General features: G+C 39.0%; 1 protein-coding gene across 3 annotated transcripts; it reads left to right on the forward strand.

The window, feature by feature from the left end:
- Positions 1–17,130: 17,130 nt before the first annotated feature.
- On the forward strand, positions 17,131–60,734 carry SEC24B (SEC24 homolog B, COPII coat complex component). Of its 3 annotated transcripts, XM_044428584.1 has the most exons (24): positions 17,131–17,406; positions 23,728–24,435; positions 27,931–28,092; positions 32,532–32,636; positions 35,487–35,567; positions 36,219–36,409; positions 37,970–38,145; positions 39,252–39,354; positions 40,233–40,359; positions 40,615–40,724; positions 41,689–41,801; positions 43,859–43,977; positions 44,442–44,497; positions 45,251–45,457; positions 46,788–46,911; positions 48,976–49,134; positions 49,993–50,166; positions 50,378–50,488; positions 50,888–51,063; positions 52,401–52,538; positions 55,081–55,185; positions 55,492–55,581; positions 57,467–57,570; positions 58,804–60,734. In XM_044428584.1, exons 1-24 carry the CDS (start codon positions 17,289–17,291, stop codon positions 58,916–58,918), a joined length of 3,672 nt encoding a protein of 1,223 aa, XP_044284519.1. In that variant the 5' UTR covers positions 17,131–17,288; the 3' UTR covers positions 58,919–60,734. The 3 variants fall into 3 exon arrangements, with proteins under 3 accessions (XP_044284519.1, XP_044284520.1, XP_044284521.1); XM_044428585.1 differs by lacking the exon at positions 32,532–32,636; XM_044428586.1 differs by lacking the exons at positions 17,131–17,406; positions 23,728–24,435; positions 27,931–28,092 and adding an exon at positions 31,707–31,744.
- Positions 60,735–60,948: the final 214 nt, after the last annotated feature.

Here is a 60,948-nt window from a genome sequence, read left to right on the forward strand (position 1 = left end):
GTTTTCAAGAAAGGATATTAAAAAGGATTTCACACTTACATTAATCACTCTGCACACTCTAAAGAAGTAAGTATGGGATATAATATGAATGACGGAGTGGAAGTGGTCTTCATTGCTCTATCAGCCAAATATATTTTTGGAGAGGGGGAACCGAATCACTGCAACTATGAGTCTAGAATTTGCCACAGCTCTACTGTGAATGGTCTCTAAGATGGAAGTGCATTCTGGGTGTATTGGCATGCAAATATGTACACTCAAGGAACTTTTTAATGGAAGCGCAAAACAAAGAACTCTCAAGGGAATTAAAGGAATCCTATAGGTCAATTATGGGGCCAAGGAGAAGAATTCTGGGGGCTCGAACTGAAGCATCAATAGTTCTTTACACAGAGAGTCATTGTTCTTATTTCCTAATGATGCCCTATATTAATAAATGAGGGTGTGCTTGCTTTGGGCACGCTGGCCTAGAAATGACACAGCATCAATAACAGGCCCTCATCTGGAATAGAAATGACAGAACCAAGTGACAGAAGTGCCTGTTCTTGCTATTTACCTACCACCACAGTGACAGGTATGGCATTAACTGGAAATTACAGAAAATCACTTTATGCAGACACGTCACCTGCTCATAAAAGCATAAAGGGTGAGAGGAGAAAAAGAGGAAATGCTAGCTATACAGACATGACTCAGCTACCAGTTATACTATAATTTCTGCTGTGGATTGTATCTCTTCCTCCATTTTAGCTAGATTCAAGGAAAAGGGATTAAAAGAGGATTCAGAGATGCCCATTGTCTGAGTTACCTTCTGCATTTCTCTGAATGGCAGCTATAGAGTAGACCAGCCAAGAAATCTACACCAAGGCACTTTTTGTACCGTGCTTATCTTTCAATAAATAAGTAACTATCAGCTGTCCCTATCTAGTGGCTAACTTGAGAAGCAACTTCATGACACCACCCCAAACTATTTCTATTCCTACACTTTATCTCTTTCTCTGCCTGTCCCTTGTTGGTCTTTGTTTGATCCATGCACATGATCCGAAGGCACATAGAACATCCACCATGTTGAAGCTAAGCAGGTCTGGGGCTGCCCTAAGCTTGGAGAAGAGACTGCATGTGGCCAAACTTGAGCTCCACAATGGAGAAAAGTGGGGTATAAACAAATAATACACACACACCTCACCTCTAGCTGCAGCGCATGGAGCATGACACCTTCGCCTAACGCTGGTAAGGCTCCCATTGCATACATTCCAAAGATATTTCCGAATCAAGGAAGCATCTAACAGTCCCTCACAAGTGATACCACCAGCCATCCTGAAATCATTGAGAAAAGCACTGTCAGTTTCACCAAGAACATTGGTCAGTTTCAGGTGTGGTATTTATTACAAACGGACATTGAATGTACATCACAGCTGGTATGGAAAATGCAGAGAGGAAATGACACAAGTGAAACTGATAGGCCTCCTGCTCACTTGTGAGGCTTTCCAGAAAGGCATCAGTCTAAAGCCAGGTTGCAGTGGATCACCTCCCTTTCTCAAGCTGCAAAGGCAAAAGAGCTTTTTGCATATTTTAAAAATAAAAGAATAATATATTAAAAACACTGACAGTGAAACTGACAGCAGTGAAATCCCACACACACCTGTCATTGTTATGTGGATTATGGTTAGTTTGCATAATTTAAAAATGCTCTGTAATTTGTTTTCAGAAGAGTTTTTCTTGCATACAGGTTCTTGTGTAAGAGTCATGTGAGTTTAAGGATGGTAAAGGATATTTTAAACAACAGCCAAGTACACACATACTAGAAAGTCTGGAAATTCATACTGGAAATCGTTCAATGTGTTGGGGATGCTCTGTAACCAGGACAAAGTTAATCGGAATTACAGAAGCAAAAAAAAAAAAAAAAAAAACCTCTTTGAAGAGGAAAACATGGAAGCATGCCTTGAATGAGGCATTGAAAAAGCACTTAGTACAAACATGTTAAGTCACCATTCATGAAAATGTACTGCAGTTTATTATGTGGTTTAGAAGTGAAGATGGATTTCTTCTGGGACACCTCTTCTTAGCTCTGTTAGGAAACATCTGCCCCATGTTTATGAATGCAGCAAAAGTAATTAACGCCTAGAGATCTGAATCATCAGTTCTGCCCCAAAAAGGCTTACCCTGCCACTTGCCAGCTACTTGAATGCATGTGCTAAATATTCTCCTATAATTTCTACTCACAAAAGAATCATAATAAGATTCAGTTTGCTGCCAATTTTTATCCTTTTCATCCAAGTCAGTCTGTTGATTTCTTTTCAGTTCTGGCAAAAACAGTACAAAACCACTGATTCCTTCAACAAGTTCATTCGTGCAGTGACACATTCTCTGTGCCAAGGTAAGACATTTTCCATCTAATAGTACATGGTTTCATTGCAATTTCCATTAAAAGCTACATCTTCTACATGACCCATAATGTTCCATTAGTGTCTTTAGCCAGGGAATAAGCTTCATTCCAAAAGCGTTTGAGCAGTGGCTTTTAGTGAGTCAATCCATAAATTTAGTTTTGGATGTATTTAGGACAATCAGCATAATCAATCATGTTTTTAAAAAGTTTCCCAAATGTCTTTGTTTTTTAAAAAAACACAAGCTTTTAAGGTTAGAAACAAATGTGTATCAAGTCAGAATACTTTTTCAGCATATTTCAAGTATTTGAGTGCTTCTCAAACATCATCTTAATAACCCTTACAAAAGCGTTGTGGAAGAGGCAATGGTATTGGCCTGTGGAAACCATGGCTACATTGTTAGTTAGCGGGGCAGTGTACCCATTCTGTCACGGTCTGAACTTTGTAGGAGCTATCCATGGTCCTGAGTCCATTCTGGAGACACGATTCAGTCTCATGGATAGCTTCCTAAAAGTTCCGACTCAAGTCCAGAGAAGATATTCTTTCCCACTGTTGCTGGAGCCACCAGCTTCCATGGGCATCAGCCCCCTACTGGATTCAACACCCAAAGATGTTGGCAGGTGCCATCCATTGGTGAAATTACAGCAATTTCCCTGTAGAAAAGGGAATCTACCTTTGCCCTGTAGATTGCCAAAGATAAGGGAAAGGGACTGAGATCCGAATGACAATGCCAGAACAGAGATGTGAACTGTTAAAAGGTATTGTGAACTGCCCAGAGAGTATTGGCTGTTGGGAAGTATAGAAATTAAATAAGGGCTTTTTACATGAGGCATTTAGAGTGCATTCATGGTCATTCACACACTGTACTTTGCAAGTGCTTTACATGCCACCTTCTTCCCCCAGGGCCTCTTCTGTGCTTCCCAAACATTTCTGTGCCATTTTTCAGGTCATGAAAATCTGGTATTAGCTGGAAGAGGATGAATGAAGTGAAATGAGAAGCTGTGCATTTTCACAATTGTGCTATACAACAACACCACCATCTGGTTGTATAATGGAATACACAGAAGAGAAAGGGAGAGAGAAAGAGCAGGGGGAGGGAGGCAGATCTTAATCCCACAAAGAATACAGATGCCTCAGTAAAGTAGCAAGTTTACAGTACTGTGCTCCGAAGACTTGAGTTTAGCAGGGAAAACAAGGCTTATTTTTCTTGCTTGTCTTCTTAATGTGAGAGAGACCCTGAAACTTCCAGTAACTGTTTATTGAGCATAGGGGCCAGAGTGACCTCCCTCTTCCAGATAAGTTATCGTGTCCAGTATCCTTGCAGAAGAACTGGCAGTTCAGTTTGAGTCCTTTCATTCAGGGAAAGGGGAATGACTTGGGTTAGCTTTGATTGATCTTCCCCTTGCTGTGTCCTCCTCTCTGGGAGAAGACAGGATGCAACCTCCCAGTGACCCTCAACAGACTGTGATGGATGCCAAGCTGGATTATCCATCACCCCTGCATTTAAAATGCAACTTAATTGGTGTCTTCAGTGAATAGCTAATGTGGGGACACCTTCAACAAGTATTTCTACAATCAGCAGGAGATGGGCCTACTCCTCCTATAAAAGAGTTTTCAAAGATTGTTAGACTCAGAGCCTGATTCCATAGCAAGAAAGATCCAATATCCACAGCTGAAATGCCAAGGTCCATGGAGATAAGCCAGGCATCACTGAGAATCAGTCAGTCTCAAATCCTATGGGAAAGTTTAGCGGAGAAACTGATGGGAACAGAGGCAGATCTAGCATCCATGATCCGAGGATATAGCAGCAGGTTAAGAGTGCAAAGCATGAGAAACTGTGAGTTACTGGCCATGAAGAAAGTGCGTTTTTCTCTTTCTATTTGGAAGTGAAGAGAAATAGCCAATTTGGAATATTAGCCTTCATTTATTTCTCTAATGGTCAGCTTGCTTGTTTCTTCTTTTATTGGCTTATGCAATGCCCTTATTTTGTATGATAAAGCTGAAAAACTAGGCTGGCTTTAACATGAAAAAGTTTTTGTCCTGGGCTGCTTGGCAAAAGCAGGAGAATGTTGCCCTGACAAGGGCAAGAGGTGGGTGGATTCATGTCAGCTGATGTTCCTGCTACAAGCAGCAAGCTTTGACTCTGATGCTGGTAGTATGCAGGGTTGAGATTACATTAAGGCAGCCCAGACCTAGCATGATGTAGTAGGACAGTAAGATCACCATGATTGTGAGCTAAATGCTTTTCTGATTTGTTGTGGTGGTGTACCATCAAGTTGTCTCCAGTTCAGGGCAACCCTATGAATGAAAGCCGCCATGTATTAGTCACCATTATGCTGTCTAGATCTGCCTTTGTTGACATCAGTGGTCTGGTTGATATATTATGCAAGCATTGGTTATTATTTTCAGATTAGTGCACATGCAATAATCCTTCAGTTTGTACAAAAGCTGAAACTTGCCTAGCATTTTTGAAAATTGCCTATTAGAGGAAACACAATTTTTCAAAATATTTTAGTCTATTTGCATGTGACACATTCCTTCAAAAGCTATTGGACTGTACGAATTTCAGTGCTTTCTAAAAGAGAGAATCTACCAGTGTGACTTGGACAAGGAGCATGTGCAAGGAAAGTTGTAATCCACAAGTCAACTCTGCTGCAGCAGTTCCAGTGATATTATTTGGACTATTCTTGAATAAGTGGCTTCTGGAATGCTGCCCGTTTTGTTTTGGAAAGCCTACACCCTGCTTACCAGTTCAGATGAAGATTCCTGACCAAGAACCTATACAGCATTGCAGCTGAATGTTTATGGTGTTCCAGTCCCTTTGGAAGAATATGCATTCTGGAAAGATACTGAATTATAAGCCTTGCTGTAAAACTGACACTCTTCCTATGATATCTGAAAATGAAATCACCAGACCAGAAGCTGCTGCCAAAATCCTCACTCTTAAATGTTTTCATGCTAAGATAAGAGGACCTGTTTTTAACTGTTTCAAGTCCCATGGCTCTGCTTTGTGCTATCATGTTGTTTGGAGGCCCTGCCAGGAAGCAAGTGCATGGAATTGGATAGCCAAGGAGAGACTTGTGGATCTGAAACACAAGTGGCTTGAGCACAGTGGGGTAGCCCTAAAGATGCTGGCAGCAGACCAGAGAGCTGTTTGTGGTAATCGAGGAGAGACTCCTTACAAACCCTCATCCTCATTCCAGCAGAGCAGTTGGTAGCTGTTAAGTATACACAGAATGTAAAAGGAGAATGAAAAGTGCTCGCATGCAGCAGCAGGAAGAATGAATAAAATGCATTAGGACTCTTGAACGGAAGAACTGGAAACCTATGTAGATAGAACACAGAATGCTCAAAATGGGACCAGGATACCTTCTGTGTACATCACTTACAGTTAGGTGTGGTTTTAGCAGCCTTTAGTAAATTTACTTGTCATGGTTGAGTTGAGGAGAAGCATGTTTTTCATGCTTGCCAGTGGGTTGGTGTCACACTTACCACCGCAAGTGTGCCACAAGCACACTGGCAAGCTTGGACAACAGCCACCCTTCCTCAGCTTCAGAATTGAAAAAGAGGACAGGTATTGTCTGGGCAGTTGCCTGGTCACCCCCCTCTCCTTTTCCAAAGTTAGGAGGAAGGCTACAGGTCGTTAAGCACCTGCATGGTGAAGACAAAGACCCACAGGCAGGCAGAGGAAGGAGCTTCCCCATGGGAAAGATGAGGCCTGTGGGAAGCAACATGGGGTTCTGCTGCCTGAAGACATGTGGAGCACATTTACGGAGCAGAGTTCTTTTACAAGGGAAAGACTTGGAGGGCTGTAGGGGCTGTTGAAGTTGGATTCTGGCTTTGCCATAGCCCAATGTAGAACACAGGATTTGCATGCAGAATGGCCCAGGATCAGTCTCCAGCAATTTCAGGTGGGACTGGAAAGGAAGCCAACCTGAAATTCTAGAGAGCTGCTATTATTCAGTCAGGACAAAACTGGTCTGCCTGGATCAACTGTCTTGCTCATTATAGCCTGTCCATAAGTCCAGACATATTACACTGCAATTAGACTACTAAAAAACAGCAACAACTCATCACTGGTTTCTCATCCAAATGCTTTAGTGAGCTTTGGAAAAATGGCTTTAACTCCTAAGTTAATTCAATATTCTCTATCTCTGTTGATTGAATGACCAGTACCATACGATGAGTGAAATAATGATTTAATGCCTCCCCAAAACATTTGCTTAAGACTTCAATGAAGCTATTTCTTCCCCAAGTTCTTCTGTCCTTGATTGCTCTCTGTCCATCAGCCTTGCAGTTCACCCTCTTGATCAAACATAATGTTTTGAGCATTTCCTTTTGATTTCTCCTTTATGCACCCTAATTTAATCTGTGTCAGCACTTAGCCAAGGTAGCACACCCAAGAGTACACCAGAGCCAAGGAGACCTTGCAGCTTAGACAGAAGTCTTGAGTAGTCCTTTTGATGTGGGGGGTGGGGGTGGGGAATAAATTATCTGTGCTTTAGCATTTACTATCAGAATGGAAGCTTGCCACCTCCTTGTACATATGCCAATTCTTATTGACTCTGTGGGGTTAAGGGATAGTCCTGATCATTTCAAAGGGTTTTGTAAAGTTCAGAAGGTCATGTGGTCCCACTAGTTTCTTTGAAATATTGCTGACTATTTGTAACTTTCTAGTTCAATTAAGAAAGTAGCTTATAAGTTTATTCTCTAGAGCAAGAAAAGGATACTTGTTTATGTTATCACCACCCGGAGATACTGTAAGGGCAGGATACAACGAACAAACAAACAAATAAATAAATAGGGCCCTTTCTTGTTGTATACTTGATTATATCATGCAGTTCTTTTGAGCTTAAGAAGAGTTAAACAAATGTCATTTCATAAGAGATTGCTACCTTTGTCCATCCCTCTCTGCAAACTCTTCCTGTTTCAGGACTGTAAAGACAATCTGTCAATTTTGGTTTCAGTTTCTCATTTCTCCAAACCCACTCATCCCATTTCCACATCAGTTTGAGATTTTATATCAGGTTTGCACAAAATTGTATGCATTGTGTACATTTCTCCTAATATTTGGATTTTTGTCTGATATGTACATTTTAGAAATTATTTTTCAATATTTGCACAAATACACACATTTGTGTGACTTTTACATATTTTTCTGTGCATTTTGTATGCTTTTCACATTAAGAGAGAACTCCATCACAAAGTTCAGATAACTTCACAAGTCAAAAAATACCTGAATTTTGGCCTTCTTATGGATTCAGAAGTGAACCAAAGAAATGTCTTCCCGTCCGTAGCCAAAGGGTCTCTTTCTTTCTCTAAGGCTTACTGATCTAGACTACTACTCCTGTGAATCCGCATGTTAGTTGCAACTTAACCAGCAAAGGGACTTTCCAAGTCTGACACTTGTGGATCAAGTGTCTTCTAACTCCTTTGATGAAACTGTTCTGAATGCTGTTCAGTCATTTATGGATCTAGCCAAAATGTTTCACAAGAGCTCTCACATGCCAAGCTTCCTTCATTTCCTCCTACTAATCCCTCCTTAAATATATTTCCTTTCAAAGCCTTCCAGTGTTGATCTCCTACCAGCAAACAGCATCTGTGTCTCCTTCATGATAGAGTAGCACTCAGCAATAGCTTGTTTAGGCCTAAAGTAGTAAAAGATTGGCAATATCATTTAGACATTGTTTTTATTGTACAGCATACTTTATTATTTTCAAACTATACTCTGTTGGGATGCTGGAAAGGCCAACCACCTCCAGTGTTAGTGCAAAGCATGCACAGCTCAGCTGCTTATGGGCAAAGAGTTTCTCCCTTGCTTGTTTAGTGCCATGGACTTTCTGCTTCCACAGCTACACAAAACAAAATGGCAGCAGGACAACAGTTTACCTCAGCTATGAACTTCATTTTGAACCATCAGACTTCCTGGAACAGCTTGCTATAACGAATGTCACACACACGTCACTACTAAGAATAGCTTGTATTTGATCAAAATATTCATAAGTTAGTCATAACACTATGAAAAAAATCAAAGATGGCATTCCAGTGACATAAATTATGTACTAGTGCATGCACATAATTCCATGTACTAGCGCAATATAATGTCAAAAGCATGTGCTTACATATTGTTGGCATCACACTGTAAAGGTCTCTTATACTAGCAAAGTATAATGTACTTTAGGGAGACAGCCTTATATCTGTACATAAGCAATGACGGAAAGAATTCAATCCAACCTTTATTTGCTACAAAGCAGATCCCATTTATTTCAGTCATATGAACTTCTTTGTATGAAATGACAATGGAACTCTATTTCTAGCAACAGTTTCTGATGAACCATGTACTTTAGTTGGTTCTGATTCTACAACAGAAAATCAGACATGAGAGACAGCACCAGTGAGCAGATTATTCATCCACAAAGCCAGCTGTGTTCCCCATTGTTACCGATACCTCATGAAAATGTGCCTCACTTGACCCTTATATTCTACATACCCTCTACTTTCTACTCCCTAGCTATCATGTATCTCCACCCTGTTTTAACTACAAAAGTCCCTACATAATAGAACAAAAGAAAAAACAAGCTCACATTATAGGCAAGTGGTCAGACACCAAGTTTCAGTCAGGAAAGAACAGGTCATAGTATAAGCAGAGATCAAAAATATCATTGAGCAATCAGGTCTTTACAAAACCCAGAAGCAAGGTCAAGTAAAAAAATCTATAGACCAGGAGTTCAGAGAATCATCAGCAAGACAAGGTCTAAAAAAGATATTAGCAACTACTGGAATTAAAAAAATATATACCACAATATTACCCCCACACTTGACTATACATACACTGCAGGTTTTTTAACATCACAGCCTGCTAAGCCCAGCCCAAGGTTCAGTTGCAATCCATCAGCATTCCTTATCAGACGGCTACGCCTGAGGGGTTACTATCTGTTGAGGAGTCCTTTTCAGCACTTGAGCGCTCCTTCTTACTACTACTAGCTCAATGCTTGAAGCAACAATATTCCCAGGAATTAGTGTTGCTCTCTCTTAGCAGCACAGTCCCCTCCTCCTGGAATGGCTGAACCCACAGCCATCTTCCCCAAAGTGTCAGGTTCCTCCTGGTCTTCTACAATGGATGGCCTAGTCTCTGGAGTTCACGCATGAGAGGCCCTTTTATGGAGGGCATAGTTTCAGTGTGGGGACTAATAGAGCATTAAGTTACCAGTTACTTCCCAGTATATTGCCAAGGGGAAGAAGAAGACACTCCCCTTGATGTCTGGGTGTTACACATACGTACAGGTTATAAATGTAAACAGACATACAAATTACAGACTGGATCTTGCCATCTCTGGATTTTAAAAAATTCATGGAAGGAAGTCCTTCCATCCCCTTTTCTCCACTGCATTTCCTTCCTTCCCCCAAATACGGTCTGCAGGGCTGGGCAGCCAACTGGAATGGTGTGGGATGGGGCATAGGAAGCTGTTGGAGATGGAGGAATGCCCTTACTCTTGGCAAAGACACCTTTTTTAAGTGGGGATCCCACTAGGCTCTGCCTAGTGCTCCAACCAAGATGTTTCTGTACAGTTCTCCAGCCCTACAGACAGCTTTCTCAGGGGGTGTAGGAGGTTGCACTGAGAAGGAAGGGAGAGGAAAGAGTATTTCCATGAACTTCCTCCCATTCATGGATCTCAAGATCCAAGTCATTTCCTGGCCATTTTCCCATATAAATAAAGAAGCACAAATACAGAAGTTGCTGCTCATCTCAATCATTTTGGCTGTAGCTTCGAGAACATGTTTTAGACACTGAAGTGTAAAAATTGAGAGCATGAGCATGATGATCATGATCCTAGCTATACATGACAAATTCATCGCCTATGTCTCAGTTCTTTTTCTTTTCTTGCTTCAATTGTCACTTTATTTTAGTCTAAATACTTCCTTTGGATATGTAAGGATTTTGGACAATACAAACTAAACCACAGTTATGTCTTATTTATTTATTTGGAGTTTGAGGAGGTCACTTAGTGAGTGCAAAGTAGGGACAGTTGCCAGGAGGGCTTTTTAGAAGCTTTGCCTTGCATGCCAGTTGCAACTCCTAAGGCCATGGGAAGGAGCAGAAGCCATCCAGCACTGCCTTCTGGTACTGGACATTTTCCCTATGCTGACCCTGGCAATAACATCCTATTTCCAGATAGGGGAAATTATCATTTCCTTTTGTAGGACTATATATTTTAAAACACTATATGCAAATCTTTACAAATAAGTAAATCATGGACTCCTGTTTCCCCATTATTTCCACATATTACTTTGTCTTTTGTTAAGTATTGTTAGTGATGGATTGTGTCTGGGCCTGCACAACTTCTCACTGCTGGGTACACCAGGTTCCTTTGGTGTGCAGCAGCATCTCCTAGTGGACATACAGAGGCTGCCTTGCAGAAAACTGAATAGGATGCATTTTCAGTGTCCTTTCAACCATTATAATTCTCCTGAGAATGAACAATTTATTTTACAAACTAAAAAGAGCAACATCTTATAGGAAACTGCCTTCTCCCAAGTCCAGCTTGTTTTGCTCACTCAGACTGGCAAGCCAGGGATAAAATTTGGGGCTTTCTGTATGGAAAGGCAGGTGTTCCACTACTGAGCTATGGCCCTCCCCCAAGCACTCTGACTCTCAAAAAGTTACAGTTTTGGAAAACAATTATTGCTTCAACGAACTCCAAGCAAAACATCCATCCATAACCATGAAGGAAGGCAGAGCTTGACTTCACTTACAGGGTGCACCTGTAGAAGCATCATAGGAAACATGTTAAGTGCTTGAATAAATATTACTCAAAAACTTCAGGTAAATTCAAGACATATGTTTTGATGTTTAGAAGATAAGTTCTAACAACAATGGCTGGAGAAAAAACTTCCCATTGGTTGTGCTCTACTGTGCTATGCTGCAGGCATAAAATGAATGAGGAACTGGAGAAAAACACTCTGGATTACTAGCATCTCTGATCTTGGGAGGGTCAGGACTGGTAGAAGGGGAGGTAAACATGTCCTTCTGTACAGCAGTCCCAATGAAAATTGTCCCAAGCTCCTATTTGTTGCAGGTGAAGATGATCTGGGAGAACTGGAACATGAATGCTACAGGTTCCCTCACAGCCACATTTGCAGGTGATCCTCATCCATCCATTCTAATCCCAAACTGAAAGGATCTTTCTTTTTTGTGGAGTTGGAGGGGGAATCAAAGAAAGTGCTGTTTAAGAAGTTTACTGACTCCTCTTTATACTTGTATTTAAGCCTTCCACCCACTCTTGATTTTCCTCTGTTAAAGAGAGAAGGGCACTTGCTTTCATACAGTAAGAAATCAGATTTGAATGCTTTGTGACATGAATGCACAGAAATACTCAGTTTCCACCTAATGCAGCAAAGTGTTTGGATTAAATAAATAGGTCCTAATAAATTAAGCAATTAAATGAGCCTCATTAAATGAGTTATTTGTTTTTGGTGCCAGGCGAAGTCCTTTTTATTTAAGCGTCATTTTAATTGTTAATATTATTTGATTATTTTATCTGGCCAGGGTGACTTATTTTATATTGTTATTTCTTGTATTTTAACCTAATGTTGTGAGCCACCCCGAGGCTTCGGCGAATGGGGCGGCATAGAAATGTTTTAATAAATAAATTTAATAAATAGGAGATAGTAGAGAAGGAGGTCCCCTCTCAGATAACCCCTGGATGTTGTGACAAAAAATTACCCCCTTGTTTTCCCACCATCCATGCTCGGACTGTGGTAAATGTTCAAAGGAGGCATTCCAAGTTAGTGTTGGGGGAAGATTAGGACAGCCTTTGGATCATTACCATCATTACCATCCTGGATACGTATTCTAAAACAGAGGAGCATGTATCCTAGCATCAGTGCTAGTGTATTTATTTTTCCTCCCACTGGAACCAATGAGAAGAGAAAAAAATAAAGGAAGAGAAACTGGCCAGCAAAAAGGTGACAAGTGTAACAAGTCACCACCACCACCCTTCTCTTCTGCAAGCATAAGCTGGGCAAGGTGTTATATTTAGCAGTTACTCCTTTTCTTGCTTCAATTAGGAAACTAAGGGTGCTATGCTGGCTGAAACATGCTTTCTAAACATGCCTAGGATTGAACCCTTAAAGAATGTTTTCATTAATTGGGCAGCAATTTAGAAAAATCCTTGTACAAATATTAACAACAACAATGGAAGTCAAGCGCAGTCTTTAATAGGGTTCCCTCTTCTCTCTCAAGAGAATGTGCCTCTTCTAAAATGATCCATGGGTATCATTTATTAGCAATGGGCATTTGTTTCTATTTTACCTGCATGCATGTTTTGAAAATGCTATTTCTTAGTTGCCAATGGATGCGATTATAGCCATCTTATGCAGGGCAGAAGAAGCAGAGAGGAGAAGGGTGCCTCCTCCCACTCTGCAGAACACCTCACTGATTTGGGAGGAAGAGGGATGGTGGCTGAGGCACTGTGGAGAGTGAGGCGCCTGCTTTGGATGCTTTCCACAAGGACTATTGGCTGGACTTCAGAGGAATCTGAATCAGAATGTGAAGCAGATCTGGGGGGAGCCTGGGAATGTGGACTAAGCCAAGAGACTGAAACGAGAGAAGTGGTGATGTTTATCACAAGGCCAGACTCCCCAGGTGGGCAGGCAGCCCCTGGGAACAACCCAGAGGTACAGCTGGCAGGGGAGGTCTTGGAACAGGGGTGTTTCTTAGGCTCAGGTGAGGCGAGCATGGCCCTTGAGCCCAGGATGCCTCACCAGCAGAGGAGGGCAGCCTCGTTACAGGATCAGTGCTTGGAGAGGAGCCATGTTCACTTTCAGAAGGCCTAAGCTTGCTCATAAGGAGAATTCCTGGAGGTGATTACTAGTTTGGCTTCTACAAAATGCTCTGTGCATGCTCAGAGATTCATTCGGGGTGTTTAGTGCTTTTGGGGTCAATCAAGAATGCTTTGCAAAGGAAAACTCATGAAGGAGGAACCCTTGCTCCTGACAGGCACTGCCAGGATGTATCATATCTTGGCAGTGCCGCTCTCTTCTGTGGAATGCCCACTAAGGGGAATGTAAGGTTCAGGTTCCAGCTCTGAGGTTAGAGTGATTTCCTTGTGGCATCTGGGCACTGTTTTGGGACCATAGGGTTGCTTTTTCCAATGCATACAATTATAGTCACTGTGGTGTAGTGGTTGGACTGTGTTCATCTGTGTTCTAGTCCCCACTTGGCCATGAAACTTGCTGGGTGATTTTAGACCAGTCACTGCCTCTCAGCCTAACCTACCTCACAAAGTGGTTTTCAAGAAGAGACACACGGAAGATTGTGTATGCCACCTTGGGATCCTGGCATTCTTTAATCAAATTGCAGCACCATAAATTTTTAAAAAATGGATCCCGTATTTTAAATTGTATATGACAAGCCAGCTGCAATCTGTAGCCAAGACAATGTTGTGTTTAGCAGTAGGATCATTCCAGAAACATTTCTCAGTGCTTCTGGATGAATTAACCCCCCCACACCTCAATGACTGTTGGGCTTGACCTTGGTATGTATTTCCAGTGTCCCACAGCACCAGGCTAAGGATCACCCTAGTCTTTGTCACTAGTCTCCTCTGTTGCTATGCTCTATTTATGACTCAGCATTTATGTGTATGAGTTAGCAACGGACAGTGAGAACTTTCATATACTGATCCAGGATTATGTTTGTTTAGAGCAACATCACAAATGTACAGAAGACAATACTGACCCTGAAAATTTTAAGAGATTCAAGGTAGGAAAGATGATACAATGTAGTTGACTTAGTTGCTAATTACTCAACGTGCGTCATGGTACTGACATATGATAGGGCTTTAATAATGGTGTATCTTCTACTTCTCATGAAAAGAAAAATGTGGAACGGAAATGAAAACCCTATTCAGCAAGGAATAAGTTTACTGGTATTGATTAGAAACATTTTAGTCAATAATTTAACAATGGCCACAAAGTCATTACACACAATTGTCATGGATTTAGCAGCACTGCTGGAAACAGGATACAGCTTGTATAGAATAATGGCTTGATCAGTTTGTTCATGTGTTCCTAAGCTGAACAATGCCTTTAATTGTATTATAGACTGAATAGCCAGTTTCAACTAATGTAACCACATTCATTATTGGTAAAGGAAAAAAAGAGATCTAAGTTTATACGGAATTGTTTGGGGTCTGGTATGCTAACTGCCAGCACATCTGGATTTGCTAACAATAGAGGGTTTGCATCACAAAGGCTATGTTACATATGGAAGATAATTTATTAGTCTTTAAACATACATGCAAAACAAAAGGAACCAAGAGAAATACACTCAACTGTCGCCTTCTTCTAATGACTAAAACTTACAGATATTAACAAAGCAATGCTATATTCCAGTAGAATAAGGGGAGAGGTGTGGAATGCCATGCAGTGGTGCTAGTATAGTATTATGTAAGTGTACCCATGGTGTAGCTCCGTGGTCAGGCCCAAATGACCACCAAGAAAAAGAAACCATGGCGGCTTATTTTCTCTATCCTCTGCATGCTTGGCACATGTGGTGTGAGTTCCCCAATTACCCTTGTGCCATGTGCCTTCCTATATTGCCCACCCCAGGGAGGTGAATGCGTGACTGTTTGACTCCACCCAGAAACCATGGCTTAATGTAGTGTTCTTGGGTGGATTCAAAGCCACACCTGCCATGTATCTTGCCAGGTTTAAATAACTTAGGAAGCCACACACCATGAGGATAATTGGAGAAATCACAATGGTGTGTGACCAACATGAGGAAGGTGAGAAGAATCATGGTTTTTTTCCCTCCAGTGTTCATGTGAACCTGGTCTCATGCAGAAGCACTGTAATTAATGCCCATTCTGCTGGTTTGGGAGGGACTTCTCTTGATCTTATAGCCTGGACTTCACTAACTATAATTTTCAGTATCCCCAATCAGGCTATGCTGAGGTTGATAGGAGTTGTAATGCAACACATCTGGAGAGCACCAGATTGTGGAAAGCAGCTATACATAATTGGACTTGTTTAGGATAGAACTAAAGACTGCTTAGTTCACATTACACCTGTTCTCTTAATCCGATCCAATGACTAGCTAGCTAGTCATTTCTGGGTCCAGTTCAAGCAACTGGCTTTGGCCTTTAAAGGACTAAAGTGTTTGAGCCTATGTCCCCTGAAGGACCACCTAGAAGTCTTCCAAGAATTAAGATCAGTACTGGGACTTTACCTTCTGGCTCAACAGTGGAAGCCATTAGTCTGGCAGGTACTAGGAATGGTACTCCAGTGCAGGCCTCAACACCTTTGGAAAAGACACATGTTGGAAGTCTGCATTTGAACAAATTGTGCTGTACTTGTGTTTTTGGCTGCTGCTGTGGTTTTGTTTGTTTGTTCATTTAAGGTTTTTTTTTTAATTGAGAATCTATTTTCATGTTTTTAGGGCACAATCTTATGTTTATTTTGGCAGGAAAAAACCTGCTACTTCTAACATGCCTCACCGGCATGACTGGTTGGAGGGATACTGGAAACTATAGGTCTTTTATGTCTAAATATGCATAGGGTTACACCCTTAGGATCTTATAAAACATGTACTTACCTCAAAGATGTGGTGCCTTCTAAAAAGTGTCCCACTTGCAACTTTTACACATTGCTGAAAGTTCCATTTTGCTTGCTTTTTGTTACATTCATTAATACTGTGGTAGTAAATGGTATACTAATCCATAATAGTTTATTAAACACATGCACACTCACACACTTTTAATGGAATGTTTAATTTCATTGTGGATCCAGTTCTACAGAACAACTACAATAGAAACAGAATCAACAGTATGCAGGCTTCCTTGTCTGTCTACATTTGCAAAGGATTGTGTCTTTAATGTATCAATTGAGCAATGGCAGGCTCACCGAAAGACAATTCCTTGGCATTTTGTGTCCATAGTTGGTTATTGATCTGCACATGCAAAACTGCTAGAGGCAGGGTCTCTCTCCTACACTGAAGATTTATCTTTTAGAGACTAGTAGTGTGCAGATAAATACACTTTTTAAAAGACATCATCAAGATCTCCAAAATAGCAAACATGCTTTTCCATATTTTAAAAAGTGCCATTCTATTTTTTATTTTTATTAAAAAGTTAACTTTTAATAATATGATCCAATGAAAGTGCCTGTAACCCTCTAAGCTCAGGATTATAGGCATCCATGCATGATCCAGAGGCCATGGTTCACCTGCAGTTCTGTGCAGTGCATTAAGGGTTGTTTGTGGTGTAATGATGTTCTGTTTTATATTGTTTTAATAATTGTGGTTTTATTATTGTATTATTCTAATTTTATGTTATGTAAGCTGTCCTGAGCGCTTGTGGGAATGACGGGATACAAATGTTTGTAATAAATAAGTAATAAATAATCGGAAGAAGTGGTACTCCTACGATGGCTGTAAGGTGGTGGTACTGGGTTATTGCAGCTTAAACATCATCTGCAAAGAAGATAAAAATATAGTAAAAACACTCTCCTATGCATGTTTAGACAGAGAACTAAAGCCCTGCAAGTGGCTGGGAAATGCAGGGAGTTGTAGCGCTTTTCGTTTCCGTCCACACATGCATAGATAGCATAGTTGCCAAGACAGCAGCTTGGCGGTGTGGCTAGGGGGCGCTGTGGCGCAGGCGACAGAGCAGCTGACAGCGCAGCGTCCTTCCGCTCGTGCGTCCCGGGGCCGCTGGTTTCCGAGGAACGACGTTGCGACCTCTCGGCACCTTCCTGCCAGAGTCGGTTCCGTTGGCGGCTGACGTAGGCGCGCTCTCGTCGTGCCTCTCCCCGCCCCAAACTCCACGGCGAGCCGGAGAAGGAAAAGAAGAAGAATAGCAGGAGAAGGAAGAGCAGCAGCAGCGCGAGCAGCGGCAGCGTCGTGAAGACGGCGCCATGTCGGTGCCCCCCACAGGGTTCCCCCCGCCGCCCCTCGCCCCCGTCAGGGCTCCCTTGCCTGGCGGGCCCGCCGCGGGCCTCCGAGCCCCGGGCGGCGTGGGACTCTGTCAGAACGGTAATGAAGTAAGGCCGGCTGGACGGTGAGGGCGCGGGCGAAAGGAAGTGGGGAGGGGAAAGAAGAAGTAGTAGTCGTGTGGGGGCCAGAGGTGCCGGCAGGCAACTCAAGGGAAGGGTCGCTTGTGGAGTCGTGGCTGAGTGAGACTGCGGTGCGGAGAGGAAGAGTTGGTGTCTGCCGGTACGAAAGAAGAATACAGAACTGTGGGCAAGTTGGAGTTGGGCAAGTTGCGTGGCTGGGATGCAGCACCAACCTCAAGAGAAAAATGTGTGCTCTGTGGCTTTGTGGGAATGGCCGGGGCCAGGGACTGGGAATGGCTTGGGATGCTAAAGGAGCAGAGAGTGTGCGCGGGAGGGAGAGTAACATTATTTGGCCAGAGTGCAAAGTTGCCATCGAAGCCTGAACATTGAACTTTTGTGATGTATTTTTGTTGTCATGTGGTAGGCTTTTGACATGCATGTGCACAATAAGCTTTCTGTGTGCTGTGTTCAGCAGTGGCTGCAGAGATACTTTTTGGAAAGCAACAAACAGAATGCAAAGGCAACCCTAGCCCCCGCTTTTGTGTTCTTCCTCATATTGGCACTCAGTGACAGACTGTTTTTGTAGGTAGATAGTCTATTTAGTTTTCCTGCGTGGTTGTCAGTTGCTGATATCCTCCTCTGTGATTTCATCTAATCCCCTTCTAAAGCCATCTAAGTCAGTGCCATTTCCATATCCTGTGACAACTTGATGTGAAGATGTTCTTCCTTTTTGCCTGTCCTGTATCTCCTGCAACTTTCATTAGATGATGTTAAATTCTATAAGAAAAGGGGAATTTTAAAAAAAAATTCTATTACTTTATTTACAGCATGCTTACCTATCTCATTTTTCCTCCTCCCCCACCAATTGTCCCTCCTCCAAAATGCTTGAAACTTCAGTTTTTTATTTAATAAGTGTGTTCTACTCTTTAATCATTTTAGGGCATAATTCTATGCATGTCTAGATACGAAAAAGTTGTGTAATTTCCAGCACTTTCCAACAAACCAGGCATAGGATTGCTTCATTAGTGACTTTTTTCTCTATTGTTTCAGGCTGTACAGTATCCTTTTTAATACATTGTAGCTATGCATTGGTGGAAATATGGCCTGGCTTATTTCAATCCTTTTTATGAAATTTGTCGTTATCTTCATTGTTGCAGTGAATAGATACTTTACTTTTCTTTTAATTGTGATTAAGATTTTTCTTGCCTAGTTCTTGCCAGTTCAGACCCATTTGTTGTGTATATTGGTTCACACAGTTTTGCCCCATTGTGTACCTTATTTATATTGAATCTCATTTTGCTCATTTACCAAATTTAAGGAGATCCTTTTGTCTTCTGGGCAATCTGTTTCATTTAGCCTGGATCACACTTTTTCTTACTCTGAAATATTGAGTGAAATTTATGATGTGACCTCTTGCTGTATCAGAAACCATATACATTGTCCTACTTCATAATTTCTGTATATATTGTGTAGTATATAGTTTCTATATATACACATCTGTATACAAAAATCTGATTAACAGCCCTATCCTATCTATTCAGGAAGGTCTCCACCTCTATACTGCAGTCTTTCTGGCGTTTATTGCAAACACCACCCAAAATTCTCATTCTTTACATGTTCAGTGCAAAGATCTCCCATTGGATCTCCCTGAATGCATGATGTTCAGGAGTAGAGGGGGTGGGGCTGATAGGCATGGGGACATTAGGGGTGGGACATGCAGCCCTGTAGCAAAAGTAATGTAAATCCTGTTTTAGCCCAAATGACAAATTTCATTTCAGGGAAGCTCTTGCTGGTTAATTGAAAAAATAGAAGGGGTGAAAATGCCAGATATTTTACCTTAAACTGAGTAACTGAGCCTTAGTCACAGTCATTTCAACCTTTTTGAATATAGGAAAAACTGTACACAAGCTGGAAACCCACCAGTTGATAGTTGGAGAAAATAGAATGATGCCAAAAGAATGGAGTATAGCTTTCTGGAGACCCTAAGAGGGCCATGATGGACCCCAATGCCTGATATTTTATATCCCTACTCTATAGTTTTTGTCCCTATGTATTTTTCTTTTTGTTTGAATAGGACTACTGTTGGGCACAGGGTTGCATAAATCCATGGAAGATGTATGTATCATTTTGCGATAGTCAAATAAAGTATGCATGTTAAGGGATAGCATACCACTAAACACTAGGTGTTGGGAGAGATAATGAGGAGTGACTGTTACCATCTACTCTTTGTATTCTTTTCAGAGACATCTGGCTTTCTATTGTTGGAAACGGGATTGTGGACTAGTTGTTTCGACTTGTTCCTTCTTTTATTTGGGACACTTTTGATTTGTGAAGCTAAACATTTCTAAATGGAGATTTCACTTCTTATATCAACCAAAAATTTTCACTGTAGACAAGAGCATCAGCATTACCATGTGTGCATGCTTAGATAGATCTGTATCCCAGTAGCTCTTATGATTGCCACAGATTCTTTTAGCCTATTACACAAGTAAATTTATAGGTTTTATTGAAATATTTAGCTGGCATTTTAATCTGTTGACATTGTGATTTATGTACTATTGGTACTGCTATATAAGGAGTATTTGTGCCAAAAATCCAGATATTTTCAAGCCATAAATGTGCACTTCTAAAAGTAAATGAATAAAGAAACATGTGTAAGCAGTTTAATCAACAAGTTTGGTAAGGAAACGGTCTTCATAGACAGAAGAAATGCAAGCCTTTACCTTGTATAGAAAGTGAACACTGTAAAAGAATTTCTATAAGACAGTAAAGCAAAGAGTGAGCATCACATAGTCCTGTTGATGGTATATTCTTACAGCCGAAGGACTTTTGTTTGGACTGGATTATGGAATTTTATATCACTCTTGGTTGCAAGTAAGTGATGTCAGGGATTTCTCATGGAGTTTTTAGTTTCATGCTAGTTGTCTCACCTTTGAATATGAAGACATTGCTGAATGTATAGCTGTTTTGGCATGCATTTTATCTGTGCATGGTTTATGAAGATGCTCTGCCTTCTAGATATGATCCTTGTTGGTGCCAGACTACTTTGATGTATTATGTTACTATGGTAGCCAGTTCTAGTCTGTGGAGCCATCATAATCATTTAGTTAATATAAATAATTAGTTAATTAATATTTCTTAATAATGATGATAGTAATTTCATGACTTCTGGGTGGTTGACTACAGGTCATAAAAGAATGCAATAAAATACCATAAATCTTAGCAAAATATGAATATTTTAAAACAGAAATGAAAACAACTCAGTATACAGTGAGGTGTATAGTGTCCAGGTAGATTTTGGTAGAGAGAGGTGCTCTATCAAGTATTGAGGTCCCAAGCTGTGTAAGGCTTTATAGCAGGGGTCCTTTTCAATAGGGGGCCAATTGAAAGGTGGCGGCTACACATGCAGGCCGTTGAGGGGGGGTGCCTGGGCTTGCGGGCCGGCGAGGCATTGTCCGGTGCATGCAAGGTGGCGTTGGGCGTGCCCCGCTCTCTCTCAGATCTCCCAACGAGTTCAAAACCATCTCCGAGCGAGCAAGCCACCGGCAAGCACGTGTGCATGAAGGAGGCAGGTGTCGGTGGCTCGCTCGCTCGGAGATGGTTTTGAACTCGCTGGGAGATCTCCTAGCGAGTCCAAAACCATCTCTGAGTGAGCAAGCCTCCGCTTCCCGCCCGCGCAGCGAGCGCGGGTGGTGGGTGGCAGTGCGGGCCGCATGAAAGGGCATGGTGGGCCGAATCCATCCCGCAGGCCGTAGTTTGAGGACCCATACTTTATAGGGTAAAACCAGCACCTTGAATTAGGCTTGGAAACATATAGGCAGCTGCTGCAAGAGAGCCAGAACTGGTCTTTTATGCTTAATCCTTCTGATTCTAGTTGCACCTTTGGCTGCAGCTTCTGAAAGCCTTCAAGGGTAACCCCAGGTAGAGTGAATTTCAGTAATCTAATTTGAAGATTACTAGGCTATTGCTGTTCAGATAGTGGTGTAACTGGGCCACCTGCTGGAATTAGTAAAAGACAGACTATGTTTCTGAGAGTAGCTGAGCTACAAGTGATAAATGGACCAAGGAAAACCCTGCAAGCTACAAACCTACTTCTTCAAGGAGAGTGCAACCCCATCCAGAACTCCGGAAGACTGCATTTTCTAAAAATACAAACTTTGAGAGCGACAAAATTCTGTGTGTGTGTGGAGTATTAGAAAGTTAGTCTTGAGTCTCTGCCCATTCACAAAACTCATTTTATAGTCTTGGGCAAGTCACTCTCTTTCACACTAAACAATCTCTGAAGTCTTGATATAAAAAAAGACTGAGTAAAATAAACTGCATATAGGTCCTTGGATAAATTATAGGATTCATGGATGTACTCAGCACTGGCTTCTGCTAAGTAGTAATTTAACTATGAATTATTTTTGGTAAGCAATAGTGAGCAAGTTTCAAAGTTTTATATTTTTATACTATAGCAGATAGTGAATCTGAAAACAGCTGGTATGTGTCCCTGTTCTGTGTATTAATTTGTCCCTGTCTGACATAACTGTTCTGTGTATTTATATTTATTTAAGGCATTTGTAAACCATGCTTCATTTAGTAAGTCTATCATAGTGGCTTACAGATAATTCTTGCCTTTGTGCTTTGTTTCTTAAAGGGGATGGTTTGGCCCATAGGCAGAGTTAAACTTGAATGTGCATTGGTTGGTATTACTTTGCTACTATCTGTGAATAAATATATATTAATATTTTCTCCTTGCTTTTGTAATTGAGCTTTTAAAGTCTGTCTTTGTTAAAATCCAGTTTCTTTTTTTTGAATTCATGTGGAGGCCTCATTCTTAAAACAACCTGTCTCATTTTCTTAGTTTAGTAAATCTGAAATTCAGAATTAAACATAAGTTCTCTCTGTGGATAAATAAAAAGGCTCTTTAAAGTTTATTATTTGTATTACTAATAGTGAAGGTATAGATAGATACCTGAGAAGGCATGTTGAAAGGAAATATATGAATGTATTCAAAATGAATGTCCTGGAGTCTGCCTTAATGAACTCTGATGAGCAACCCTTTCCTTTTCTCTGGAGTGAATGAGCTACTTAGGAGGAGGGTACTCGCGGTCTGTAACTGTTTGGATAATTACTGCCAGTTATAAAGGTGTGGAAAGGCAGAAAACTAGGCAAGATGCTCTGAATGAATGGCCATGTGTGTGTGTTAAGCTGAAGTTGCAGTAGCAGTTCTTCAAAAATTTGAATATGGGAATAGGCATTTTATTGGCCAAAATTTTGTCATGTTTCTTTATGAGAAACTGTAAACATTTACTATTGGAGATTTCAGTGCATTTGTTGGATCCTGTTAGAACTAGATCTAGAGAAAATAGCCAGAAGAAGAAAAAAGTCAAGTCATAAAATGAATCACAGTGCAAAAATGTTAAATTCATGTTATAATTATCCTAGATAAAAGCTGAATTAGTAGCATATTATTTAGCTTGAAATTGTCGGGTTCTGAAAATGTGTAGAATAATGCTGTAGTATCATGACACGATTGGCCCTCATAGCTGGTTAACAGGAAATAACAGATGTCTGCCAAGGCTTCCAGAATTTGTATACCTCCCAATATTGATAACAAGGCAAGACATAATTTTAATCTCTATTATTACTAATGGCCAGTATTTGTTTTTCCTAGGGGTTAAGCTCAATAGTAAATATGTCAGGATGTTCGTGACAGCTTTCCATGCTGCTACTTCTTGCACCAGCTTCTTGATTTATGGTGTCACAGTAGTGTGCCAGTGAAATGCATTGCTTGCTGTACAAGCGTCCACAGCACCAGTACTTTGAGACATTTTTGTAACATGGTCCTCAGGTCATGCTGAATGTTGTGTATAAACCAGGCCACAAAAGTATTATGGTGTACATCACTGGCTCCCATGCTAGGTGGCTCAGATTACCAGCTGTTTGCATCTAAAACAGTTGTGTTACTTTGCACTGTCCACTATATTTCTGATAGAAGGCAAGAAATCTTTTCAGTGTTATAGGGGCAATATAAAGTTTGACCCTAGAGTGCTTTAATATCTGGTATATTGGATTGTTTAAGTTGTTGCTAAAGTATTTTCATTATTTGCTATCTATTCTTTCATAATGGTTACTGAACTCTTGGACAAAACGCATGTGAGTGATTATATTTGTTTGAGTAGCAAAACACAACAAAACTTACATAGTTGATTGTGGCACAGGTTCTCATAGGCAAGAAACATGCCATCATTCTTTAAAAGCATGATCTGTATAACTATAATGCATTGATTTTTCCCCCTTTCTTCCTTTCTTCCAGGACCAGCACAAAATCAGATGCAGTTTTCTGCTGGATATGGATCACATCCTCAAAACTATAGTGCTCCCTCAGGACACTACTCACAAGTGCCCAATAAAGCTATTCCTTCACAGCTGGATAACCACTATGGTGCTGATTATTTTTCTGCCCAGTATTCAGTGCCAGCAGAAAATGTTAATGCATCTCCTGTGACTTCTAAGATTTTGAGCACACAGGGATCACAGCACTTGTACAATAGAGCACCTCATGTTGCAGAATCATCTGGACCTGTCCAGGGAATGACTTCTTCATCCCAATTCCATACCAGCGTTTCACAGTCATTTTCCTCATATGGTAGTCCTTATAGCAATTCAGCCTTGCACTCCGTCAGTGCTTCAGTTCCATCTCAGGGATTTGTTGCTCCTTCTGCTCACTATGCCATGCCTGCTATCTCTAGTGTTGCTTATCCAAATGTTTCATATCCTTCTATGTCCATTGGCTGTCCATATGGGCAAGTGCCTACATCCCACAGTGTACCAGCTCCTGGACATTTGCAAGAGGCAAATGCTTACTCTGATCAAAATAGAGGCCCATCTATAGGGCAACAGAGAGTTCCTTTGAGTTACAGCTCTGCATCATGGTCTGCCCCAGAACTCCAGTCAACTCAAGTGAATCACAGTGGAAATTTTGCAGGATCTGTGTCTGAAGCAAGCAGCCCAATTGGCACAGGTATTGTACAAGGGCCAAACTAGATAAGAAAGGGATAAATGGTTAGTTCATGTATGTGCTGCTTATTTCCTAAAACTGGGTGAAAAGTGTCTCTTTTTTAACAAGAAAAGGTATAAGTGAATAAGGACAGCTGAATTCCTTCATGCATCTTCACTCAAAACATTCTCTTCCCATCCTGGTTCACTTTTCTCTGTCCAGGTACTGATTCTTTCCTCTATTATGATAGGCTGACCTGAATGCCAAATGTTCTATAAGAACATGTTCCATATTATGTGGCCTAAGAATGCTGTTTAGAACATAGTTACAAGCTTGTCTTCCAGGTGGTATATGTATTAAATTATTTGGGTTGGGTCATAGAAAGTGTTAACTTTAAGGTAATGATGACTGATAGCTAGTTATTGGTATTCTGGCTGACATTAATGATATGACAGCAATTGAATAATACATTTTAGTAGTAGTGATTTACAGTTCAGAATTTATCTTTCTCTTTAGTGCCATTTATTTATTTCATTTTATACCACCCAACAGCCAGAGGCATACTCTCTCTCTCTCTCTGTCTCTCAAATGAAGTTCACAGTCATTCAGTAGTAACAGCAAAAGGTCTTGTGGCACTTTAAAAATGAACAAATGTATTGCGTAAGTTTTTCATTTCATTTATTGCATTTTTATACCACCTAATAGCCAAATACAGAAATTTATAATATTTAAATACACAATTTCAACAGTCAACACTGAGAAATCCCAGGACTCATTAAAAACTCTATCATATGTAGTCAAATGCCTAGAAGAAGAGGAAGATCTTAAACTGACTCTGAAAGGACCACAATGTTGGCAACAGGTAGACCTCACTAGGGGGGACATTCTATAATGGAGTACTGTGCCTCCCCCACCAAAGGGCCTCCTTTGTTGCTATCCTCCAAACCTCCCTCAGAGAAAGTCACTTTGTGAAGGGCCTTAAATGACAAAGTGTACGGGTATGTTCATACCAAGAGAGGTGTTCTATCACGTAGCATGTAAACACATTAAAGGTCAAAACGAGCTCTTTGAATTGGGGATGGAAACATAGGCAGCCAGTGCAGGCAAGTCAGAATCATTGTTACATGTTCTGGTCCCTGCTGTCAGTCTGACTGTCACAATTTGTGCAAGCTGTAACTTCTGAACTATCTCCAGAGGCTGCCCCTACTGAGGTCAGAACCTGTTTAATCAGGTGCATGAAGTGTTATTCTCTGGTTGCATATGTGTGCATATATGTTTTCATACATATATGTAGAAGGAAAAGTTGTGCACAGTGATGCAAAATCATGGCATTTTTTAAAAGAGGAACATCAGCAGGAGATAAATAAAATTGCTGAACTATGTTTATTCTTTAAAAAATAAGATCTGCCTGTATTCAGCAGGTGAACTCAAAGTGTAAACAGAATTTTCTATCTTTATCAAACAAAACACTGATTTTTTAAAGTATTGAGAAAGCCAGAAAAACATTTAGTTAAATGCCTTCTTGAACAATCATGTTTTCACCAAATGCTGAAAACTCATACCAAAACATGACTGCCATTTTCTTCAATATGGCCAAGGAATCTGGAGCAAGGCTTCAGATGTCTAATGGAGTATTGGAGATGAATGTATAGAATTCTGCAGTAAATTTGATATAACTGGTTTAGTCCTAAATGGAAACAATAGTTTTCTTCTCCTACTACAAGTGTTAAAACACTAGCTAGGAAGATTGTTGTTGTGGGTGGTTAGTGTGCTTTTCTCATCACATTTAAGCTTTAAATAGGATTCACCTCTTAAATTTCATGACAGTTTGACCAGCAGGGTAGAGTGAAATTAGAGCAAAGGAGCAATAATTATATAGAGCTTGAGGTTAGTTATAAATGGCCACAGCATTTACTGATCACAGCTTACAGAGTTCGGCAAGCTGTAGGCCAAGAATCCAAACACTGGACAGATCTCTTGATTGCTAGCTGATCCCAGTGTTTGTGTGTGATAGTACATTGTTGTTGGAAAAGGCAGAAATCTTGGAGCCACTATAATGCCTACCAATAATATGGCTAAATTCTTATTATTGGCTGTGTGGCAAGTATGCCTGTGCCTGAGTTGTACTTTTGAGGTACCACTTGAAGATTTATTCTAGGCACCCAAATTGGGGAATGTGTAGCCAAGTCTTCACCAACACTGACCTTGTGGATATGTGAGAAAGGTCTCCACAATTTCAGGGGTAGCTAAGCTCTGTCTATACTCAAAGTAACTAATTGCTTAACTCAGGGAGGTAAACTGGGGCAGCAATGGCCAAAGCAGTGGTCAGCTCTCCTAGTTTCTACCCTAGGAATAAACCAGAGAGTTTCCTCCTTTATCTTCCTCAAGATTCCATCCCCAGAAGCAGCTGGTGCAGCCAGCGACGTGGATTTGATTTAAATCACTAGTCACACTAGGTAGAGGATCTTCATTAAAATATTCCCAAACTGGGTCTCTTTTTTTTGGATCACTGCCATTTGTCCTCCAGGGAATGAATAGAATGATGAACCTCAGGCTATATACAAAAAGATTCAAAGACTTGTGGAGTATTCTGCTCAAAAGGGTTCATTTTAATGCTTGCCTCTCCCTCCTCACACTTAGCCTCTTGTGCAGGTCTGTTCCACTCCCAACTATCTTCTTCTATTCATTGATTTTTTTGGAAACTTGGCATATAAGTGGTAAGGGGTTGATTCTGTGTATGTAGATTTGCAAAGAAGCAATGGGATTAAGGTCTTTTTCCCAATTCCTAGCTTATTTTATGACATTTTTGCTGTGAAGAAGCATGTGATCTCTGCAGACACAGATTCACAATCTTGAGAACTATAAAACAAAGCATCTATGATACTATCTTCTAGGTAGAAAAATTGCACAATAATCTTACAGAATCCTCTGGAAAAGCAAGACATTGTGAATGAACGAATGGAATTCATTAACTGAAAAATGTTAACATTGCATGAATACACATCCTCATGCTACACAATTAAAAACTAATCCTTATTTCATCAATAATCTTTGGACTATAATGTATCTTAAATAGAAAACTATAGAAAGATTTTTCCTCAAAATGCATTTTATTTTAAAAATCCAATTTAAATAAAAAAATCTGATTTAAATTTTTAGAATCCTATATTTTACCTTTTTAAAAATAGCACTGATTTTTATCCACCCTGGCAGCCAGTTTGTCATGATGTGTAGCATAGCTGGGCAGCTATGTGGATCAGCCAGTCAGGTATAAAAGATGATTCTGGCTGTTATCACCCCCAATGATAGACAGAAAAAGCTTCACCTGGTAATTAGAGGCCTTGGGTAAAACTTCCTTTCTGTTTGACTTTCTGCTTTATTATGCTACGATCTGTTAACTTTTAAGGTGCCTTTCAAGACTGTCCATTGCTGTAGCAGACAAAAATGCTACCACTTTGGAAATCAGTCAGCATAACTATCACTTTATAATGTGTGTTTCTCCTTTGGTTAATATTTTAGGGTCACCACATCCTACAAAGCAGAATGTTCAGCCTCTAAAACCTGTCCGAGGAATGTCTTCAGCTGTGACATCTTCCGTTAGAACACCTGTTGTAGGGACGACTTCAAAGCCTGGCACTTCCTCTTCTCTTGCACAGCCATCAGATTCTTTGCTTCATGAAGGTATAGAAACTATATGCCTAGCATTTTAGCATTTGTAAGATTTTGATTATCCTTCTTTAATTGGCCGCTATTTTATTTATGTAATACACACACACACATCCCTTCTTATACAAGAGAGAGAGAACACACACACACACGCTTTCATACAGATTGGCCCATGAAAGCATCTAAATTACTCTGATTAATTTCTCAGTTCAAACAGATGACTGATTCTGCTTCTATATCAAGGGAAAGATATTTGCAAGACAGCTTCTTCTTTGTGAAGAAGTCAAAATTAAACCTTTCTGATCAACTCTTCCTGTGGTAGGAGTCAGAATCAAACTTTCCAAGTAGGAGTATTTTGTAAATCCAATGAAGTGATAATATGAGTAAATTTACAGAGAAAGATAATAGGAAGATCAGAAATCAATAGCCTTCACAGAATGTGGGCCTTCAATGGTAGCTCCAAGACTAACAGCAAAATTTCTGTTTCTGCTTGTCTAAGGGCATTCCAGTGCTCAGAAAAAATGATTTAATGACCTGGCATATGTGTCACTAGAAGCTCAGTATGCAGTTTGTAGCCCTTCTATCAAAATCCAGTGCTTTATGAAAATAATTACACTCAGATGCTGATAAGTTTTTAAGGAAAGGGTTTTTCATCATTGAAAATGAGCTACCAACAAGTCTATCTAACTAGTAAGCTATAACTTTGTCTGTAGCTGTCAGTCTGTGTTGATTTTTGAGAATGTGATGGTATGTCGGGGCACCATGGGCAAAACATTGGGGTGGAGGTGGCATTACCGTTACATTGGCCCAATTGTTTATTGTTTTATTAATCTGTCAATACTGAAAGGCAGATGGGAACCAGTGCATATGTTGGAAACTGGTATAAAGCATTCCTATTGTCTGGCATTATGCACCAGCTAAGGCAGACATTAAGGCAATGTTTTGTATTCTGTTTATTTGTAAGTCATCTATCCTTTCAGAGATACCCAAGGTGTCATACACAGTTACAGTGTAACTTGGTTGTAAAGTTTCATAGTTTTGAATAAGAAAGAGGTCTATAGCTTTCTAAACCAAGATAGTTTCCTATTTATTCATTATTTATTTATTTATAAAATTTGTATGCCGCCCATTACTTGCATCTCTGGATGCTTACAACATAAATCAGAATAAAATAAATAAATAGACTATTCCACGCTGGCTGTAATTAATAAAATACAAACAATAAAATCCAATTACTATTAATAGATATTAAAATATTGATTAAATAAAAAGGTCTTGACCTGGTGCCGAAAAACATATAATGATGGTGCCAGGCGGACCTTTCTGGGGAGCACGTTCCATAGTTTTCTAGGCTTATAGACTCATCGAATCTGCTGAAAGCTTTGAGTTTGGACGACTTACGTGAGGAAAGAAGTGATGGCTGACCATAATGGTCACCGAGCTAAGTTGGATATCTGATGCCTTACCTCCTCAAAAAAGCATTAATGACTGTAGTTGACTAGGAATGCAAACTTTTCAAACAGGGGCAACACTCTGCTGCTTGATCTTAACTGTTCAGTTTTTTAACTCCCAAGGAAAAAAAGTATAATATAATATGAGCAGTTCTATTTGCAAAGTCACTGGCATAGTCATCACAGTGTGTTGGGGCGGAGGGTCCCAGCAGATTCATTAGATTGAACTTTTATTTGATTTAAATGTTATATTATGAGATATTTTAATTGGAATACTTTAAAATTTAAAAACTGTATTATGTATTTTCTTTATATTGCTTTAAGAAAGAAACAAAATTATTAAAAATTATTGGCACTAATTACGTTTAGTAACCCAAAAACTATGTATGATATGCTAACAGCTGCTCGTTTGTTTCATTAGAGCCAGTGTGGTATAGTTGTTAAAACTTTGGGAATGGGACTCAGGATATCTGGGTTTTAGTCCCATTCAGCTGTGAAGCTAAATGGGTGACTTTGAAGCAGTCACAGACTCTCAGCCCAACCTACCTCATGGGATTGTTGTGAGGATAAGATTGAGAGGAGGAAGAGAATTATGTAAGCTTCCTTGAGTTCCTTGAAAAGAAAAAAAAAAGGCAGGCCATCAAACGAACACCTTCTTTCACTATTTCATCATTCCTTCAGTTTTGCTTTCTCTATCTATTTGTTCCATTCATCTGTTTCATTGGTTCTGAGATGAATTTGTATTTCACTGACATAAATCTTATATAATATTTATTAAATTTATTTATTGTTAGATTTCTGTACTCCCCCTTTAGCCAAAATGGCTCTCAACAATTCAATAAAATTCTCAAGTGAAAGGGGAGGAAGTGGTTCTTCTTTGTGGTCTCACAAGTGGACTCTCTGTGTATGTGTGGAGCTCATTCGGGAAGATTCCAAAGCTGATATCAAGAAGTGATCTGTTTTTCACATATAATACCATCATGATTTGAATGTAAATAGTTCAGATATTAGCTGTAAAGTTCATCTAAGGTAGTCAGTGTAGATTAAAATACTAGAATGATTTGGAAATATAGCTAATACTGAATTCTTTGCAGAAAACTGGTTAGAGTCCAAGAAACTTATCTATCCTTGTGTGCCCTACACCTCTATCTAATCAGCCTGGTTGCTTGCTCAAAACCAAATGTCATCGAGTTACACTGAGTAAGCATCATTGATTATAGAATTGTGACCTTAATCCTGTCTAGCTGCAGTGCATTTCCATAATGTGACTTTTACATATATATTCACGTGTAGCTTTTACTGAATGTAGTCTGATTGGCAACAGAAGGTCTTCTGTTGAACCTAGGGAATATCAGAGAGTTGGATAATGGAGAGTTTGTCTGCTATGTGTAAAAGCAGTAGCTTGGATTTAACTTTCTAGATCATGGATAGGTTTCTCTCATGGTTATTTTTTCAAGGGTAGAGAGCTTCAAAATTTGATATACAACTTGAACCTTTAATGACAGCAGGCATTCCCCAAAGCATGTTTTAATAGATATTTATAAGCACTACCCCAACATGAAAAACTTAAATGTGAACAATTCCATTTCTGTGAGTGGAAATGGATTTGTGAAAAGATCCCACTTTTTTCTAGTTGACTTTTGATAATTGATTCATGTGATCGCTTTTGCTATATATAGCCTATGTTTTAACAAGTACATATACTTGTCTATATTGTCTATTAAGTATAGATTATTGAAAATAACTCATTGTTATTTTCCCTTTGGAAATTTACATCAAATGTACATTCTAACATTGACTAGTGAAATGTATGTTTGTCCATATGTAATTAACATTCTTCACTGCTGGGGTCAAAAAGAACCACTTATTTAAAATATATCCCAAACAGATTTTTAATAAGATCTCTTACAATTTTCAGCTCATGTATGGTGTAATCTCTAGCATCACATGAACATTTTCCATAATATTTAAGAGGCAAGTGTTTCTCTAACTTAGTCCTATTGGAGTATCATCACTGGCAGGGAACTTATAAAAGGTTATTGTAAGTGGTTGAAATGAAATCTGCAAAGGGCAGTATGTGATTCTAGGTGTAAATAAGTCTTTCCATATGTGCTAACAACTTGCCTCAGTGCCTTGTTAAGGGATAATTTGTTACTCCAGTACAATTTCTGATTGCAGGAGTTGCCGGGACAGGTTTGAGCAGATGCAGCTTTAGGGTAAGAGTTCAATCAGATTTCTTCAAGTTGATGGCCATCTACGCATCTTACTTTTTCAGGATTTTTCAAGATAGCATTCCCTCTGGCAAAATGCAAAGTTGTGTCACCATGGCATTTCATGTCTTTGTGCTGCCCTTTGCGAACGCATAAAAGCTTATTAGTGTCCTCCCAGCAAAAGAGCAATAGCTGCAGAAGATGACACTAGGGAGTCTGTTTCAGTTATAAAGGTCTCATTCACTACCCCCATCCATAAGATTTCTCTCGATAAGCCTTTGCTTGTGTGGGTCTCAGTTGAGAAAGCTTCAGAGGCAAAGGTGCTAGCTTCATGGCCAAGAGTAACAAGAGGGGGAAATGCTTCTATGTCAGGTGTGATGGCAGTGAGTGGGGAAGGGATGCTGGCTGCTCTACAAAGTATAAGAATGTGGTTTTCAGGGATGTAGTATTACCCATAAAAGAACAATTATTATTTTACAACCTAAGTTGAAGGTTAGAACACCTGTGTGACTTTCTCTTAATCATCTGGTGGATAAATTGTGTTTTTTCTAATCCTACTAATTTCTTTGTCCGCTACTAATACTTAACCAAACCACAGCTTTTAAAAATGCCTGCTAAACTTCTGTAAAGATAAAGCTTTTCTTGTATTGATGGGGTAATTCACTCACTTTTCATGTTAAGATGTCCTTTGCAATGCCTGATTTTGGTGTCACTTTTAATGCTCTGATTTGTGCTTTCAATTTCTTGCTTTTGTGTGTGTTTGATTCTTGTGTTTATGCTTTCCACTTCACAGGCATGCAGTATGGTGGATATGTTAATAATCAAGCTAGCTCTCCAGCAACTCCCTTGTCATCAAGTTCAGATGATGAGGAAGAGGATGAGGAGGATGAGGAAGCAGGTCTGCTTTAGCTTTGCGCCAGTATTTCTCACTTTTCATGCTCAGTTTTGATGGCATTATTCCACTTCTTGAACAAAAGTGCATAAAGCAAGTTAACCAGTTTCTGGGATTATCTACCTAATTCAAGACAAAAATGAAGTTGAGCTTCATAATTAACGATAATTGAAGAAGAGGAATAGAACGGTTTTCACTAAGAGATAGTCTAATCCTATAAATGTCTACTCAGAAGTAAATGCCATTTAATTCATAGAGACTTATTTCTAGGTAAGAAATAAGTCCTAGGATTGTGTACCTCTTTTCCTTAATAAGAGTCATGGGCATGGACAATATATATGATCAGTTTGGAATCTTCTAAGAAACTTGTCATAGCTTCCAGCACATGATAATATTGCCATTACGCTATGTTATCCTATTGAACTGTTATCCTGTTGACAATATGTTATTGTCTTTGCTGTAAACATAAAAATTGCACATAACTCTCCTTTTATCACTAAACCTGCCAGAATAATTTCACATTTTTCAGATAAGAGAAAGTTACAGAAAACCAAAAGACATGATTATAGAAATACCTTCTGAGGCCAGTCACTTTTGTCATCTTGTGTAGACAGACTGTTATACATACATGGTAATGGGCTTGCCAGTACATTTCATGTGGTACATTTTGTGTTGTAATTAGTATGTATGCAGTGCACACATTATTTCAGACTCAATTTGTTTAAGCAAAGTTTTTAAATTAAAAATAAAGTACCTGGAGATGCTTGAAACCAAAGGGTGTTTAAACTTTCAGTTTCCACAGTTATATACCTTACGTTGTGGTATACAAACACTTCTTAAAAATGAATATTTAAAAATGACATGCTTACTGCTGAAATTACTGGTTGTCTTATTACCAGTACTTTCAGAAGTAAACATGTTACTTCAAAATCTTCCTTTAAAAAAATCATTGATACCACAGGATAAAAATTAAAAGTATTTAAAAAATTGGTTGTACTGTTAAACTGCTTCTACTTATGTGGACTCAGATAGAATAAGGGAATAGTACCAACAGCAAACACAGATATACCTGCTAATAACCTGGAAGCATCCCTTCCTGTGACACTGTTGAACTTAATTTTAAATTCATGTTACATTATTAATGTATCAATCCCCACAAATTCATTTTTCACTCCAGTATAGTAAGAAGATCTTATCTTTTTCCATTCTCTTATTTTCTTATATAAAATGCCTCAGTAATACAGATTAATTGGTTCTGCATGTTCATGTGACTTGAAAGTTTTTCTTGAGGGATGTTACATTGTTTAGGCAGTGCAGTTGGTCCATCTTTGTAATCTATTTGAAGCAGATTAAAAGCTTGATGCAAATAAAGGTTGTCCAGGGCTTTTTCAGAAGCATTCAGTCTCTTAAACATCGCAGATGAGGGTAGACTCAAGCTGTTGTGAGTCAGGAGTATTAAGAAAAACATACTGCTCTTTATTCTTTGAGTCACATTTATTGGTGACAGCTTATTGATTGATTTTCAATCTCTTCTCCCTTTCTCTTTTCCCCCCTCTCCCTGCTTTTTTGCTGCTGGAACTTTTGGAGGATTGAGTAAAAACAGAAATGAATTAGAGAAGCTGTTTCCACATTTCATAGAAAACAAAGAACTATTTGAAGTAAACGTGGCAGTCTATGTTGAATGCTTAAAACCATCTGTAGAGTTGGAGAACACAATGCAATAAGTTTTCTAGTATACCAAAAACATAGTGGAAATTATGATATTTATTAGTTTTGAGATAAATTTAACTTTGGGCTTCTTCCAAAGGTAGATTAAGAGCCAGATATAAGATTTGGAATATTGCTGACCAGAATATTGAGATTTTCTTAACTTCTTTGAAGTTGGTGCCCAATTTTGCTAAAATGTAAGCGGTGAATGGCAGGTAGTATCTTTACTGTAGAGAATTGTATCAATCTTCTGGCAGTTTTGAGGATTTCAGTGATGTAATAAAGGGTTTTTTCTTCTCTGCACTTGTTCATGCTTTCCTGTTTAAGTTAGCTGCAAGACATTGCTTTGATCTAAAGCTTCCCTTTCTCCAAAGCACAAAGTTCCTTCCACTGGATAAAGGGAACCGTGTGTGTGTACCATGCTCTGGTATACATACTTCTGAGTATAATGAAAATCTTGAATGAATGAATTTAGCAACAATGTCCAAGCAACTTGTATTCCTGAAGGAGGGTGTTGTGACTGACTAGAAATGGAAGCAAGTGAATTTGCACTAAGCGGAGCTCTGGCAGTAGATGCTTGGAATATCCTGTCTTATAAATACACATGTACCAGCCTAGAGTCTTATGTTTTTCCAGATTTGCCAATACTTTCTTCTAGGTTTGAAATAATTGAATGAGATGTCATAAGTTTATTCTTGCATTAAAAGTTTCAAATCATATTCTCTGTAATCTCTCTCTCTCTCACTATATATATATAATGGTGTGTGTGAGAGAGGAGGGAGAGCAGGGGAGTGAGTGAATGAGTGAGCAATCAAATGAATACAGGAGCATGGAACTTTAAATGCAAGAATAAACTGTAACCACAAAAATTTTCCAGCCTAGTTTAAAAAAAATCTGGTTTTGTGCTTTCAAACTTTTTTTCATTTATTTGGAATAGGTGCTAGTGTAGCTGTGCAGACTGGCAGCTCTTGTGTACAAGTGAGAAAACTAAAATCCTACCTTTGGTTAACATTAGATGTTACTGGTAAAATATGCCATTTCTTATAGACCCTTGCAGTTTCCTAACAGATACTTAGAAACATCTGTCACAGCATGCCGTGTCACCTATTACCTGTTGAATAAATACATGTGAATATGTTTTCATTCTAGCTATTGACAGCTCTTCCACTACCAGCAGTGCATCTCCTGTTCTGAACAATTATGATACCCTTGAAGGCGGTGGCTATCCAGGTGAATTGCGTTTTAACATTTTAATATTAACACCGTGTGGTGTGTGTGTATGTGTGAGAGAGCACCTCACTAAAAGAATGCCTTGGCTACTTGGCTATTGGGAAGTATTAAAATGAATTAGATAAATAAAACATTTATACAACTCAGATATACAAAATGAATGGCTATTTATGTTACAGGTATTTCTAGATATTATTTCCTAAGGGTTCAGATTCACCTCTGATGAACTGACTTACTGGCTAATTCTGCCAAGGTTGCAAGCAAGCATACTCAATTTACAAGCTAACTCCATTGCATTTACTTCAGAGTGTTAAAGTATGTGAGAAGGCTTATATAATACCTTAATGATTTATTTTCTGCTAACATACTATTCTGTTTAAGAATAATCTGAAATTTGTTTAATATTTAAAACCTGGATGGCACTAAACATACTAATGCGCTTTTACTTATGGATTGTGTTCATATTAATTTTATTGTTTTGTATTAAATACTGATAAATGGTAGATACACTTCAACCAGATATTTAAGCTTAAGTCCAAGTTACTACTTTATTAATGTCAGGAAGCATCATTCACCCTCATATTCACCTGCTTTCATTGCAATACTTGCTGTTTTGAAGAACATGTTTTAAAATTTTTTTGTCCTATTTAGATGCATGTTCTGCAACAAGTAGTCCAGCTCCTGCTCCATCAGTCCCCCAGACATCTAAAATGTCTAAGCCATTTGGCTATGGATATCCCACTCTACAGCCTGGCTACCAGAATGTAACACCGTCTCTACCACCTCCTGCCACAGAGCCCAGTAATTCTGCATATAATTCTGGATTTCCTCAATATCCACAGGTCAGAGAAGAATAAATCCATCAAATCAAAACTCGGTGTGCTTAATATAGTTTGTGACACAGTGAATGAGAGAGCATTGAAACCTAGTTACATATGAGTAAGAGGTTTCATTCTAATATTTTAAATTCAGCCTATTAATTTTCTTTGTACTTCAATTAAAACAAAAGGACTATTAGATTTTCTCTGTTGTCTATGGTTTTGCTTTCACAGTAGCAAGAGATTGTCTTTGTCTCAGGTCCCTTGAAAAGCCATACTTTGAATGGGCTTGTGATCCCAAAGTTTGGAGTGTGGCTCAGGGGCTGTAGTGGGATGGGAGCAATTAGGTGATAGGCTTTATGCTAGTGAAGGCAAGTTCAGGTCATTACGGCTGTCATGCAGTCTCTGCTGCACAAACAGGACCCATGCCCTGAAGTGCAGCAAAGAGGATGCATGAACTGATCAGGTACCCTCATCTCCTGCTCCAGAGAGTACTGCTGGAGCAAGGTTTGTGTACGTATGTGTGTGCCCGATTCATGCTCAGGTAAAAGTGGGTGGGAATCGTCTGGGCAGTTCTGAGGAAAGGGCCAGTGCCACCCAGCTGATTTTTCTGCTGCCACCCACAGTTGCACCTGTGGAGAGCACCTTGAATACATGAATGGGAAGAATTGGCTAGGTTGTAGTACCAGGCTGGGTGTGGTTGATTCCCCTTGTGCTGTCCCCAGTGTACCTGGAGAAGGGTCATCGCCCCAACCAGTCATGCATGTGAGGGGCTTCCTGCGTATGCATGAGGAGGGCAGTGGGGGAATCACCTGAGTGGCGCATCTCCCAACCAAGCATACCACCCAGCTGATCCTTGTTCTTTCTGATTATATGCCTGAGGAGCTTCTCTCAGGCATGCAGTTGGGGAGGGGGTGGCAGGGGAATCAGCTGAGTGGCACCATTCCATACTGGGCATCACTGTCCAGCTGATTCTCACCCCTCCTACTAGTGTGGGGCTTTTTTCAGGTGTGCAGCAGGGGAATCGATTGACTGGTGCTTCTCCTTTCTGCAACACTAGCCAGCTGATTGTCTACTCCTGCTCAAGAAAAGATCTTTGGGGCAGGAAGCAGACAGAGCAGTAATGCAGAATGACAGCTGTCAGTGGCACTCTCTGGTTAGCCACTTGGCAAGAGCAACAATGGGCAGCAGCAATCTGGGTCTAATCTTTGTCCCATTATGGTTTGTGTTGGCTGAATTCGGATAACACCACAAACCATGGCACTACCAAGAAACCATAGAGCAGACTGTTGTTTCTGTCCATGGTTTCTAAAAATCAGACATACTGTACTGAAAAACTGCAACAGTGTTTGGATGACATAACAGACAAACAGTGGTAGAAAACCACAGTGTCTTATCATGTGAACCCTCACAAAATGCAGGATAGAAGAAGGGATAGTGTATTGTGAGTCTGGAACCCTGTGAGGAGTTGAATTTACTAAAATTAAACATTACTAGAGATGGATGAGCAGAGTTGACTAAGTAGATTCTGATTAAGATACTAATGCCATAGAGTAAATGTTTACTTGAAAATTTATTTTCCAGCAATATCCTACAATGAATCAACTGTCAGCTAGCCTTGGAGGACTAGGTATACAGCAGCCAGAAAGCCTGAGACCTGTCAACCTTACTCAAGATAGAAATATTCTGCCTATTGGTCCTGTTCCACCTCCTGTGCCTAATTTGAACTCAGACCTGAAGAAATTGAACTGCAGCCCAGAGTAGGTATAAAACTTCCAGTCTTAGGCATGCTAATTGTTTTACCAGTGCTGGTTTTATTAGCACCTGTGTGGGGAAATGTCCCTAACTGATGCCCTGATTTCATAATAATATTTTAAAAACATTTTTCCCAAACAAAAAGAAATTCCATTCTTATTTGTCGAAATTAATATTACATTTGTATAGCAGAAACAAATAGCAGATGGGTTGACAATGGTTTGTCTAATGGACCTGACCTTCAGGTTCATATGCTTTGTGCCCTTGATTTCTTGGAATTGATAAACCATAGTTTGCCAGAGCATCTTCATCAGCATCTGACTCATAGTAATTGTTACAGACAACATTCACAAAACCCATTTGATTTTTTTGAATTTTCAGCTCAAAACCTGGTTGCTAATTCAGGTTTAAGGAATAAGTCCAGAGTGAAATTAACTGGAGAACTATATGATTTTGCAGCATTTTGATTCTTAAAAGATAATACAGTAACCAGGATGTGAAATAATTGTAATCTTTTTCCAGAACAGCTGGAATAGGTGGCCTGAACTGACTTGGTAATAATATTTGACCCATGGGTGTGGCACATGTTGTATGACAGGGTCACTGTATTCCTTTGCATGGTTAACATACAAAGCTGAATGGCTTTGGTATGGATTTAGTAACCATTCCAACTCTTTGCAACCTTCAAATTTTGTCTTGATCATTGTGACATGTTAGAAAGTGAAAGTGCTTGGCAACTGGGGCTTTTCCTGTTAGAATGCATCCCTGAAAATGCATGTTGACACTAACTGTTCTGTCCATTAGAGATGCTTTTAAGGATGAAAAACTATGAGCTTAGAGTGTTTCATGCTGGGCGTGGGGAAGAATTTATTTGGAAAGGGATGGATGGTTGCATTACTTGTTCCATTGAAGAACTGTTAGTGAATGAGTAGTTCAAGTCTTGAATTTCGCTTTATGTACCTGAATACTTTCTGTCATGTAGAATTATTTGGTAGTCAGCTCTGGTTACTTGGATAACATGGTAACCCTTGAGCCCTTAGGGTTTTTTTGTACAACAAATGATATTATCAATCATGACCTTTGAAATTAACATTAATGATTTTTCTCTTAGCTCATTTCGCTGTACATTGACAAATATTCCACAGACTCAGGCATTACTAAATAAAGCAAAACTTCCTTTGGGGTTGCTTCTACATCCCTTCAGGGATCTAACGGTAAAATGACTGTTTTAATTATTCACACGTTTTTATTAGCCAAAGTTAAATTAATTGATCAAATATTAGACTTTAAAGTATAAAGTATATAAGATGATAAAAACTGAAGTTGTATTATATAATTGTGAATCACTCATCATGAAACCAAAGCACAATATAGGAAATAAGAAAGAAAAATATGTTCAGCAGATTGTTGTTACTGTTTTACTTAGATATTTACTTATGTGCAAGGAACATAGATTCAGAAAAGATAACCTCAGAATAAATTGATGTACATTGGTATCCTTTATAACCTGATTGCCAGTGGCCAAGAGCATATCCTATGGCCATCTATCACCTTATCCCCCAGAGAATGTCAGAACAGGCTGGACCATCAACCTTTGGAAAACATACTAATTTGGAGGGCCCTTCCTCTGTCTTTGCAGCTGATGCAGTTCTTTCTGTGTTCACTGGGATTGGAGCCCTTGCCTAGGGTTGGGGTAGGGAGGAATGAACCATTGTTGTCTTCCAACGAATCCTGGCAGTGCCTCAGCCTTTTCTCATGAGGAGAATAAGAATGTTTTGATTGCTGAAATTGGCTATTTAAATGTGTTAGCGAGTGAGGGGAACATAGAGGCAATTGTAGCCTTTGTGCTCCTCCTGCCTCACGTTGGATTCCTGTAATCTTCCAAGTCTGCAGGTCTACAGATATTTGCACCAGATGGTACCTTCCACTATTCTAGCTTTCTTGATTGCAATTAATTTAATAATTATTTGAATAGTGAAAGGCTTGGATTTGTGGTTGACAGCTTAAGGTTTTGAGGGACAGGCAGTCAGTTTCACACATTGTATGAAGTTCTCCTTCAAATTTATACGCAACAAATTTCTTTATTCTGTAGCAATTACCTGTGATAACATCAAACACCATTGTGAGATGTCGATCTTGCAGGACATACATCAACCCATTTGTTTCTTTTATTGACCAAAGAAGGTGGAAGTGTAACCTGTGCTACAGAGTTAACGATGGTAAGTATTTATGAAACTGCCATTTTTAAGGGATGTGTGAGGAGGCTGTGCTCAGTGAGGTTACTGAAGCTTACCTTGTGAAAACACCTAATTCTTTTCCTGCTGCTGCAAGGCAGGCAGATCCCAGATGCAGGCTGGTGCATTCCCCTTAGAGTACATTAACTGTTTGTTCCACGCATGTCATTGGACATGTTACCAGACATGTAATCTGTACATTTGACCATGAATGATGCACTTTTTTCTATGATGGTTTAGTTCCTGAAGAATTTATGTATAATCCTCTGACACGATCCTATGGAGAGCCTCACAAGCGACCAGAAGTCCAAAACTCTACAGTAGAGTTTATTGCTTCTTCAGACTACATGGTGAGTACATGCTTTTGAATCATTTGGTTAACATAAATACTCATGTAATTTGGGGGGTATTGTTTGTTTGCAAATGGAGGGAGTTGAGAATTTATGTCTACATCTTTCCTTTCAACCCCTTTATTTTCTTTGTAAAGGGCCTGTGTTGATGTAAAAAGTAGTGGTCCCAGGAACATACAACAGCAGTTCAAACAGGTCATGCCTATAAATCAGTGTTATGCCAAAAGTTCTTCCACATTTTTTACTGTTTCCTTTCAGTTGAACATTTACAGATAGCCATAGGTTTTACCATTATTTTTGAGCTTTCCTTACTTAGGAGGTGGCTGAGGACCATGTACCAGTGTCCTCTATTTCATTTCTTTGGCAGCCTGTAGCTGCCTTTGCTTTCCTCCCTTCAGTTGAAAACCAAGAAGAGGATATCATGTGGTATTCCTCCCATAGGACTTTCAGATCAGGAAGCACAGGCAGCATGCAGGGGTGCAGAGTAGTGGACAGATGTGAAAGAAAAGAACACAGCAGCCTCTGCCACCTCACAGTGATTGCATAATACCAAATATTGCCACCAAAAGAAATTCAAAATAAATTGTAAAACTCCTTGAGAATGACACAGAGTAATAGAAGCCTTTTTCATGGGCAAGAAAATGTTCAGGATATTGGGGGCTGGTTTCATACAGGCAGCCACAGCTGTATCGTGGAGGATGCAACATGGGGTCTCGACTGCCAACACAGTTGTCACTTGCAGTAACAGCACAAAAAAATCAAAAACCCTTTGAAAAAACAGGAGCTGTGAAATAACTGCCAAAGATGAACCCTACCTGTGAGAAGCCATTGGGGAATTTTTCTTTGCCTTTTTATTGCCCATAACTAGGGGCTTTTTTGAGAGGCCATTTGCACAAAGCTTGGTTATAAAAAGAGAATATAAAGGATCTTGTCAGTAAGTTTAAAAATATGTTTTATTTTACAGCTTCGCCCTCCTCAACCTGCAGTGTATTTGTTTGTGTTTGATGTGTCCCACAATGCAGTAGAAGCTGGATATTTATCAATTGTCTGTCAGTCTTTGCTGGAAAACTTAGACAAGTAAGAGCCTTCTTGTTTTTGTTGTGTGCATATATGAGCTGGATACAGCAATAATTACTGCATCATCTATTGTAAGCTTTGTTCCCCTGATAATGCTTTGTGCTTCCTTTTGTGCCCCTGTTGCCAGATCCCCTTTTAAAAGATTTGTTGGATTGTTACTGCATGATTTTTTCTACTTATGTCTAATCATTCACATGCGCCCAAACAACAAATGTTAAGATCTTTAACAAAAAACACAGTGTGTCTACACAGTATTTGAGTCATCCAAGTGGAAGAAAACTCCAGTGTTTAGAATAATTGAATTCTATAACTATTTTTTGAGGGATTGCAGGTGGCACAGTGGTTTAAACTGCTGTGCTGCTGGGCTGGTTTATCGAAATGTCGCCGGTTCAAATCTGCACAACGGAGTGAGTTCCCATTGCTCCATCCCAGCTACTGCCAACCTTGCAGTTCAAAAGCATGCAAATGCAAGTAGATAAAAAGGTACCACTTCGGTGGGAAGGTAACAGCATTCCGTGCACTTCGGTGTTTAGTCATGCCGGCCACATGACCACGGAGACTGTCTGCGGACAAACACTGGCTCCCTTGGCTAGGAAACGGAGATGAGCACCACTCCCTAGTGTCAGGCATGACTGGACTTAACGTCAAGGGGAAACCTTTACCTTTATAGCTATTTAAAAAAAATACAATTACTGTGTGATCAGCATTCAAATGGTGGTAGCAAATATTTGGCTAAATCTGGAGGAATGTGGTTGCAGGAGGAAAAGACCAAGGGGCATCATGTAAGATTTAAGAATTGGTAGAAATGTGCAAGGAATCCATTTGGCAAGTCATGGCAACATGAAGATTTCTGCTTTAAAATGGGCAGCAATTTGTACAATTTTTTAAAAAATAAAAATAAAAAAGCTCAGGAAGTTCGGAGCTCAGAATTCATTCACTTCTCATTGTTGCCAGCATTTGAGCCTTTCAAATATGACTTGAGCCAGGTGGCTCACCATCACTGGGACATAATTTGTTGCTAAAACTAAAACAAAAATCACAAGCAGTATTTTAATAATAAACAAATGAACATAATAAACAGTATTTGTTGGAACATAAGCATGACTGAAAGAAATCAAATACTGTACAAATAATAGTATGAAAAATTAGAAGAGCAGGAAAGAGACAACACCCCGCAACTGTATAGGAGCTTTTAAAAACTGAAAATAATCATTAAAATAAGGCTATTTGATGTGTACAAATCATGTAACCTTCAAAGGTAATTCTAGAGCTGATGCCAAACAGGTTGAAATTGCCAGTGACAAGTGAAGTAGGAAATACGTCCGACTAACCAAGTAGCCAATTAGAAAAGGAAATTTTTGTGCAAATCAATGTTTGTACAAATGGTGCTACAGATACACAGATCCTGGTTTTCACTGTGTGCCGCTATTTCAAAAACTTTTCTGGAATTCAAACATAAAAATCTGGCATGATCCATTTCTGATTGCTAAATTTTTCCCAGTGCTGCACATCACTAAGAGTTAAACAGCCCTTCAATAGCCCATGCCTTTTTTTAGAGTTATTTGAGGGATTCCTAACCCTCAGACTACTCCACGACCAGGATTTGTATTGCACAGGGAGACACAGCAAACCGGGCTGCTGCTGGCTTCATGAAGAAATGGTCCTCACAGTGCTCAGCTCAAGAGTATAGCCCTTATTGGTAAATTTACCCATGTCATGCAATCCAACTTATAGGTCTGCCCCTTGTGGGTAGTCACCAAGGAAGTGGCAATTGAATGAGCTGACTGTTCACGAGAGCTTGAATGTCTCCTGTCCTTCTCCCACTGCTTTCCACTTTGCTGCAGTTGACTGTTGAGAGATGGGAGGTGAAATGAGCGAGAGCCAGCCACATGAGGCTTCATAGATAAAGAGAGGTACAGAACTGCTCTAGGCTGTACACATTTGGGAAGTACCCTGTCTTTGGGCATCAACAACAGTCTGTTAATCACCTTTTTCTAAAATTAGAGACTCAATAATACACGTGTGCTAAATGTCTCAGGATTGTTTTTCTTTTTAAGGTTGCCTGGAGATTCAAGAACAAGGATAGGTTTCATAACATTTGACAGCACTGTTCAGTTCTATAACTTGCAGGAAGGATTATCTCAGCCACAGATGCTAATTGTCTCAGAAATCGAAGGTAAGGTAGTTAGTTTCTCAGAAATTGATAGAATAAAATTGAGAGATTTAATTTGGGAGATATGATTATCTTTGATAGGTTGTTTAATACTTTGGGATATTGAAAGTTTTTCAAAGGGTAGTAACTGAAGTCATGAACTGAAACAACTTAAGTGCTCTTAATGTATGCATGGTAAATGGAGAAGAGTAGTACATTGTGTGCTAGGCCTATAGAACTGGCCAATGTGGTCTGTCTGTAGTTCAGGCCTGCAAGATAAAGTGAAGGCCAATCACTGCATATTGATTGTGCTGCCAGCATGAAGGGTTGCAGCTAGAAAGTTAAAACAGCTGTTACATTATGTTTCTACAGAAGTTCTGTTTTCTAATCCATGGAAGTCTTTGCACATGCAAGTATGTATGAATGGTCTTTTGAAAGTACTTTGTGTTCAAATAGTAGTTCAAAACTAAGATATGTTTTCTCCATAGATGTTTTCCTGCCTTTACCTGATAGCCTATTAGTTAATCTGCATGAAAGTAAAGAGGTAAGGTGGATCAAAATCCAATGACAATTTACAGTTTAATTAAAAGCCAAAATGAAGAAATTTTGCTTCCTAACTGCTTTGTTCTTGATTAAACCAATTGATTTAGAAATGGGGTGCTAAGACTTAATAACAACCTTAGGCCTGATTCCAGCTTCCAGTTTAGTTTTGCTCCCTATGGCATAGTATGATTCAGAGAGACAAGGACTGATTGAGCGGATAAAATAATGCTTCTGCTCTCTTTGGGATTGTATTTTAAACATAGATTCTTTTCAGGGTGAAAGCAGTGGTCAGCCTTAGTACCTCAGAAGGGATATATCCAGATAGAGTGGAATGACCTGGAGTGTAACCTTTGGTCAGTGAAAATTGCAATGCTGCCCATTTGAAAGAGAACCACAGGCAGAAATGAAAGAGAGTAGCTTGCTGGAAATAAATAAACTCTATGTTCATGACTGTCTTATGTGTTGTCCATACAACCTCTATGGTTATAGAGGAAAAGAGAAAAAGACAGAATGTGGCTGTGGGCACAAAATCCTTTTATCTTTCCAAGCGACATGGCTTTCATTTTAGAACAATCAAGTTTTAGTCCTGATGGCTACAAAGATAAGTTTTAAGTTGTGTAGGTGATGCACAGAAATCTCAGAATCTGAAGTGGTTGCATAATACATATTTCTACAGTTGCAAATGGGACTAAGGAGGAAGAACGGGAATAAACCATGCATTTTTCATACCTAATGCTATTTATCTGTTTTCCAGCTAATTAAAGAATTATTGAGTGCGCTACCAAATATGTTCACCAACACAAGAGAAACACACAGTGCATTAGGCCCAGCCCTTCAAGCGGCCTATAAATTGATGTCTCCAACGGGTGGCCGCATATCTGTGTTTCAGACGCAGTTACCATCCTTGGGATCAGGATGCTTGCAGTCTAGGGAAGATCCCAATCAAAGATCAAGCACAAAGGTACTTTGAACTTCAGGGCAACTATGTAGCTAATAAAACTGAGCTGTATCTGTTGTATAAAATAGGTTTTGGCTGAAGAATTTCAGTTTCTGTTTCAGCAAAACTAGAGTTGAGCCTTCTGTATATAAACATAGGCTTGAAAGTATGTATGCAGTACTTACTAATATGTCAGAAAACTAGGAATGGCCTCATGGATTTCTGTAATTCTTTGTCCTTTACTAGAATTTCCAAAAGTAGAATTGACTTTGCAAAATTAGCAAACATTTGTTTAACTGTTTAAATTGTGTTTTGTGTGTGCAGAACATGTTCTCAGTTATAGTTTTTATAGCTATAGTATTTATAGTTATAGTTTTAAAGGCTGTTTAATTTCTCAGGTGTTATTTGAATTATATTTTCACAGAATTTGGATGCTTCTGTGAGGTTTCTGGAAAATAATAATAATAATATTTTAATTCATTTCTTCTTATCTTGGCCTTTATCGTTGTGCTAAGAATCTCATGAATTGATGAACCAAATTCCTAGTATAATTTTTTAATGTTAACTCTCAAGCTTTGTTAACATTAGAAATCTCACAGAACACTCTTTAACAGTACACTATATTAATATTTTGTTTTGTACATGATGGTACAGGTTTATTGAATTAGTTAAAACTATTCAAAAAGAATAAAGTCAGTATTTCATACATCTCTTTTAGCAGAACTGAGTTAATACTAGTGTGACTTTTACAGAACAAATGCTTTTTTTATCATAATGCTGATCATTTTCCTGCAGATATGTTCACCACAAATGGTATGACTGGAAAAGGAAAGCATTCCAAATACCCACATACTTGATAACCTTAGCTATAGTACCTGACAGTGGCATGTTAGCACATTACAACAACCCAGGTGTTGCATTTTGTTTTTAAACCCTGGGTTGTTGTAACCCTGATTGCTCCTGTTATGAACGGGAATGACCAGATCCGTCCATGGTTCATTTGTTGTGCACAACCAGGAAATCTAGCTCTTCTCTCATCCAGCCAATCAGAGTAGTATCCTATGATTTCTATTCCACGTTTTCCGCAAATCACAACAAACAGCCCAGGGATAGATGTTTTGGGCTGTAAGCCTCTATCATTCATAGTAAGAACAATCTGTCAGTGTATCCCAACTTGCTTGTTCACAATAGCCTGAATTGTGGTGAAGTATGAACTGGTCTAGTGTTTAAATTGTGAGATTAAATCCTGTAATTTTATACATAATAGTATATGTTTAATTTGTAAGCAATTTAGAAAAAACATATTTTGTATTTTAGTTGCAACATTGTCCCAGTCCCATACTTTTTATTTCAGGTTGTTCAGCATCTTGGTCCAGCAACAGATTTTTATAAAAAATTGGCATTAGATTGTTCAGGACAACAGACAGCTGTGGATTTGTTTCTTTTAAGCTCACAATATTCAGATATGGCATCTCTTGGTAAGGACATTAACTTGCACAATAACTTCAATGTTTATTGTGGGTTTGAAGGCAGCATTTTTCATATTCTGTTCAAGTGCCAAGGAAGATCCCAAAGTTCAGAAATCCTTTTTTGCTTATTTACATGCTTCTAATAGCTCAGGCTTGCTTTTGAAATATCATAAGGCACACCTAATCTTTACAGTGTTGAGATTTTTCCATGAGATTCTGTACTTTGGTTAGTTCGTGCAGCACCTGTACTACCAATTGTTCTAATTGAATGGATCATAGTACATTCCTCTATATCTGATTCCAGAGGCTTAGTTCTTACAATTTGTGCTTCTGCATAAATATGGCTAAGCTGTGTGAACGGAGCATGTTGTGTGAATCCCACTTAATTAATGCACTTTTAAAAACATGGGATGAACAAATATACCAGGGATAGGCAGTGCTGTGGCCTCCAGATGTTTTGGGCCATTCTTATCAGCCAGTCAGCATTGATGATGGGCAGGAGTGCTGGGAGTTGTCATCCACAGCAGTTGCATGCCAGATTACCTGCCATAACATGCATAATTTCATTGTTATTTGACTCAGAAGGAAAGGACTGTGTTTACTTCTAGCACCAGCAGGACACTCCCCCTTTCTTACTTCACTAATCATGTTGCTTCTTTAATATTCATACTACAGGACAGATGCTATAGATTTCAATGGCACTTTTTTTAACCTAAGCCTGCCCATTATCTTGTTTCAGAGAAGTACACTAATACAATTTAGCTTGGATTTTTAAAGTCTCATTTTTAAAATGTAAAGGGATGTTGGGAGAGAAGAAAAAGTGACTGATACATGCTACTTCAGTTTTCCTTGCTTGGCCTTACATGGAAATGTTCTTTTAGGGAAATATAGTTATCCTCATTCATTTGTCAACCTCCACTGGCATTCAGAAGCTCTGTGAATTCACTTCAGATTTGGTGCTTAGGGGTACAATCCTGTGCATTACTTACAGCACTGTCCAGCCAGCATGGCTGGCTGGTGAGCATTAATATTTTACGACACTTTTCTATGTAAGCCTTTTTCTATTATTTGATTGCATTCCTGTCCTGCCCAGTAGTCAAAGTTCTCTGGGAGTTCACAGCAGTTAAAACCATGATATGCAAAACAGTAAATTAAATATAAAAGTTTAAAAATGTGAAACTACAGTAAAAATAAAAATGAATACTAGCAGCAGTGCAAAGATTTAAAATTGAGTGAGAGATTTAAAACACACCAAAATAATGCCTGGGAAAATAAGGTCTTTACCTGGTGCTGAAAAGAACACAGTGGGAGGTGCCAGACAAGCATCTCTGGAAAACTTATTCCAAGTTGTGGTGCCACATCAGAAAAAACCATCTTCTTAGCAGCCACCACTTTAACTTCTTTTGGCAGTAGCTCCCCCCCCCCAAAAAAAAAAATCACTCATCGGATTAGGTGAGTCACGAACTAACAATACTTCCATCTTGTCTGGACTGAGCCTCAGTTCATTAGACAACCCTCAAAGAACTTTTAAACAAGTCAGCAGTTATTTGATGGTTGTAGAACCCTTAAGCAACAGCTGCTGCCCAGTATTCTATGGCAGAAGCCCCAGATAGCTGGGCACTTGGGACAGTGCATCAGCCCCCACAGGGAAATTAAGCTATGGTTGTGTTGAGTGCACAAGGGCAGTAGCAACTTCGTGTTGATTTTGCAGTTAAGGTAAATGGGTATTAAATTTTAAGTTGCAGGAAAATGTGCTAAGTAAGGTGTCTGAGAAAAGACATTAGAGGAACTATGACTGTGAAATCCATTATATCAACATAGATTCCTTATCTGTTCTTTGCATTGCTTCATAAAAAGTCTTCTTTAATAATAAAATTGCATATTTTACATCTGATACTTGTAATTGATTTTGAAAAAATAAACTTATATGGTTGGGTCATTATTAAAGTGGTAAAGAGTATTTTTCAAACAGAGGAACACTGTTATCTTCTAGTGCTCAGTTTATGGATACTTTTTAATGTAATGAAACTGTTAATGTATGCATATTAACTGTTGTTTTCTCCTCACTGAAAGCTTGCATGTCAAAATATTCTGCTGGATGCATCTATTACTACCCCTCTTTCCATCATATCCACAACTCTGTTCAAGCAGAAAAACTCCAGAAAGATCTTAAAAGATACCTTACACGAAAGATTGGATTTGAGGCAGTCATGAGAATAAGATGTACAAAAGGTATGGTACAACATTTAGTGGTTCTTTTTATTATTAAATGTATCTGATATTGGTAAAAATGCAAGAAATGTGTTAGAATTGAATTTAGACAATTTAGAGATTTTCTATCCTTATCCAAGCATGCCAGAATATATACAATGTTTTTTCAGCTAAGCCAACCCAATCCAAATCTATGCTATGCAAATTATGGCTCAAAAATTAAATGGCCAACTCATTTGTAGAACATTGTGGCAAAGTGCTTGATTAGAAAAGTTTTGGCAAAAGTTTTGAGTAGCAAAATAGCAACATTGGAAAAAGAAGGACCCACACTGTCTGATGCCTGTTTCTTAATTCAAACTAAAAATTAGGTCCTGAGAAGAGAAACAGTGGGTACGATGCTATAGCTGCAGCCGTTACCATAGTGCTTCCCCAAAATCATTCTGGAAAAAATAACTTAGTGGTACTTGCTGCAGCCTCCAATGGTGTTTTTCTTGTGGCTGGCCTTAGAGACTACCAGGTGTCTGATGCTAGGCTGCCACAACCTAATCCCATGGCTCATCTCCCTTTGTCCCACTTCGGCCAGCCTCCACTGCCTAGTAAGCTTGCTTTGGGGAGGTTTCTCACCAAATGGCACCAACCACAGGGGCAAAGGCATCTATAGCCAGGTCCCCTCAAACCTTACACTAGTCCTGTTGTTGTACAGAGTTCTGTAGGATTGCGAACAATTTTTTCAAAGCTTGGCCTGTCGTCATAAGTGTCCTTAGTAGGAATGTGTCCCATGGAACTCAGCAGGACTTATTTCTGAGCTTTTTAGAAAGCATTGCACTGTGCTTTTTCAACACTTGCCATTTTAACCTAAACATTTCCCTTCTGTTTTAGGTCTTTCAATTCACACTTTTCATGGTAACTTTTTTGTGCGATCTACTGATTTACTGTCCCTTGCCAATGTCAACCCTGATGCTGGATTTGCAGTACAGATGTCTATTGAAGAAAGCCTTTCAGACACATCATTAGTTTGTTTTCAGACAGCACTTTTATATACTTCCAGTAAAGGTAACTACAGAGAAATAGAGTAATTTCTCATGATTCTTTTTTTCAAAATAAATTGCAAAAAAACAGAAGGTGGTGGTTTTACTAGCAGTGTTTGCTTTGAGGTGAAATGTATGCATATTGCCCTTATTCTTTTTCTTAGGCATGTACTGTATAACAAATGTTTTGGATAAGTGCAAGCATTGTTCTTACTGTACTGTTTATTCTAATGTAGGTGAACGGAGAATTAGGGTGCACACGCTTTGTTTGCCAGTGGTAACTTCACTGACAGATGTGTATGCTGGAGCAGATGTACAAGCAATTATATGCCTCTTAGCTAATATGGGTGAGTTGAAAATAAATATTCATATATTTATCGTTCTAATGAAAGTAGAAGTTGAAAATTTATTCATGGCAAATACTTGCTATGTAAACTGTTTATATAAACTCCTGATAGTTTTAAACATTGCCAAATGATTTAGCTGAAGACCTATGACATGCCACTTATAGTCTGCTATCTTTTTTCAATTAAAAGTTCACTCTCTGCAGTTAACAGAAATTATTGTCTCCTTCAGCTCTGTATCTCTTTAGTACCCTGCAAATGACATTTTTATTAATATCTTTGAGGCTAGCTATTGAAATGATAACATGCTAGCAACACATTACTTATTGCACTGGTATGCTGCTCATTGCCTTTTAATAGGGTTTCTTTCATAATTATTTGCTGCTATTTAACTTTTCATAGCTGTGGATCGATCCATTTCATCAAGTCTATCAGATGCCAGAGATGCCTTGGTGAATGCAGTGGTAGATTCGCTGTCTGCGTATATGACAGCTGCATCGAACCACCAACAATCTGCTCTGATTGCTCCAAATTCTCTCAGACTGTTTCCTTTGTATGTTTTGGCTCTCTTCAAACAGGTATTTCATACAAATAGTGGTTCATGTTGATTTCAAGTGAACATTAAGTGCTAGTTTTAATAAAAGAAGTGTCCATGAATTCTATAAAGATACACAATTGGAAAACCTTAGGTTCTGTTGTCTTAGGTTTTTATGTAGGGCATTTTGAAGCTTAAATTACGTGCTACCATAGTTTATACATCAAATTGTATAAAAACAGGCCTTGATATCAAATAATAATAATCCATTAAGAAATGGCCTAATAAAAATTTGGTTTTCCATGAAAAAAAGATTAGTTCTCCAATTTCTGCTCCAATGTCCCCCAGTTCAAGCATATGGAAAATACTTAAGGAAAAATAATGATTTTATAATTTATGGGGATATGATTGACCAACAAGGATGAGGCAAATCTTGGCAACAACTAAAGGGTGAAGGAAAAAAAATATACAATGGCTTGTTTAAATGGTTTCAAAATTGAAAAGAAAAGGTACTGTAAGAGATTTGACAGAATTTGAAAAGTTGATTGCACAGAGAAATGTTCTTCATTGTAGTCTCTGCATCACACATATGGGTGCTACACCTGCACAATGCCATGTTAGACTTTACAGTTACTACAGCATTACACTGAAAATCAACAAGACAAGAAATGTATGACAATTTGGAAGCAAAATCTTGGAGAAGAAATACCACATTGTCAATGGGAAGCCTTATGGAAGAAAGACAGTAAATTCTAGTCTAGCCTTCCCAAACCTGGTGCCATCTTGATGTGTTAAATACCCAGCTCCCATGTTTCCATGCCAGAATGGTCCATGGCCCGTAGCCATGCTGATTGGGAATAATGTGAGTTGCAGTCTGACACTTGAAGAGGGCACCAGGGTGAGGAAGGCTATTGGAAAGACTTATTAACACTGTTTTGTCATAACAATTATGAGAGACATACCAACACCTCAGATTTCTAAAAAAACCTGGCATGACTGTTTATCAGAAACTGTTTCCAGCCTTATTTTAGCTTGCTTTCTCTAAAAATCATTGGCTTGAGACATTGGAAACAAGTTCAGTCACCCACAGGAAGGCTGGTGGTGTGTTTCTGAACCGAAAGTCCCCAGCCCAGGCACATCTCTTCTTAAACAGATGGGAGTTTAATAAGCATGTTATGGTATGGCATTGGATCTCTGTCTTTCTGTCCGTCCTTCCTTCCGATCTGCCTGCCTGCCTGCCTGCCTGCCTGTCAAGGTAGGGTCGTCAGAAATCGTACCAGCCCAGGCAATTTTTCTGGGCATAGCCAAGGTCCTTCCTCTGTCATGATACCATTCCCATCCAGTGCCTTTTTCCTAAACTGGTTACTTATTTTTTCACAGAAAGCATTTAGAACTGGCACAAGTACACGCTTGGATGATCGGGTATATGCTATGTGCCAAATAAAAAGTCAACCACTGGTTCATTTGATGAAGATGATATACCCCAATTTATACAGGATAGACAAACTTACTGATGAGGTACGTGTATATTTTATAGTACATCTACATTAGCAGTTATACTAACCCTGAACAGAGACAGTCTGACCACTGTTATCAGCATCCCGGTCACATTCTAGTAGGTTTCACAAATATAGAGTTGTCTTAAAAAAATGACTTCAGAACTTCAATTGGTTCAAATCACAGTAGCCAGTGGAGCTGGTTATATGAACATCAGTCTAGTTATAAAGAGACTCTCCTTAATATAATGTAAGCATCAGGAATTAAACATTTTGTTGCTTTATATCTTCAGTATTGTGGATGCATTTTGACTCAACAGACTCAAAAGTAGATTGAGAAGTCATTAAATAGGGCACAGTGGATATGCATGTGTCATGGATTGAATCCATGTATTGAGAGTCTGCTTAAATTTACTGAATTGATGGAGGCTGTGCACATTTTTTTCTAATGCCTTAATAGTCTGTCCCAAACAGTGTAGTCAGAATAGGAGCAGGGTGTGTATAGGGCAGTGATGGCGACCTTTTTAGAGACCGAGTGCTTAAACTGCAACCCAAAACCCACTTATTTGTCGCAAAATTCCAACACTACAATAAAACCTGAAAACTGAGGTTTTATCGAGGTGCTACTCAACATGTAAACAACCCACACGTTCACAAGCAATAAAACTAAAGTCCTTTATTGCTACTTGTCTACAAGATTTACAACTCTATAGATAAGCTCTTTGCAATGCAGATGCTAATCCTTTAGTGGCATCTCTCCCCTAGCCCACTGGGACTAGCTCTCCTGGCACCACCTTTCTTCTCTCTGACGTAACAAGGCTTGTCTTTGTTCCCACCTCCTCAGAGTTCTGCGATTGGTTGCTAGGGAAAAGTCTATAACACCCCCTGTGCCTCCTGTGTCGTTCTCAGGAAGTTCAGCATCAGTAGGGGGAGGGACAGTCTGCTCTAACTCTTTCTGGGCAGAACTCGTAGTGCCTTTTCCCTCGGGGCTCTCTTGCTTTGATGTGGGCTCGGGTGTTTGTTCAGTGGGCGTGGAGTCAGGGTGAGGTGCAGCTGTCTGTTCAGCCACCCCAAGCTAAGTTGTGGGGTTAGCATTTGGGTACAGGATCGCAAGCACAAGACCTCCTCGTGAGGTGCTGCCTCTGTCGGTGCTTCAGGCATGACAGGTTTTAGTTTAGAAAAAACAACTCATAGCCAGTCCAAGCAATCTCCTTGGCAGCGTACTGATCAGCCATGTGAAGGCTCGGATGAGTTGTGACTACTGAGTCGCAGCTAGTGATGTCATCACCTGGTGCTGTGACTCCTTTCTGAGCATGGGCATAGGCCCTATGTGTGCAGTTATCCGAAGCTCGACTGATGGGACGATACTGGGGCAACTAGGCTTGTGTGCCAACAAAGAGGGCTCTGTGTGTCGGCTATGGCATGCATGCCATAGGTCACCACAACTGCCCTAACCCTTCCCTGGTGCATTCCACTAACCCTAACATAGGGGTAAAATACTATTGAAAGGGCAATTTTGAAAAAGCCTTCCTTAAGTAGCGTTTTCTGCACAGCTCATCATTTCTGCCCATTCTAAACACATTCCAGCCATCAAGATCATGCCAGGACACCTCATTTTTCTAACCCTAACCCTACCCTGGTACACATCCCTAACCCTAATACAGGGCTAAAGTTCCATTGAAAAGAGGGTGATTTTGAAAAAGCCTTCCTTGAGTAGCTTTTTCTGCACAGCTCATCATTTCTGCCCATTCTAAATGCATGCCAACCATCAAAATCATGCCAGGACACCGCATTTTTCTAACCCTAACCCTGCTCTGGTGCAGACCCCTAACCCTAATACAGGGCTAAAGTTCCATTGAAAAGAGGATGATTTTGAAAAAGCCTTCCCTGAGTAGCTTTTTCTGCACAGGTCATCGTTTCTGCCCATTCTAAATGCATTCCAACCGTCAAAATCATGCCAGGACACCTCATTTTTCTAACCCTAACCCTGCTCTGGTGTAGACCCCTAACCCTAATACAGGGCTAAAATACCATTGATTGTATCTGTTTTTGGATACTTAGTGGCAACACTGATGTACTTTAAAGTGATCCTTAGCTTTGGTTTTCACATTTATTGGGTTGTGTAGTCTTTAGTGTTTTTTAGAAGCTGTATGGGTTGGTTCACGGTAAGTTTGGTCAGGCACCTGCTAAGAGCCCACATTCCAGTGGAGAACTGCTAAGAAAGGTCCTCTGCATTTACTCCTCCTCTTCATCACTGAAACCAGTTTCTTCACCTGCCTTTCAGTCTGGATCAGATAAAGGTGGTGATGAGGAGGAGAAACTATAGTTGCCACTTTCTGTCTGTCAACCAGAGCAGAAGAAGATGGTGAAGGACTATAGCAGCTGATGACATTGGTAGTAGAAGGTAGCTTCACTGAGGCAGGTGGGTCCATTGAAATTGCTTTGTCCAAGGGCCTTCAGAAACCTAGCATTGAGAATTGGCTGAATGTAATTACCAGCCATACTTGCTTAATTACTACAATGTAGCTGAGAGGCGTATCCATAAATGTAACTTTCTTGTATAGGGTGCTATACATGTCAACGATAGAGTTGTACCACAACCCCCCCTTCAGCGGTTGTCTGCGGAGAAGTTGACAAGAGAAGGTGCTTTTCTTATGGACTGTGGATCTGTAAGTTGCATATTTGGTGTGCTGTTTTGATGACAATTTGTAATCTTGATAAAGAAAAAGTAAATGTTAGGATAATACATGAATTTTTTTTTAAGAAAGGTACATTAGCAGAGTTCAGATGAGCTGGTAAACTTATTTTCAAATAAAACATGTTAGTTCATGAGTACCTCAGTATGTTCTCATTGCATAAATTATTGTGCATTCTGACATTGTGTATTCTGTGTTTTTTAAAGCATAAATTTCTGATTTCATTTTGATGACTGTACATCTTGTCATAATTTACTGACACAATTTAATATATTTCAGATATTTTACATTTGGATTGGAAGAAGCTGTGATAACTTCATAAAAGATGTCCTTGGATACCCTAACTATTCATCAGTACCTCAAAAACTGGTAAGAGTTTATTCTAAATACATCTAATACTTTTAAAGAATTACTTATTCTTATATTCAAAGGATTGAAAATGTATTTTCTTTTGTTGATACTTTGACCCTGTGGTCAGCTTGCTATAGGGCACTCCATTCTTTGTATAGTATTTCATTTTTGCTACAGTACTCTTGTTTTAGAATTGTATGTACAGTACTCTTGTTTTAGAATTGTAGCCCATCATGCAGTCTAGAACAGCAGTTCCCAAAATTTTTCAGTCATGGAACCTTTCTGAAGACATTTTTTTTCCCGCAGAACACAAACGCTATCCCTGATTTTTGCTAAGCATTGTGAACCCCCAATGTTCTTTCTTTGTTCATCTGCTCCTATTGCCTGAGTGTTTTGCATAATGTAGTCGGTTTGGAAATAAAGAGAAAACATTTTAAATTTAACAAATGAATAAAATGATTATATGGTAGTATCCCAAATGAATTCTTTCAATTATTCCCAACACTACACAATATAGTCCTAGGAACAAAATGACATGGTGCATTTCCTTGTTTGCTGCTTGGATGCCAACTGACAATTGAATAGTTGGCCTCATGAGGTTTCATTTTAAAATCTGTTTTAAAATTTGATTTTTGAGATTTTTCACAGAATGGCTATGAGGCTTTTGCAGAGCCCTAGCATTCTGTGGAACACAGTTTGGGAACTGCTGATCTATAGGAGCAGAAAATAATAAGAAATGAGACTCACACTTTATACTATTGTTTGAGATCTTTTAGCAACCTTTACAATTCTATGGTAGGTATGTAACCACAAGGACTAAATGTTTGTTAAAATGTACTTGGAGCCCTTAATATTCTATTAAAGACCCAGGAAATGTGGCAGATAATGGTTTGGCACACATGCATGACTTGTACATTGTCCAGCTTTTGTGATAACTTCTATATGTGGTTTCCATGAGAATACTAATGGAACCCTTATATAATTGCAATCCAGTCCTGTTTGTGTGTGTGTCTGCATTTGACAACCTCAATGTCTGCATACAGGTTATGGTGTACTTGCCATCCATATCCAGCCTCTGGAACCTAAGGGTGCATGCACTATGCATGAAAGTCTGGGGATAGCAAAGGGAATCTCTTTACATAGACCCATACACCTCCAGAGCGGCTTGATGGAGTCAGACAGCTCTGAGACCTGCGGTGGGAATAAAGGATTTATGTAGTATCTCTCTATAGACATTTCTGAGTTGCCTGAACATATTGGGCTAAGCTTGGAAGGTGACAAGTAGAAAGCTGGGCTAAAACTCCTAGGTCTTAAATGTCCAACTATGGAATGGTGCAGGTATACCAGTTCATTGTCTTCTTCTGTATGTTGGGAGTTCGCTGGTTCAGAGTACACTTTGAACCTGTTCAGTTTTGTGTTGTGGTTAAGGACTGGATCATACTCTCTCAAAAAAAGAGAAAGAAAAGAAAAGAAAGAAACCTTTGTAGCCAATTATTTTTGAAGCATATAATTACTTTGTTAGGATCACATGAAGAAAATTCATTTTAACAGTGGTTGTAACAGTGGCTGTACCACTGGCTCTAATTGTCTGCTTTGCAAGTTCAGTATTTGTGAGTATGAGGTGTAAACAGTTCACTTGATCTTTTTCATATCTGCGTAATTGATGGCTTATTTTGTATTTTAGTTTTTATTTTTATCATTATAAGACATCTTCAAATTCATACCTGACATAGATGCATAATATAAATAAAAAAGGGAATGAAGTTAGATGATGGAACAAAGAAAAATGACACTGATTTGAGACTGTTTTGGATTTTTCACTTATGTAACTCATCATTGGTGTTTACTTGAACATCAGCTATCTCTTCTGTTGAAGATGATAAATAACATTTAATTCTTCTAGACACAACTTCCAGAACTAGATACTCTTTCTTCAGAACGAACCAGGTCCTTTATATCCTGGCTTAAGGACAGTAAAACTCTCATCCCAGTACTTCAAGTAATAAAGTAAGTATCCCAGTATTACTGACATCAGTCATCTTTTTAGCCATAGCTATAAACAAATATTTCTTTCCACTTAAAATGTACTTTAGGTTACATTTATATATAATTATCTGCACTGGGTTCCATTGGTCCAGAAATTGTGGGGCACTTCAGTTCACATGTGGTCCTGGCATCCAGTTGATTGGAGGAGGATGTAGAAGTTTCTGAATGCTCACAGCATCACAGCACACCAGAGCTCTATTATCAATCTTTTAGCTTAGACAAGGATTACAAGCTGATAGCCCATGAGTTGGAACTGGTATCCCCCTCTTGTTAAAATTGGGCATGCAAGGCATTTACTTGGCAGCACTTCATTTCCAAGGAGTGGTACCTGCATGGTAAGAATTTGTGCCATAATCACAGAGTACTGAGAATGGTTTTCTGCTTTCAATAGGCAACATTCTTTTAAGGCAAATTTACACTGTTATGCAAGCTGTATACTCACTACTTTACATTGTAGCAAAGTGTCATTTCTTCAGTGTTGTTACATGAAAAGAGATAATAAAATATTTACAAAATGTGAGGGGTGTACTCACTTCTGTGATATACTGTACCTAACATCTTCTGATGTTTTAATGTGGTAGGTGTCTTCCCACCTGCACAGCTTGGTGAGGTAGGAAGGCCAGCCATGGAGGAATCAGAGTCATTACTAGGAGAAATGCATGATCTTATCTGTTAAGAATGGATTTTGGTTGAGATTGTCTCATGCCTATGTAGACCTGCTTCGCAATTTAAGAAAGAGGAAAGTGTGGCCTAGCAATTAATAGAGGTGAGAATGGTTTAGCAGTTCCCATAATGAGAGGGCATGCGAAATATGATGTTGGTCATGGAATAATTTGGTTGTGGAGGATTAGATAGGTGTCTGCTATACCTCAATACACTGCAATACTGAGTAGCTGTTCCTCTTTTAGTCAACCAGTGTTTTTAAAACACTAATTTGGCATTTACTAAAATATTATTGTAAATATGTTGTGACTCTGGAAGAATCTGCACATCTAGCTTGTTCTACTGGAACCTGTCTGCATGACCCTCAGAATTTGCCCAGTTTATTTCTGGCAGGTATTAAAACAGCATTGTTCTAACCTAGACAGTTCAGGAAGGAGTGTTGCTGTGGTCTGTGCCCATATGCATCGATGCGAACAAGTTCTAGGTGAACATTGTAAAAACAACACAAGGTTTTTTCTCTTCTTGTTTTAGGGATGAAAGTCCTGCAAAGGCTGATTTTCTTCAGAACTTGATTGAAGACAAAACAGAGGCAGCATTCTCTTACTATGAATTTTTACTTCACATTCAACAACAGATTTCTAAGTGAAAAGGAAGAAACAAAAACAAACAGCCTAGTTCTTGACTTAACTAAATGACAACTGTGAAAAAAGCACATAGAAAGTGATAAAACCAGGCATGGGTTCTTGAGCATCCATATCTAAAGCTTTTCAGCTGAAAGGACAAAATGCACATCTTCAGATGAATTTTACAGTTCTGCTTCAGTATAAAAATGATGGCTATTATGCAGTTTTAGTAGTATGTTTTGTCGGATTATATGCATTTCCAGTTGTGCAACGATATGGTGCTTCTGTTCGTTTCAAGTTGGTGAACTTACATAGCAATGTGGAATAGTATTTCTTAATGAAATCTAAAATCAGAGCCTTTCCCTCCAACATTTAATATAGTCTTTCCGATCTCTAGCAGAGATGCCAAAGTGCAGTGTTCCATGCTGTTTATATGGATTTGTAAAAGAGATAAGTCATATTTGAAGACTTCACCATTTTCTATGTGAAGACGATAGAGTTTCAATACAGCATACACGAATCCTAGAAATAAAAATATATAATGTACAGAAGTGTTAACATTTGTAAAGAAAATGTAAAAAATGTAACTACAGAGTATGAGTTGCTTAGTGTGCTACAGTGTTAGTGATTCAATAATAAATCACTATCTCAGTTAAATAATAAAATTGACTAATACATATTAAAACAAATCTGAATCCACATAGGAAACTACAACTCTGTGATTCATTTAATCAGACCTTTATGTGGATTTGTTTATGATCAGCTAATTAAAATAATTTTGCTTGATCATGTGTTTTATATCTGTGATTACTATATTTTAAACACTAATATTAAATTTAGCTTGCTCTAGTAAGAAAGAATGTTTACTACTTTATTGTATAGAATTGCAGGAAAGGGGAAAGTGGTGATATTGCTGAATTTGGATTGCAGTTTGTGCAAAAGATAATTGACTTGTGATGCTTCCTAGCAATGGATAGTGTCACTTAACTCTGGTTTATTGTATGTACCTTGCAACAATTGTGGTTCTGGATTCTTCATTTTTCTCTTGCCACCATGAGACAGGTAGAAAATGCTTTTATTTCATGTAAAGGTGGGGAGTTCCTGCAGCACATGATCCAAATATTAGCTTGCAATATCTTAAGTTGCTCTTCTGAACTTGCATTCTGGACACACATGGCAAGTCATACTTGCATGGGACAACTGAATCACAAATTTTGTTTGTTCATTTATTACTTTAACAAGATAACAGCAAGAAATTTTAAAAGCAATGCTTTCCCCCCCCAAAGATGAAAAATACTTTTGTGCACTCGCAGATATATATTTATATCGAAGTTTACTTTCATGCACAAAATGTGCTTATGCAACGAAGGTGTGTTATTCTTTTACTTTTGTATCTTTAATTTTATAGACTGATTCACATGACATTTTCCTTAATTTTACCAAAGCATGTTAAAGGATTTCTCAGCAGAAAGTCACTGCTTATTCAACTTAATTTATGGCACATTTTAGATCTGTGTAAAAGCATAAGAATGTTGTATCTCTGTTACCTAATATTTGAAAATTGGTATTTTCTATACTTCACATTTTGAGTTCACAAAATAGGTCAAATTTATTTTAGTAAAGAAATTGGTTGAAAACATGTCATATGGAATCCTAAATGTGTCAGATGTAGGAATGTGTTGTCAGCAAGCAGTTATTGTAGAATAAAACAATTCTGCTGGAACTTAGTGCTGAATATCCAAAAGTATCCAAAGCCATGATGTACCGTAAACAATCTGTAAAACCATTGCTCAAAGTTTTATTCTTCTATATTTTGTATATAAAATTGTTATAAAAATACATTTGAGAAGTACTTGCTTTGCATAAGGTATTTCATGCCTGTTAGTTCGAAGATACCTGGCACATACCTAATTCTTCCCGTATTGCTATACAATCAAAAGCATAACAATGGTGGGGTTAGATGAGTGCTATACACCATTGCTGGCAGGCACCCAGCAAGAATAATCATGAGGATTCCCAGAAAAAGAATCCAGTGGCTTCTGCAAAAGCAAAT

The sequence above is a fragment of the Varanus komodoensis genome, unplaced genomic scaffold (genome assembly GCF_004798865.1).
Source record: "Varanus komodoensis strain SLA01 unplaced genomic scaffold, ASM479886v1 scaffold2, whole genome shotgun sequence".
Classification (NCBI taxonomy): Eukaryota; Metazoa; Chordata; class Lepidosauria; order Squamata; family Varanidae; genus Varanus; species Varanus komodoensis.

What these genes read in the sequence shown, in the direction of transcription:
- SEC24B (XM_044428584.1), top strand. Translation starts at nt 17,289, where the DNA reads ATGTCGGTGCCCCCCACAGGGTTCCCCCCGCCGCCCCTCGCCCCCGTC. An exon ending in TGAAGGCGGTGGCTATCCAG is followed by an intron (nt 35,568 to 36,218) that starts GTGAATTGCGTT and finishes TGTCCTATTTAG; the next exon opens with ATGCATGTTCTGCAACAAGT. An exon ending in AAATTGAACTGCAGCCCAGA is followed by an intron (nt 38,146 to 39,251) that starts GTAGGTATAAAA and finishes TTTTTCTCTTAG; the next exon opens with CTCATTTCGCTGTACATTGA.